The 72089-nt window shown below is 46.2% G+C and overlaps 1 protein-coding gene, 2 long non-coding RNA genes and 1 pseudogene across 3 annotated transcripts; all 4 read right to left on the bottom strand.

Moving 5' to 3' along the window:
* Nucleotides 1–18220: 18220 nt before the first annotated feature.
* Nucleotides 18221–19587, bottom strand: LOC124698255 (probable xyloglucan endotransglucosylase/hydrolase protein 23). Its single transcript, XM_047230763.1, has 3 exons — nt 19238–19587; nt 18973–19166; nt 18221–18872 (listed from the first exon to the last, which is right to left on the bottom strand). Exons 1-3 carry the CDS (start codon nt 19496–19498, stop codon nt 18452–18454), a joined length of 876 nt encoding a protein of 291 aa, XP_047086719.1. The 5' UTR covers nt 19499–19587; the 3' UTR covers nt 18221–18451.
* Nucleotides 19588–27015: 7428 nt separating this feature from the next.
* On the bottom strand, nt 27016–28057 carry LOC124684246. Its single transcript, XR_006996962.1, has 3 exons — nt 27894–28057; nt 27446–27777; nt 27016–27311 (listed from the first exon to the last, which is right to left on the bottom strand). It is a non-coding gene; the product is annotated as an uncharacterized LOC124684246 (long non-coding RNA).
* An 8669-nt stretch (nt 28058–36726) lies between these two features.
* On the bottom strand, nt 36727–43710 carry LOC124684245. Its single transcript, XR_006996961.1, has 5 exons — nt 43642–43710; nt 41882–42032; nt 38586–38797; nt 37630–37710; nt 36727–37369 (listed from the first exon to the last, which is right to left on the bottom strand). It is a non-coding gene; the product is annotated as an uncharacterized LOC124684245 (long non-coding RNA).
* Nucleotides 43711–53354: 9644 nt separating this feature from the next.
* On the bottom strand, nt 53355–54723 carry LOC124698245 (annotated as a pseudogene).
* Nucleotides 54724–72089: the final 17366 nt, after the last annotated feature.

Genomic DNA, 72089 nt, shown 5'->3' with positions numbered 1-72089 from the left:
GATGCGACTAGATTTTGCTATGTTTATTTGTTGCGAACTAAAGATGAAGCTTTAGACTACTTTAAAACTTATAAGGCCGAAGTTGAAAATCAACTAGAGAGAAAGATCAAGCGTCTTAGGTCGGATCGTGGTGGCGAGTATTTTCCTAAAATCTTTGATGAATTCTGTGAGGAACATGGTATTATTCATGAGAGGACGCCTCCCTATTCGCGCCAATCAAACGGGGTTGCCGAGAGGAAAACCGCACGCCGACCGACTTGGTGAATTCCATGTTAGCCACTCGCTGGTTTATCAAAGGCATGGTGGGGGGAGGCTTTGTTGACTTCATGTCATGTCCTCGAATAGAGTTCCTAACAAGAATAAAGATAAAACCCCTTACGAGGAGTGGTCCGGGAGAAAACCATCACTTTCGTATTTGCGCACATGGGGATGTTTGGCGAAAGTCAATATGCCAATTACTAAGAAGCGCAAACTCGGACCAAAGACAAGTGGATTGTATCTTTCTAGGTTATGCTCCGCGGAGTGTAGGCTATAGATTTTTAGTAGTTCAATCTGAAGTACCTGATATGCATGTTGATACTATTATGGAATCTCGTGATGCAACATTCTTTGAGAATATGTTTCCTATGAAAGATATGCATAGCATTGCTAGAATTTCTACTGAGATAGTTCTTGAATCTAGTACATCTAATGAGTATTTTGAACAATCACATGAGATTGTTATTGAGAAGGATGACAATGAAGCTCCTAAACGGAGCAAGAGACGGAGGATTGAAAAATTCTTCGGTGATGATTTCATTGTGTACCTTGTGGATGATACTCCCACGTCCATTGCAGAGGCATATGCATCTCCAGATGTAGATGACTGGAAAGAAGCTGTCCATAATGAGATGGACTCGATTCTTTCTAATGGAACTTGGGAGTTGTCAGAACGACCCCACGGATGCAAGCCCGTAGGCTGCAAATGGGTGTTCAAGAAGAAGCTAAGACCTGATGGTACTATTGAAAAGTACAAGGCGCGGCTTGTAGCGAAAGGCTACACACAGAGAGAAGGCGAAGATTACTTCGACACCTATTCACACTGTCGCTAGACTTACCACCATTCGAGTACTACTATCCATGGCTGCCTCCTATGGTCTTATCGTTCATCAAATGGACGTAAAGACAGCTTTCCTTAATGGAGAGTTGGAAGAGGAAATCTATATGGATCAGCCTGATGGGTTTGTAGTAAAAGGTGCGAGAGAGAAAGGTGTGCAAGTTGCTGAAATCTTTATATGGCCCGAAACAAGCACCTAAGCAATGGCATGAGAAGTTTGACAGAACTTTGACTTACGTAGGCTTTGTTGTCAATGAGGCTGACAAGTGCGTTTACTATCGCCATGGTGGGGGCGAAGGTGTTATACTATGTTTGTATGTGGATGATATTCTGATCTTTGGTACAAACATGAAAGTAATACACGAGGTCAAGTCTTTCTTGTCAAAGAGCTTTGATATGAAAGATGCGGGAGAAGCCGATGTGATTCGAACATCAAGCTGATTAAGAACGAGAGTGGGATTACTCTAACGCAATCCCATTATGTTGAGAAGATCTTGAGCCGGTTTGGATATATTGATAGCAAGCCTTCTTCAACACCTTATGATCCCAGTGTGACACTACGCAAGAACCGGAGGATTGCCATAGATCAATTGAGATATTCTCAGATCGTTGGCTCACTCATGTACTTAGCGAGCGCGACTAGACCCGACATCTCTTTTGCTGTTAGCAAGTTGAGTAGGTTCATGTCAAACCCGAGTACTGATCATTGGCATGCACTTGATAGGGTCATGCGCTACCTATGTGGTACAATGAGTTATGGGATTCACTATTCGGGGCACCCAGTCGTGCTTGAAGGATATAGTGATTCGAATTGGATCTCGAGATGTAGCTGATCCGTACGCCACAAGTGGGTATGTATTTACCTTTGGAGGTGGCGCGGTGTCATGGAGATCTTGCAAGCAAACCATATTGACGAGGTCAACTATGGAAGCGAGAACTTCTTGCTTTAGACACAACCACCGTTGAATCGGAATGGTTGCGTGAGCTCTTGATGGACTTGCCTGTGGTTGAAAAACCTGTTCCGGCAATCCTTTTGAATTGTGACAATCAAACCGTAATTGTCAAAGTGAACAATTCTAAGGATAACGCGAAGTCATCAAGACACGTCAAGAGACGTTTGAAGTACTGTCGGGAAATTGCGAAACTCCGGAGTAATAAGCGTTACATATATTCAAACGAGACAAAAACTCGGCAGATCCCTTTACAAAGGGACTATCACGTAATGTGATAGAAAGTGCATCGAGGAGATGGGTTTGAGACCCGTTGATGTTACACCATAGTGGTAACCCAACCTTTGTGATCGGAGATCCCGTGAATTAGGACACGGGAAGAACAAACTAGTGGTTTAATTGAGGAGAGTATTCTGTAACCCTCTCTATGTGAAGATGCACAACTCTCAATTGATGTAAGGCAGGTTGGCAACAAGCCTTAATGTGTTTATGTTGGCTATTTTAGCAAAGGTGCTGTCCTACAGAGCATTCTTGAAATAACACACCTATATGAGTCCGATTGTTAAACGTCGCAATCTATGAGATTTGGGTGATCTCTAGTAAACTCATGAAGAGACCACGAAGTATGACGCATATGCTTCACCCGCGGGGTAGGCTACGGCAGCCATGTACTGGTCATGACTTTGAGTGAAACCCTGTTCACGCAAAACTTGCAATTCAAGGCTTAGTCCATTGTTCAAGTGTGAATGGATGTAGCTTAAGGTTCTAGGCGGAAGTTCAACTTAACGGTCTCCGCTGAAACACTTGGTATATAAACAAGCAGCGAGTATTGGTAAATCTCTAAATGGGGATTTGAGATCTGGTGGGGGATAGTTGAAATATTGGGCCCACTTTTAGTGGCCCAAATTAGATTTCAGTTTTTCCTATAAATCTCAAAGCCCACATAGTGGCAGCCATGTGAGTTTGAGCCCAAGTTGGTGGCGGCTCACTAGGGAGTGGCAAGAGGTGGGAAGTTTAGTCCCACATGGAAAGTTGGGAGGAAGTTAGACCACCTTATAAGGTGGGTTGTTCCACCACTAGTAAGTGAGTGAGAATAGGAGTGCTACACGCGCGCTCCTCCTCCTCCTCGCTCGCTCGTCTCGACTCGACACGTCACGTCACGACGCGCGCGCCGCGCTCGTGTTGAGTGGATTGAGCCTCGAGCCGAGAGTTTCCTTACTTTTTGCACCTCAGGAAAACGAACAGAGTCCTAGACGGACGCGTCACAGTTAGTCGGTTCAGGTCGCTCCCGGATTGTGGGCTATCTGTAACCGACTCGAAACGTTCGTGCGACGTGGGCGTGGCCCACGTTGCCTAGGGTTTCCCGAGCCTATATAATCTCTTGCCCGGCTACCGCAGAAATACATCTAATACACGAGTTAGGGTTTCCACCTCTCTGCGCTTGCGCCGCCACCGTAGCCTACTCCATCCCGCGCGCAGACGTGCATCGGCGAACGGGAGAGCAGAGTCTCCGGAACCGCTCGTCCTTGCGATCCTGTACGGGAGAGGGCGAATTAGGTTTTTGGGAAGCACTCGCGCGACTCGCTCAAGCTCTTCATCACGGGTCGCCTTCCGTCCAAGTCGGGCGGTGCTGCCTACCGTCGTCTTCAACGCCGTCTACTTCGACCCGTCGTCCCCGTCGTCAACAACGTTGTCATCAACAACGTTACTGCTGCGACATCATCGGCTACACCTCCACCGCCACCTCCACCAGATCGGTACGTGCGACATATCTCGATTTGTTTAGCGATGGATGCTTTACCGTTTGCGCTGCTGCTACTCATGTTGATTAATGCATCTAGTATGTTCGAGTTTCACATGTTAGTAGTTGCTGTCATCATGTTTTATATTCTGGAATTAATCATGAAAATTGTGCCTAATTATCCAACATGTATAGCTGAGTGGGGGCAGTGGCCCCCACTCAGTTTTTGAAATTTCAGTGTTATTTGTTTGTATTTGAAGCAAAAGTTGCAATTTTTTTTGGAATTTCCACTAGAACTGCCCCCACTCAGCTGAATTGCCCCCACTCAACATTTGGTCTAGGTCCGCCACTGACTGATGTAGTTGACAAACGAATACATAGGGTCGGCAATTTTCATCTGAATTTAAAACTATGTGGATGCAGTTGACATATAAAGTTCATTTTCTCAAGCCAAATGTTAGCAGATGACTCATTTTCGACGAGGTAAGATTTTATAGTGTAATCTTACAGACTATTCCATCCGGTGGCATGTACCTAATTGCAACATTGTAGGTTATTCATGCATATGCACACATTAGCAATTTAGTGATTTATAGTAGACGAGTCTTAAGCTGTTAGAATCATACATGGGTATTAGTAGGGGATGCGGTCCCAGTAAAAGCAATTGCCTTGATTTTGCTCATATAGCAAACAAATGTGGTAGGACGCTGAATGGTATTTGCTTTATTGCCCTTTTTATTTCATAGTCTGAAACTAGATGCAATATTTTATCTAGTCGGTCCACCAAACTTTATTAACTTTGTTTTATTGCATATCTGAATGCTTGCGTATACTAAGAGTGCATTACTTTACTACATGTATATATCCCATTAAATTTGAATAATATGTATTGTCTTCTACCAGTGTTGAATTTCAGTAAGAGATTCACGTCCTCAACTCTCTACCACATCTTTGTGACGAGCTCAAAGAAACTAACAAGGTGGAGTGTATTCCGTCATGCGTCGAAGATGTAGCCGGTAGTGGCTTGGTACAAACATTTACCCAATGGAAGAAAATGCTATACCAACATACCACAACATGAGGATCGGTGTGTATTGCATTCTAAACTAGTCCTCATCCTCAAAATATTGCTAAACTTTAACTTTACATTGCATCCATAATACATGTTGTCATGGGCCGGGGAAAAGATGAAAGATCATTTCACACAGGTGAGCGAAACAATAATTTCATTTCCTACCATTCTACTTACTATGCCTACAACGCTATGCTATGTGTTGCTATCACATTTATGTACAAATACATATTTTCATCTAGAAAATATGTTCAAGTCTGGTGTGTTAAGATTGTAACCAGATTTGACTTCAATCCTATACGAATCCTTTAACAGTTAGTGCTATACAATTGGAATTTCATTTCATCAATACCCTATCTTTCACGTTTGAACAATACAATGTACTCACTGTATGTTATAGCATGAACAACATAATTGTGCAGATGATGACATCACGGAAATCAGCTCTCCAGTTAATCCCAAGAAAAAGGAGACCAGCCCTCTAGATGATGCCAAGAAATCTGAGTCATCCGACAGTCTAAAGCGGAAATGTGAACGCCGAAGGAAGAATGAATCAGCTATATACAGTGTCATAGATAGATATTCCACAAACTCTGTCGTTTGACTTATGTTTGCTTGCTTTCAGCTAAACTCAGTGTCTTGCCGTTAGGGGTTCCGGTTCCTCCTAATCTTTTTTAGGAATTTATAGATGTATGATTCTCTTAGGAAGTTTATGGGATCTGATTCAATAAGTTGTTGTGATTTTCACCATTAATCCGTAGAAATGTATTAAGATGACGTGTTTGCTCTCTGTTGCTATTCTTTCTTTCTGGTGCATTTGAGTTACTTTAAGCTCTAGAACCAGTTAATTGTAGAAGGAGACAGCGTTTGTTTGAAGATTCTTGAATGCCAATTGATGACCCATTTTTAGCATCAAAGCACATATGTGCACGCATCAATATTTCCTTAGATTTCTCTCACTATATAGAAAAAAAAGACTCTGACTACATAAAAACATTAGAACAAAGAGTTGCTGCACAGGAGTGGTGATTTTATATCTTGAATACTGCTCGCCTAATCTTAAATAAGTACAAGAGTTGCTGCACAGGAATGGCGATTATATATCTTGAATGCTGCTCGCCTAATCTGCACAAGAGTCTACAGTTCCTGGATTTTTTTTTGAGCGGTTCAGTTCCTGGATTTCAATGGTTAGTTCTAAGCTTTTGTGCCAAATGAAATAATACTAGGATCAAATATCTCAGAACTGTAGACTCCATAATTCTCTACATATGCATGAACCTTTCCACAATTTTGATTTATAGCAGTGACATGTCGGATGATTTTATTTCTTGTCACTTAATGATGTCTTGCAAAATACTGATTTTCTCTTCACTCCGATTGGTTCATTGCTGAGGCATTTTTTTGAAACGTGCCTCCCTGAAAGTTGTGTGTTTATGCACTAAACATGAGTCTGGGACATCCATTTTCAGTTATGTAACTGTTGAAATTTCCTACCGTAATGATGGAAAAACATGGTTTGTGCATCTGGTAAAGCCGAAGACACCTTGGTGACTGAATATGGTGAGTACATATTACATCCTCTGAAAAATATTCTTCATTTTTTTTTGAGAAGCTAATATATCCGGCTACTGAATATTGTGTGCACATTTTAGATTCCATACATGCTTATGTCCTTTGCTGCAATGTTCTTTTGATGCACTCTGTTCTTGTTCTATAAGTTGCTCGCCTCTATAACTGGTCCGATGGACTGAAAAGAAATCCCCAGCCTAACATCAGTTGGAATCTGTACAAACTGCAAACTAAATTTCCGATGTAGTCTCTTGGTTTCAGAATGTTGGGATGAAGTGTGTATTTTGTTAATCGTGGTGGAACGATGCGTACCCCTCCGGGGGCATCGGTTGCGTGTTTATATAGGTGTAGGGAAAAGCCCCCATACGTGGCATACAAGAGGTATACGTGTACGTGTCGGAGTACTACTCCGTACCCGTACACGTATGATTACATAGTCTAACATCCCCCTTAATCTAAACCACGGGAGAGGTTTAGATTACGCTTAAACTCATCTAAGAATTTTACAGCAAGAGGTTTAGTAAAGCCATCAGCAATTTGGTTCTTGGTGGAGATAAAGCGGATAGCAAGAGTGTTGTTCGCAACACGCTCCCGAACAAAGTGATAATCAATCTCAATATGCTTGGTACGAGCATGAAACACTGGATTGGCAGACAAGAACGTGGCACCCAGATTATCACACCATAAGACGGGGCGATGTCGAAGCTGCACACCAAGTTCACGAAGAACAGCTTCCACCCATATCAACTCTGTAGTAGCATTAGCCAAGGCTTTGTATTCAGCTTCCGTACTGGAACGGGAGACAGTAGCTTGTTTCCGAGCACTCCAAGAAACTAAATTCAGACCAAGAAAGATAGCAAATCCTCCAGTAGAGCGGCGATCTTCAAGACTGTCTGCCCAATCAGCATCGGAAAAAGCACTAAGAAGTGTAGAGGCGGACCGTCTGAACGTAAGGCCAAGCTGAGATGTATCCTTAACATAGCGTAGTATCCGTTTAGCTGCAGTCAAATGAGCAGTTGTAGGAGCATGTAGGTATTGACAAACCTTATTGACGGAGAATGAGAGATCTGGCCGTGTAAGGGTGAGATATTGCAAGGCACCAACAATACTGCGATACTGACTACTGTCATCAGGACCAAGAGGTGTACCTTCATGCAAGGAGAGGGGCTCAGACGGTGACATCGGAGTAGGAGCTGACTTACAATCAATCATACCAACTCGTGTGAGAATGTCATGAGCATATTTTTCTTAAGAAAGGAGCAACCCATCATGTGTTCGTTTCACTTCAAGTCCAAGAAAGTAATGAAGATCACCCAAATCTTTGATAGTAAAGTTGGCCATTAGACTCTTGAGCAAGACTGAGATAGCAGCATCAGATGAACTAGTCACAATAATATCATCAACATAAACAAGAACAAAGATGATAATACCAGACTTAGCATATAGAAACAAAGAGGTGTCAGCCTTGGATGGAAGAAATCCAAGCTCTTGTAACTTGGCACTAAGTCGAGAATACCATGCACGAGGTGCCTGTTTCAAACCATAGAGAGCTTTATCAAGTTTGCAAATATATCCGGGGGTATCAGGATGTTCAAAACCAGGGGGCTGTCTCATATAGACCTCTTCCAGAACACCATGTAGAAACGCGTTCTTGACATCTAGTTGCCGAAGACTCCAACCACGGGAGACAGAAATAGAGAGAACAATGCGTATAGTGGCTATCTTGACAACAGGACTGAAAGTGTCTTCATAATCAAGACCATACCGTTGCTTGAATCCTTTCGCAACCAACCTTGCTTTGTAACGATCAATAGTACCATCAGCACGTCTCTTTATACGGTAGACCCATTTGCAATCAATAACATTTTTGTTGGGACTTGGAGGAACAAGAGTCCAGGTCTTGTTCAACATGAGAGCATCATATTCATCTTGCATAGCAGCACGCCACTGTGTGTCTTTGAGGGCATCAGGTAAATTGCGAGGTTCACCTGTGGAGGAGAGCATACCATATCGTACAGTTCCATCAGTATACTGTTTAGGCTGGCGTATACCTTTTTGCAAACGAGTGCGAGGGCCTGGTGGCGACGATGGTGGTGCAGCAGGGGCATCAGATTCCATCGCTGAAGATCCGGCAGAAGAAACAGCCGGCGAAGCCACATGAGAGGGCACAACATTGTGCGCCACACCCGATCCAGGAGAAACATCGTTGTCGCTGTTGGACAGGGCGTCCGCGTCGGAGGAGACAGGCGGGACCCCAGCGCCATGCGGCCGAGGCGGAGTGGAGGCGGGCGGGGGTTCACGCGCGGCAGGCGGGGCCGCAGCTGTCGGGCGCGCGGGAGAGCGGGGCGCCGACGCGGAGCACGAGGCGGAACCGCGCGGAGACCCAGGCGAATCCACCTCGGGATCGCTGCCAGCAGGGGAATGTTCCCTGGAATCTGCATCATTGTTTGTGCCAGATTGAGCACTTTGCATGCTGATTTCAGCATAGGATTCTGGAGGCTGTGTGGCATCATTTTGCACCAAAATTTCAGCAGCTCGAGGATCAACCTCCGACACAAAGACAGGAGGAACACAAATAGGCACAATAGTAGACATATGATCATCAGTATGTGAAGCAACCTCATTTGGAGTGGATGTGGGAAGTAAGAGGATTTCCTTTTTAAGGAGAGCACCGGCATTGGGATGGAGTTCTTGGAACGGAAATACATTCTCGTCAAAGACAACATCATGAGATATATAGACACGGCCTGTTGAGACATCTAAGCATTTGACACCTTTATGCAGAGGACTATAGCCAAGGAACACACATCGTTTGGAGCGAAAAGCAAGCTTCCTAGCATTGTAGGGACGAAGGTTGGGCCAACAGGCACAACCAAAGGTTCTAAGAGCATCATAATTTGGTGTAATCTTGAGAAGGCGTTCTGTAGGAGACTCAAGGTTAATGACTTTGCCAGGAAGTAGATTAATGCGAAATGTGGCTGTGAGAAAGGCTTCATCCCAATATTTGAGAGGCATAGAGGCATTAGCAAGCAAGGCAAGGCCAACCTCAACAATATCAACAATATGACGATATTTTCTTTCAGCGGATCCATTTTGTTGATGAGCATGTGGGCATGAAACATGGTGTGTAATACCTGATTTTTGAAAGAAGGCATTGAGTTTCTCATACTCACCACCCCAATCAGTTTGCATAGTAACCATTTTCTTATCAAAGTTGTGCTCAACATAACTTTGCCAATTTTGAAAGGCTTGATAAACATCAGAACGCTTTTTGAGCAAATAAATCCAAACAAACTTGCTATAGTCGTCAATAAAACTTACATAATAGGCATGTTTCCCAACAGAAATAGGTGCATGACCCCATACATCAGAAAAGACTTGCTCAAAGGGAGTAGTAGATCTACACCTATATGTGTCGGGTTTTTAGGCGGCGGCGACAGGTTTCTGCGGCAAGGTTTTGTTTTTGATAGCTTTCGGCGACGACTCGCATGATGTAGACCTTGGCGTTGTTTGGTGTTGGCGATGTAGAACTCGATGAAGAGCTTGATGTAGTCGTACAACTTGTCGTAGTTCTTCATGTTGGTGCAGATCGGCGATGATGTAGTTGTCCAATGTCGATGAAGATCTTGATGGTGCTGAAGCTGGGTCGATGTCGTTCCGGCTTGACGCAGTGTAGATGCCGGTGCAGTCGGAGTCTTGATCGGTGTCAGGTGCGGCGTCCGTGTGGGCTCGGATGGGCATGCCAACACACATATGTGATGTGCATATAGTTTGGACTCCCGGCGGCGGTACCCTGCGTATAGAGAAAAAGAAAATATCCGAGAACCAACCCGTGGTTGGATGGTTAGGAGGGCAGTGGCACCCCCAGCCCACCAGAGTTCAAATCCCAGATTTGACACTTTGGTGTCTCATAAAGGCGGAATATTCTTCAGTGGGAGGCGACGTTCCCGTCGACAACGAGGCGCCTCGTGGTGACTTCGTCAATCTCAAGACCCGCCGGATCAGTTATTCAACGCAGTCTCTTGAAGGTGCTCATAGGGGTAGGGTGTGCGTGTGTGCGTTCATAGGGGTGAGTGTGTACGCGTATGTATGAGCGTCTTTGATTGTACTGTGTTTCGCAAAAAAAAAAAAAAAAAATCCTGCACATGCACATGGACGAGAATATCCTGCACATGCACATGGACGTGAACTCCTTTGGATCTTGGCCTGCTCCTGGTTTGGCCGTGTTTCCTTGACTCATGGTTATGGTGGACGTGCAGCTGGGCACCGCTCGACGATGCCGCCCGGCTTGTGCGCAGCGCGTGGCCGTGGCGGGCGCGACGTGAGCGTCTCCTGGTAGCCGGCTGGATCGGCCGGCGGATTCGCACGTACGTGAGATTCCAGGATTCAGTCAGCACCATATACCGCACGGATCCTGCCGCGCGGCGGGATTTGCACCAATCTTCACCAGAGTATGAGAGGATCTGGTAGATTTGTAGGGATTTTATTTGGCTAATTGGATCTAATATATAAGCTGGAATTTCGAAAAACAATCTACGATCTAATCTAGAAAACCGATCTAATCTTTGATCAAGACCGGGTGCCGCGTCCCCGAGGAGAGATCTCCCCGGGGGCGGCGATCATTGCGGAAGTGGTGGAAGTTCCTAGGATCGCCGTCGTGGGACCGCTCTGATACCATGTGAAGAATACCATGTGTACGGGTACGGAGTAGTACTCCGACATAAGGGCGGGCCCACTTCAAGTCAAGGGTATTCAGTTGAATACCTAAATAATTTGAAAAATATTGTGATATATATATATATATAAATAAATGTTCAATGAATATATGAAAAACAAAACGGTCCAAATATGACAAAATTGTTGACGTAGTGTAATGGTTTAGTTTGAACTATCTATTAATTTGGTCATGAGTTCAACCCCCCCCCCCCCCCGACATGTATGCATTTGTTGTCTTTTTTTCTTTGCAAAATAACTTTGGTGAATGTATTTCTGTTATAAGAAAGATCATATAGTGTTTGTTCTACTATTACTTTTTCATGTTAGCTTCAACCGTTCGAAATTTTAAGAATTTAAACATTCGTACACTTTTTTTGGTTAATCCATATGTTTCTCAGGCACAAATATCCTTCAATGTGAAGGTTTCTCAAGAAAATATGAAATATGTGTGATCATTACTCCATAATTAAATTATTTTACAAACTTTTTTCATATAATTATTTTTATAATTTTGAATACCCATAATCAAAAATCTGGACCCGCCCCTGCTCCGACACATATGATTACATAGTCTAACATATTTGACTGCCTGAATACAGTGCATTGTTTCACCAATATTTGAGCCAATACGCAGCACTCACTGTTCATCTGAGATAAGTTGGACAGTCAGTGACCTGCCTGAAAAAGGCGATCGGAGGAAAAATAGCTCCCGGTTACAGCGCTACTGGCTGGCTAGTTGGATACAGCTCGATGGATGGCCGTGCAGATAGCTTCAACTGTAGCTGTGGCTACAGCATTAAGGCGCTCTAATTGCTCCTGCGTGCATGTACGGTACGAAGCTATCAGCCTGCTAATCAGACAATCTGTGCTAGTACTTGATGTTGCTTTGCCGGTATCGTGTCCTCCCCGTGACTTGGCTTGTATGTCTGCCCGACAGATTATACAGTTCAGTAGGTATTTCATGCTACATGTGTGTGCCTGCCATGCTTATCTTGGCAAGGAGATATGCTGATTTATAGCGCACATCCACATCAAGTTCCATCTCCATATCATCAGGCTGCCAAACTATAAAAAATGATCACGAACGAACGGAAACTATTGATCAAAAGCTCAAATGCGTGGCAGAAAACCATCTGGTGATCTGAATTCTTCCACATTGACTAGCTCAAGATGTCCAGGCACCAGGGCTATCTGAAGCTGGCCGCATGAAGACGGCCAGGTCCTGAAAAGTCGCTTTAGTATTGCCATGATGCGTGAAAGCCCCCCTGTCTAGTACGTTGAACCAATTATACATGTGGAGAGTGCGTTTTGTTTGGGTGATGGAACTTTTCTAAACAGGCTTCAACCTCTTTCCATTAGCAATGGAAATAATTAAGTTCGAACAAACCATAGGAGGAGGTTGCTGATTACTCCCTCCGGTCATATTTAATTAACTTGAATTCAGTACAAAGTTGTACTAAATCCGAGTTAATTAAATAAGACCGGAGGGAGTACATAGTAGGAAACCCAATGTGCGAGATCCCCCCTCGAATGCTCACTAAGAGATGAAAACCTACCACCAGAACCCAGGTAACTCCATATAACCTACTCCCTCTGTTTGATATTACTTCGCATATAAAGCTTTGTTAAAGTCAAACTTTGTAAAATTTGGCAAATCATACATAGTGAAGCAAACCAACATTTTTTCTCTCTAAATATTGAGATATTTTAAATTTTGATAATTTGTCTTATATAGTTGGTCAAATAATGCAAAGATTAACTTTGACTGATCCTTATATATGCGGAATAATATAAAATGCTGGGAGTACCCAATAACGTAGATTTCATTTGCAGGCGCATGCGAACGGTGGACTCCATATTCGAAACACGTGCACCCAAAACAAACGACAAGGTCTTGAATCTTAGGTGGTGTAGGTGCCATCTAGTTGAGTGGACTATAGACACACTGTCCCCGAGTCCATCCTCTTGTTTTAGGACCATTTGCAATCATCAAATAGTGAAGCAAATATATGGTTTACAGCTATAGAAGATTTTGGTTCAATTAGTAACACCAATCATTATGTTTTCCCTTTGTGATTTGAGAGAAGTAACATGTGTTGCACAAAATGCAGGACCAGCGATTTTGGATCTTCTGGAGTCTTGTAGGCCAACATTTATGTCAGGCCATGCAAGTGTGCAAGTGTTCTTGCAAACAATTATAGACCTCCTTAAAACTTATTACTCTTTAAAATGTAAATACATTACTCTTTAGAACCATGTGTGATATAGTTTTATTATTGAGTTTGAAAAGTATATATACAAAGAAAATTTTGGCTTCCTATTCCCCCCTCCCGACCCCCTCGCGCCGCTCCTCACGCGGCGCCAGGGGGAAAGCCTAGCCCCCAAACCCGCGCCCCCCCCTCCGTGTCCATCCGCTGCCGCTGCCGCGGGCCTCTGCCGCGGCGGCGGCGGGTCCCTCCACCGAAGGTGGTGGGGGGTTTCTCTCCTGCACGGCGCTGGTGGCTGGATCTGCCGAGTGAGGCGGCGGCGGGCTGATCGGCGCGTGGAGGCCGGGGCGGCGGCCCCGAGCGAGCCGACGACGCTTCAACGACGGAAGCTCGGGTGGTGGCCGTGGTGGCGTGATGCGGCGCGTCCCCGTGGATGGGGGCCAGCAACATCGGCCACGGGGGGTGGCGTCGCTGTCAGCTGGCCCAGGGAGCCTCCTTCGTGGCGGATCGGGAGCTCCAAGCTTCAATCCATGCATCTGGCCAGGCCGGCGGTGCGGCGGCTGTCGCGGCGTCGATTGGAGAGGTGGTGGCTTGGGTGGTTGTGCTACTAGCCCAGATCGATCCATCTTGGATCCGTTGGGGCTTGGCAGCGGCATGGAGGCGGTGTTGTGGCGCTCTTGGTTGCGGTTGTGCGGTTGCAGTTTGTCGCCTGGCAACTCGGGTGGTTCGAGGTAAAGGATCCTAGGTGAAATCCTTGTCCGGGCTTTGGTCCGGACTGGCGATGGCGACACATGTGGGTGCCGTTGACTTTCTTGGAAGCGTCGTTCAGGGCTCCTCTCGTCACCTCGGAGTTTTTCCTTCGGAGGGAAACCTCAGATCCTTGGATCGGACGATGGATGTGCTTCTGCGTCTCACTCCCTGTTGAGGGCATCGTCTCGGAGTGGGCTTCGTCCTGGGGACTCGAGGATGGATGGTTGCTGAGTTGCCTCGCTTGGGGCGCTATGGGCAGTTTGGCAACGATGAGGCGTCAAGCAGAGTTTGGGTCGCGGCTTGGGCTTCGATAGTCGGTTACCGGCGTGCCCGACGGGTCTTGTCGTGCTTCGATGTGGAGTTGTGGAGTTGTGGAGTCGGAGCTGCGGTGGAGTCTGCCCTTGCGGCAACGATGACCAGCAACCGGTGGTGTGGAGGACAATTCGGTCGGCGCAAGCCCAGCATAGTTCTCTTGTGATGCTCGACGGCCAAGTCGAGCTGTCTCTCGTTGGCGTGTGTGGCCGACTGTTGGCATTTGGCCAGGTCGGTCGGGGGTTTGTGCCCAATATTATCGTGTCTCATGACGATATTGGTGTTTTTGTATCGGTTTTTGGCCGGTTTTCCCGTTAATAAATCGGCCTTCTTGTTCTTTATCAATGAAAATGGCAAGTCTTGCCTTGTTTCAAAAAAAAAAGTATATGTACAAACAGATGCACTAATTTGTTGTTTTCTCATGGATTTTTTGGCAGGCTGGTTAATTGGTTCATGCAATTTGGTTTTGGTACAGGTTGGGTAGTTTAGTACATCACACACATTTGGTCCATGTTTAGACCTTAGGGAATTGTAATCGCATTCTTCATAATGTGCATGCTTGTTTCCTAACAAAAAAAGGTGTTGAATCATGTGCATTATCATTTTTTTTAGCTCCTGATGCATTAGGTTTTCACCCATTTTAACATCATCAGTTGATTGGTTTCTATTAATTTAGGGCTCTTTCAGAACAAATAAATTTTGAGAAAACAGAAGATTCTAATCATAGGGAAAATTGTTTTTTTTTTTGAGAATTTCTCTGCATTCATATCACGGAAAGATACAAAGTTCTTGACCCTTACAAGCACAGAGAAACACAAACACAAATGACCAAGAACACCTAAAACACCCTAAGATCACCCATGAAGATCTCCGGAGCATGTGTCATCATCACATAACCTTGAGAGATCTCCGGAGCATGTGTCATCATCACATAACCTTGAGAGAAGACCCCTGCAGCAGAAAGAACTACAACCAAGCGCAAGCAGATCATCATCTTCGACCATGGTACAATTGCCACCACGCAGCTTCCTCCTTCCTTGACACCAGCGCCGAGAAGGCATGAACACCAATCCAACACGCCTGCAGCATCCATCGCCATCTTTGGCTTTGAGTACCGCGAAAAGTGTCCCTTCCGGAAGGAAGGGAACTCGAGTCAACCGACCGATCCAGCACCGCGGCCGGGCCATCCGCCCGGGCAAACCCGGAACTCCCTCCGGCATTAGCGCCGAGGAAGAAGAAGAACATCAACAACAAATTATACTGACAAGGAGGAAGACGGGCCTTTCTCCCACCAGCAGAACGCTTGACCATCTGGCCAATTTTGGCGTCGACACATCGAACCGCCTCCTCCCCTCGCCACGAAGGCCGGCCGGAAGAAACTGCACAACGTGAAAACCGCAAACCACCAGAAAAACACAAACCCTAAAAAGGAAGACAAAAGGAAGACAGTGGCCCTTTTGGATCATGAGATTGCAACAACATCAATTAACCCTTTTGATAGTTCTAGATTCGACTGAGAATTAGGTTTGCCTCTTGATTTGCATCTATATCCTATTTTGGACTTGTTTCCTAGGTAAGCAAAGCAAACCACGTGCAAGAAAAAAGACAGAAAAAATGGGGACGTGTGAGAATTTAGATAGATGTTTTTTGATTCGCATCTTGATTCATGCACATTAAAATTCCATATGAATATACAATTACATTTTATTTTTCTCAGCATGAATTACACATAAATAAGTGACATCACACGTGACCGCAATGGTGGAGCCATGGCCCGGCAGGGCCTGGCTAAGTTGATAAACTCCATAAAAATACTACTAAGGAGATTGAGTTTGGATGGGCAAAATACTCAACAAACAAGCTGCAGCTAGACAGCTGCTTCCGCCGCTGCCCGCCTAGAATTAAGTTAGTTTTAGATTGATCGCAAATTAGTCGCGGGCAATTAATTATCCATACCTAATTACTCATCAATGATCGCAAATGTGGACTAGTTGTACAAATCTTACAAGAAACCAGACATTTGCTCCAACGCTCACTGATTAAGTAACATCACTGGGTAAAATTTCTCAATCTTTTTAATGTTTTTCAGATCCCTGCAGGGAAATGAAGCCGCATACCACTGCCTACCCCACCGAAATAAACGCCAAGGGCACCCTATTATTTGTCTCCGTCAGAATTCATAAATCTGACAATCCTGCAGGTCTCTCCTGTTCCGGTGTCTATCATTGCCGCCGTGTACAGCAAGGTACTAAACTACTAATCATGATTCATGGACCGATCGGCGCCAACCGCCATGAAAACGCCAAGGAAGAGTAATTTTTTTCCTTTTCACAAAAGATCCGTAACTGTACCTAACATACATGGACGACACTCCAAATAGAATCGTGCGACAAAAGAAGGGAAATGAATTCCAGAAATTCCATGATATCACTCTAGGTCTCTAGACTCTATGTCAATTTGTGCCTGCATCTGTACTCGAAGATCGAGAAGATAAGGCCTTGTAGCTAGCTCCTCCGAGGCAACATCACAGGCGAGCATGAGCTAGCTAGCTTGCCCATCAACGTATCGGCGGTCTGCAGCTTGGGCGGTATCGTGCGTGCGTGCACGCCATTAACCTTTGGCCATTGCAGCAGTGAAGACGACGAAGGCGTGCAGGTGCAGCTGGGACCTGACGGATCATTACGAGACCCATGTCCTTTGTCGCTTATCGTGGCACTGTGGCAGTGATCTTCCCGTCGTCTTGCCACCCGGCCAGTGGTGGCCATGCCTTGTACTACCGACGGAGTTTCTTGTCACCTGACACGAACCGAGCAGCGTGTACGTAGATCTTTCTATCCAACAAGGATGCCGATCGTTATGGTGAAAAGAATTAAAGAAAGAGCCACACCACACGTACCAGTTAATGGGGTATTTGGCTATGGAACTACGGGGGAGTTGCGACGTCGATGCTAAACACCTGGCGACTGCTACACGCCTACTTGCAACTATGTCAAGCCGGTGATCTGAATCAGGAATTTTGTGACTGAGAGATTCCGCGATTACCGGTCCGTAACCGAACTCCCGTTTCATCTTGTAAATGACTTTATCGTGTACAAAAATAGACTACATTTTTTAATTTAACCTAAACTATATGCATTTCCCTCATCTATAACCAATGCCCTAATCATTTGTATAAGATTTCTATTTCTTCTCCCATGCAAATTATATTCAAACGGTTCATGCAGCCATTGAATCGCGCCAAGATCCGTGCTCGTCTTCTACCTTGCACAACGAGGGGGGGGAGCGTCCACCGAGCCGAGCCGGTGACGGCGTAGGCTGGCCGTGCCACAGACGGCGGGGATCTTAGGATTCAGGGTGCAGGTGCAGGGTGCCGACATCGGAGAAGGGATCGGGGCTTAGAGGGATGGCCGGGTGGTGATGGACCGGCGGAGGAGGAGCTTTGACGGGGCAGGGTGGCGAGGCCTCGCGGAAGTGCGTTGGCCGCGAGTGGGTAGGTCGACTGTTCGGCCGGCGGTGGCGGCGGGGCACACATCGGATACGAGGAAGACGGTGACGTCATGCTGCGAGCCTTAGACACACCCGTATTCAAAATGCTAGATATTATCTAATTTAAAAATATCGTCCGATATTTAACCAGTTATCTTCAGCTATAAGATGTATTTTTGCAGATACCCAAATCCTTGATCTGAATACTGCCTATCAGTTTTGGCACCCATTTGCATTGACCCGAGTGATTGACAAGGTTTCAAATCGGTAACATTGAAAGGAACGACAAAGATTACGCTGTTTCCAAAAGCAACATGACACTTCAAGAAGAACAAGATAGGAAGCATATATTACACAGGAACTGACCGTGCCGAACAACAAACTGAAGAATCTACCAACCACCGTCCTACAGTACACATTTTCCCATCACCTATCCTTATTTATTTTAGAGATCTATACAGACGCCACCTTTCTTCCCTTTCTCCGGCCAGGGCCAGCCATCTTGCTCCGGCGATCGACTCGGTCCGCTGCTGCTGTCATGAATGCGCAGCACTACATGGAGCACTCGGCGGGGAGGCCCTGGGCGACGCGCTTGGGGTCGGTGCAGTAGTTATAGATCATGTAGTTGCTCTGCACCCACCGCATACGCTGCTGCCGCGTCAGGTCCAGCTCCTGGTTGTACCACTCGCCGGCGCCGGCACCGGCGGTACCTGGGGCGGCTTCCGTGCCAATGGAGGCGCCGCAGCGCGTGCGTCCACCGGCGACGACGATGCAGGCGTCGGCCTTGAAGCCGCGGTAGGAGGCGGAGAAGGGCGCGTGGGACCAGTCCGTCTTGACGCGGCCGCCCTGCGTGGCCCAGTCGTCGGCGTTCCAGAGGCTGGAGTAGAGCCGCATGGGCTGGTTCTTGGGGAAGGAGATCCCCTTCCCCTCCAGGTTCCGGAAGTCCCTGATCGGCATGTCGTCCACCATTAAGCTGCATTTACAACAACAACAAATCAATCAAGCTCTGAACTTTGGGTTCTTGGAAAAAAAAAGTTAAGCTCCGGCGGCCGGCGATGGGCAAATAAGCTTACATGATGTGCTTTGGGTTCCAGAGGATGGAGTAGGTGTGGAAGTCCTTGGTGGGATCGAACCAGAGGCGGAACTGCTGCTCCCTTTGGCCCTGCCCCTGCGAGAACACGTTGGTGTGCAGCGTGTACGGCTTGCCGGTCTCGTTCCCCAGGAACTCGAAGTCGATCTCGTCGTGCGTCGCCCCCATCGACGACAGCTGCACATACACCACACCAGATTAGCCACGCACATCACACCAGGCAGCGAAATCAATGTCAGCAAGCTTACGTAGTAGGCTGTGACGGTGCCGGCGGAGTTGCCGGCAACAAGCTTGAGCTGCATGTCGATCTTGCCGAAGAGGTACTCGTGCTTGGACTGAAACCCGGAGCCGGAGATCTTGTCCAGCCCCAGCGTCAGGAGCTGCCCATTATTCAGGATCTTGCCGCGGCCGTCACCCCAGGTGATGTCGAACTCCTTGTCGAAGCTCGCCGCCGCAATGGCACAAGAGGCCAGCAGGATAGCTAGCACCGACACTGCCATGCGAGCCATGATGCTGCTCGATCCGAATCTTACTCTACCCAACTAGCTTGTGTCGTGTACCCAAGAAGATGAGAAGAGTGTAGAGAGCTCGATCGAAGCTCGTGCTGTGTGTGATTCGAATGAGCAGAGCGTGAGGGGTTTATATAGGGGTTTGGAGATAAGCTTTGCGTGCCGGATGTATGGATGGTTCGTCGAATCGAAGTAGGAGCTTGCCAGCACGGCCTAGTGCGTGTGAGTTGGCGCCAGAAGAGAGGAGACAGGGCAGGACGGTGCTGTACGTAGAGAGCACCAGCGGCGCCTGAGAGGGTTGGCACGGCGATGGCGTACGTACTGTAACACATTAAAACCGATGGAGACGTGCAGCAGATTTCTGGATGGATGCAACGGCTCCCTAATCACCATGTCTGGCATTTGAGATGACTCGTGTCTAGCAGACAAATGGCACTGGACAAAGAAAAGAAACGCTTGTACATCCATGATCAGGCCATTAGCAGGGGATAGATGATCAGCTTCTTCCTTCTTCGGTTCATGCCACTACGGGAAAAACGGCCGCCGTGCAACCATTCATTGCCGTGTTCTCACGCACGGTAAAGAATTTTTTGCCGTCCAACGAAAAGAAAACCGCACAGCAATGACTACTGCACGGCAAAGACGACATACGACGCACGGCAAACAAAAAACGCACGGCAAAGCCGAAGAAAAGCGCACGGCAATGAAACCGCGCACGGCAAAGAAATAAAGACATTGCGCGAACCCTTTGCCGTGCGCAAAGTAAGGTCGCACGGCAAAACTGCCTTTGCCGTGCAATTTTTCCTTTGCCGTGCGTCTTATGGCATTTCCTCTTTTTTCTTTTTATTATACTTATTTTAATACTTACATTACTTATATTTATTCCTTAAATATGACAAGTACTACATCTTAATTAATAAAATGTGTATACCCATACTTTTGCAATACGACAGTACTCTAAGTCCTCACTCCCCTCCAACATATCAGGGTTTCGGAGCAAACCGCGTTCGGGGAACCTTCCAAGTGTTATCGCCGAAAGAGAGGAAGGTCACACAGGGGAGCTATGCCTTGCAACATTTGGTGAATCACACCTTCCAAGACACTTCCACACATATCCTAGGCCACATGCAAGTTTTGGTGGCATTCCGGTGCTCCGACATTCATTTCCCCCCGAAAACGGCAGTATGCGTGCCCCGGGGGGTCTACCCTCCTAGATTTCACCGCGTGAGGTTCCACCAACATAATTTTTGATAGGTTTAGTTTTTTTATGCCATATACACATGGAAAGCCAAGTTTGGCACCCTTTGGCACATTATAGCCTCCGGTATACCCGCAGCGGGACACTTCAGCCTGCAAGTCCAGGAACCTTCCAAGTGTTATCGCCCGAAAGAGAGGAAGGTCACACAGGGGAGCTATGCCTTGCACCATTCGGTGAATCACACATTCCAAGACACTTCCACACATATCCTAGGTCCACATGCAAGTTTTGGTGGCATTCCGGTGCTCCGGCGGTCATTCCCCTTGAAAACGGCGGTATGCGTGCCCCGGGGGGTCTACCCTCCTAGATTTCACCGCGCGAGGTTCCACCAACATACTTTTTCATAGGTTTAGTTTTGTTTAGGTCATATACACATAGAAAGGCAGGTTTGGCACCCTTTGGCACATTATAGCCTCTGGTATACCCGCAGCGGGACACTACAGCCTACAAGTCCAGGAACCTTTCAAGTGTTATCGCCCGAAAGAGAGGAAGGTCACACATGGGAGCTATGTCTTGCACCATTTGGTGAATCACACCTTAAAAGACACTTCCACACATATCCTAGGTCCACGTGCAAGTTTTGGTGGCATTCCGGTGCTCCGGCGGTCTCCCCCCGAAAACGGTGGTATGCGTGCCCCGACAGGTCACTACCCCCTAGATTTGTTCGATCGAGTCTCCATCCCTGTTGATCTAAAATATCATGATAATTACATTATTAAATAATACACATGTTAAAAAACAAGTTTAGTATAATTTTGAAATAGATTTGAATCTTAAAGACAATTAAAATGGTGAAAAATATTGTATCGTGCCAAAGCGCACGGCAAAGGCTATGTCGCACGGAAAATTATTCTTTGTCGTGCAGCGGTGCACGGCAAAGGTGTGTTGGACGACAAAGATTTCTTTGCCGTGCAGAGGCGCACGTCAACGGCTATGTCGCACGGCAAAGAGGCCAGGGCGCACGGCAAAGTTTTGCCACACGTCAAACATGCCAAACCCTTTCTGCTAGCTCGACCGGCCACTCATCCACACACGCCACACACGCACGCATCCTCCTCGCCCCTGCTGCCCCCCCGCGCTGCCGCCGCCTCGACGCCTCGCCATGCCCCTCGTCGCGCTGCCGCCGCCTCGCCTCCAGGCCCCCGCCCCCGCTGCGCCTCCTGGGCCCCTCCTCCCGCCTGCAGCCTCGCCTCTAGGTCCCATCCTCCCGCACGCCAGGCCCCCTCCTCCCGGCTCGCCGACATGCCGCCAGGCCTCCTCTTCCCCCGTTGCGTCGCCGCCTCGCCTCCAAGTCCCCTCCTCGCGCGCCATGGCCGCCCGAGCTCTATAGGGGCCGCCGGCACCATGTGTGCGCCCCTGCCTCCGACCCCCCTGCTTGTATTATAGAGATTTATTATAGATTGGATATTAGTATATATAAGATAAGCTCGAGTTATTCACTATTTATACTCGTGAAAATGGAGACTTCGGAGATTTTTAGATATTTAAAAGAAATGTCATACTTTCTTCAACCGCATTATCACCCCATTAAGATGGCATTGATTTTACCCGTGGCAGCATCAACAATTGAAAGAAATTTCCTGCAACGATGATAATCAAGATCGAGTTGTGCATCGAACGAGAGATAATCAAATCTCTTAATCGTATGAATTAGATTAGATTTTGAAAAAAGAGGTAAAACTTTGCCATTGAGTTGGCATTATTGATATGTTTTTTTAGATTCTATTTGTAATGAAATATCTTTTTTTATGGTATTTAATGATTGTGTTTGAACCATATACATCATTATTGTTGTAGAACTATTTTGGTACTTGCATCATTAAAGCTTCGCCCTACCTCAGATTTTTTTTTCATCCATCGTCACTAGCCACATGTACCAGCTAATGACGTATGTGGCTATGGAATTACGGGGAGTTGCGACGTTGATGCTAACACCTGGCGACTGCTACTCCTACTTGCATCTATGTCCAGCGGGTGATCTGAATCAGGAATTTTATTACTCAGAGATACCGCGATTAACGGTCCGTAACCGAACTCCTGTTTCATCTCGTAAACGAGTTTATCGTGCAAAAAATTATAGTTCATTTTATTTTGTAGTTTGAATTTGAACTAGTGGGTTAGTTCAACCAAAACTATATGTGTTTCCCTCATCTATAACCATTAACCAATGCCCTAATCATTTGTATGATATTTTCGATTTCTTCTCCCTTGCACATTATATTCAAACGGTTCGTGCAACCGTTGAATCTCGACTAGATTTGTGCTCGTCTTCTACCTTGCACACTGAGTGGGAGGAGGGAGAAGGCCGGGAGCGTCCGCTGATCCGGAGCCGATGACAACGTGGTTGGCCGTGGCGGAAACGGCGACGGTGAAGACGGGGATCTTAGGGTTCAGGTTGCGGGTGCGGGGTGCCGAGACGTCGAAGAAGAAGGGGTCGGAACTTAGAGGGATGGTCAGGGCGGCGGTGGACAAAAATCATTGAATGGCAAGTTGACAGTTTTATTATAAATTTTGTATTGCTCGATGTGCGGCGACGCGAGCGGCGGCGTGCCTAGGGAATCGGAGGCGTGGCGGACGACGACCTTGGCGCCGGTCTGGGCGGCGTCCTGGTGATGGTGGTGGTGGCCTCCGACGGCAGGCCATGCTGGCGGTGAAGATGCGAGGTGGGACGAACCAGATGGGTTTAATCCCTAGGTTGGTCTTCTCCTTTCCCTCTCCATGATCTTGGTTGTCGCCGGTGGAGGGTCGGCCGGTTGCAAGGCGTCTCGACGCGTTGCCTCGGCCGGCCTAGGATGGTCGGTGGTGTTGGGCCCAACCTGAATAATAGTGGCAGTCCTCGGGTTCCTCTTATGCAAAGATGAAGACCTGCCTGGGGTTTGTCAGTCTTCATCTGGCTGGATTGATGAGTTCCGGAAAGCTCCACCGGCAAATGGAATAGTGCATCTTTTGCCTGGAGTTTGCTGGATCGGGTGATATTCGGTTGTGCGCACGCATGCTTTTATTCCGACCGTTTGGTTCTGGAGGGAGCGATGTGAAGCCATGTTCTGTGTTGCCATCAGATGACATTCTAGTCCATGGTGAAATCAGAGGCGGGGAGTATCAAGAAGGCCGGATTGGAGGACTAGTATGAAGGTTCGAGTCTCTGTATTGTTGAGGGGCTTGCTTGGTGTTCTGAGTTTTGCAGCAGCAATATGCAAGTGGGGGCGGTAGCAAAGGTGAAATTCAGAGTCTTACCTTTCAGGGTGAAAAACCATGATCCGACCTTAAATGGTTGTGCCTCGCAATTGCCTTGCTGAAGGCATTGTTTTGAGAGGGGTGACTATCTTCAGAGTGAAAACCTAAGATCTTCTGATCGGACGACGACGGTGTGTGTGCACTGTTTTCTTCTTGGAGACGTCACTTTTTGGAGAGTCTGGAGTTCAGGTTGTCATGGTGGTGGATGTATTGTTGCCCGCAGGGCTGGAACACCGTAGCGGGATTTTTCCTTTCTTAGTTTAATTTTTTATTTTTTGACTGGCTGCATGCGTACTACCATTAGGGTAATGCGTAGTTGCAAAGGCTAGGTGTAGTTGGCGCACCTCTTACTGGTGCGTCACTGGTAAGCTGGGGGGGCAGGGGTGGGATCTGGTAGCTCTGTAGTGGTGGCGCATCAAAAAAAAGGGGTGCACCACAGTTTTTTTCTATCAGTGGAGCACCACTTTTCGGTGCGCCACTAGTAACTAGCAGCGCACCCAAAAAAAGTTGTGCGTCACTGGTAGTTTTCTACGGCTAGCCCTTTTTCTAGTAGTGTGGCAACACAGAATAGAGCTTCGCGTCGCTTCCTTCAAAACCAAACGGCCGGAATAAAAGCATGAGTGCACACGACCGAATATGACCGATCCAGCATATTCCAAGACGAACTTTGACCATAAAGGTCTTGAATCTTAGGTGCTGTAGGTGCTATCTACTACCTCCGTCCCAAGGAATAAGACGCACGCGTATTCCAAGACGAACTTTGACCATAAAAATTGAGCAACAAAATCTTGGTCATATTATATGTAATTAGTATCGTTGGATTCGTATTGAAAAGCACTTTCTAATGATGTTAATTTTAAAAAAATAATCTTTATATATTTAAAGTAATACTTAGTCAAACGAAAAGAACGTAAAACGAGGGCGCCTTATTCCTTAAATCGGAGGTAGTAGTTGAGTAGACTATACACACTGTCCCTGAGTCCATCCTCTTGTTTTAGGACCATTTGCAATCATCAAATAGTGAAGAAATATGGTTTACAGCTATAGAAGATTTTGGTTCAATTAGGCACGGGAAACGACCTACGCGGCAACGCCGTTTCCTGCCCCACCGTGGCTATATATGGTTCCTACCTTCGGCTTCTCTCCAGTCTGACCGTCCGCGACGCTACTGTTGTCGTCGCTACCGCTACGACTGCGGGGGAGTGTTAGAGTATATTTGGTAGTTATAGATTACACGGGATTGTATTAGGATTGTTTCCATATTCTCCCTAGGAGGTTTCTTAGCTTCCAAGTCTTGTACTCTATATATACTCGTCCATGAGGTGCAATACAACATCCAACATATTACGCCAATCTCTCTCCCTCTTTATCGTTCTACAGATACTAAGAATGCTGTCTTTCAGTATTTCTTTCTCTCTCCAAAAAGGAAAATTCTTCTAATGTTCTGGCTGGCATACACTCATATAGAATGCGGTCAGCTTGTCATTTCACAACTTTTCATGTTATAATTTATAAATTCAAAGGAAGCAATGAATCTTCTGTCCCAAACATTCAACGAAATCCGGGCAAAGGAATAATCACTTGGCGATATGGAGTAGCTGATATTATGCTATCATACTTAGCCTCTGTGAACTCATAAAATTAATAAAAAACTTAATAAAAAACTTAATAAATCAGATTAACATGTGCAGCAAACAATACGGAACCAGCAAGGTTAGCACAGAGCAGCGACAAACCAAGGAGGAGGATTGCATTGAGAGCACGCATAGAAGTGCCAAACCGATTTGAGGGAGTTAGCACGCACCAGATCAACGGCGGACGAGCTCGACCTCTGCATCCCCGTCTGCAGCTGAGGCATCGCTGATGGCTTCGACGAGGATGATGTCAGATGGAAGACCAGCTAACTGACGCATCGCTGATGGCTTCGACGAGGGAAATCAGTACTCAGGATGATACATACAGGTTAATATGGAAGATGAACTGAATTTTTGTTTGATCGAAGATGAGCTCACCGCCGGTTAGCTGGACATGTTGTCGACCGTGATGTCGTCTTCGCGTGCATGGCCATGGCGCTCGCTCTCCTCTCCTCGACAAAGTCAAAGTCTAAGTCATAGTCACACGCGCATCCCGCACGCGGTCGGTGACAATAAGATTCTACTTATAGAGCCAAAATGTTGGAGGGAAGAGAGGTTTCTGCTTTGACGGAAAAAGGTAGCGCGGGAGAGGAAATGGAGGTACACCTCGTAAAACCAAACGCTGTGGTAAATGAGGTGAGGATATCCATGACTAACTTAATTAGGTGAAGGCATCTAAGAGACCATGCATGCGCCTCTTAGGCAAGTCAATCTAATTTTCATCGGCTATGTTTTCACTTCTTGGCGCCTAAATGACATCTTCCTGTGTCATGGAGAGTGGTATATATAGTTTTATGAACGTGGTTAAGGCACTATCTCGAAAGCTCATGTTGATAGGATGCGGACCTTGTGTTTCGGTTTTAATTTTCGCTCTCCCATGTTTAGCCTCTATCAGTTTCCAATGAAACATTTTGGCAGGAATTAGTAGAAAAGAAACACAATACCCATGTTGGATATAGTTTCATGCACAACACCTTCCTTTTTGTTGGTAATAATGCACAATATCGACTTATATAAGCGACCATGGAGAGTGGTATATATAGTTTTCTGAACGTGGTTAAGGCACTATCTCGAAAGCTCATGTTGATAGGATGAGAACCTTGTGTTTCGGTTTTAATTTTCGCTCTCCCATGTTTAGCCTCTATCAGTTTCCAATGAAACATTTTGGCTTGTTTTTGGTGAAATAATATGCAGGAATTAGTAGAAAAGCAACACAATACCCATGTTGGATATAGTTTCATGCACAACACCTTCCTTTTTGTTTGTAATAATGCACAATACCGACTTATATAAGCGACCAGTTCAACTGAATAAACAAGAACAAATGTGTTCACCATCAAATATAGGGTCTCAAAAGAAATTCACATCTGTTTACATAAAGATATCAGGATTGATAACTTCACAACTCATACCACGAATTTTTTTTTCTTACATATTGCTCTAGCAACCTGTTCTAACTATAGCAGAATGAGAAACCATCTAAAATTTCAAACCACTCTAGCTAAAGAGGAACACATTGTGAGTTTCTAGCTAAAAATGTATGTTGCTTCAACACCTTTCCACATGCCAAACATACCAAAATATTGAACTTCTTAGTTAGAAACACCATACAAATTCAAACATTTTAATCCTAGCATGGTGGCACCTCCATAGGAAGTTCCAAATTTACTTCGCTTGGTCTTCAGAGCTGTAATAAGCACATACATTGATGAGAGCGATTAAGAAGTCTTCATCCGAATGGCAGTTTGAATGGGAAAAAAATGTTATTTTAGATCTATGCAAATATGAGATTACATATGGCCCGAACTAACTATTTCAGACCTGGCAGCTCAGACTTCATGAATCATGAGCTTGTAATCTTGAAAGAAAAAACAACTCCCAATGGCAAGGCCAAGGGTAAATCTGTTATACTGGCAATAACATAGTAACCACTGTGACTTTCCATGCCCACCATGGCTAAATGATCACCGTTCATCAATTCCAGAATGCATATGGAGTTATGGTACTGGCATTGATAACACCATAGAGGATACTTTGCATTGGATGATTATCAATTCCAGAATGCTTATGAATGATCATCATTGCATTGATAGCACTAGCATCAGCCTCATCATCAACGTTGTTTCCTGCACCACCAACCGAAGATTGGCTGCCTGCAGATTACATGCCTGCAGCAAGCCAACATACACGCATGCTCCAAAAATCAGCAAGCAAGGAGAAGGAACAGACATAAGCAGGGTGGAAGAAAATCAAGCAATTAGCCAATTACCTTGCTGTTGGCGACTCCACGCATCGGGGAGGGTCAAACCCAAGTGCACGAGGCACAATTCCATCCAGCGGCGGATAGATTCCGGCCACCGGCGCCCTCGATTCCATCTTAGAATAGGCATACTTCATAGACTAAGTGTAGATGACAGAGTTTGTATGTGTATGAGTGTATCTTCCATCTACAGGTTGCCTAACTACAGTGGGCTCAAAATGTCAATTAGTTAGTAAAGTGTACTACTTGCAGAGTAAAAACAGAGTTACGCGCTTATCCAAAAACAAAGTTAGATTCAGTGATAATTGGACGTATTCCAGATTGACTAGACAAACCTCTAGATGCTAATAAATAGTAGAAATCCAATTTTGGAACACGCATTAAGAAGGGATCAAGAATCCATGGTAGAAAGGAAGAAATAGCTCAATCAGAGTTTTTTTATGTTGCAAACAAGAAAAATATGTACCTTAACTTCTAGTCTCCTACTATCAAAAGTTTACCAAGTTGTTAACATCATTAGATAGGGTCATATATACTCCCTCCGTGCAGAATTATAAGATGTTTAGGGATTGTTCCCGACCAGGTGAAAAAGGGTAAAAATACAACTTTACCCTCCCCTGATTTTGAATCGGTACGCCCAGATTGATGCCGTCCTCGATCGTCTTCCTCCTCTGCCCTCCTCCTCCGGCCTGGGCAGATCCTCCTCCGCCCTCCTCCTCTGGCCTGGGGCAGATCCTCCTCCAGCTCGCCCTCCTCCTCCGCCCTCGCCCTCGCCCTCCACCCTCCACCTCCACCTCCGGATCCAACAACTCCTCTCGCCCCTGCACCTCCGGCCTGGGCAGATCCTCGCCAAAGTGCTTTGGAGGAAGGTCTCCTCCCCAAGGTGCTACCGGAGGACGATCTCCTCCGGCCCAGGCAGGTCCTCGCCCAAGACCATCTTGGAGGACGATCACCTCCGGCCCAGGCAGCTCCTCACCCAGGTGTGCTTCGCCTCCTCCTTGCAACAATCTCCTCGCCAGGTGATCCTCGCCTCTTTGTCGAAGAATGGCTCCCAGGTTCTTACTCACCAAGCGCCTCACGCACAGAGAGCAACAACAGACATCAGAACATATGTTGAACAAATATACCAGCAGGAGCACATCACAACAGCAGCATCCTCGTACCTGAACAAATAGCAGAAGCACTAGCACTCAGGATCAATATGGTGCTCCCAGACTTGAATTTCACTCCACCCGAAGAAGACGATGTCCATATATCTGAAGGAGAGCATGCAGGTACATTATCTACCGCAAAATAAAGTTACAGATTCAAATACATCAAGTTATGTACTGCAGGTTCATTGCCAACTTATGTGAAGCTTTCAGTCATGGAGATTAGCAGCTATAATTAAACTATATATATGCATGCTTCGAGACAATGAAAATGAGTGTATGGGCAGAACAAATACCAATGATGCTAACCTTAGCATCCACATCAGGTCCCTTTATAGTGCAACTTTGCAGCAATAATTTCTAGATGAAAAGCAGTGTGTGGAGTACATGCATGAGGGAATACATTTTTACAAGATTGTTTGCAAGATCTATAAAATAGGTGAACACAAGCACTACTGAGTCATTTCTTCAAACCTTAGCAAATTATGCTCCATGAGCAAGCACAAGACCACCAAATTATGTACTGGACACACAATAGCATTACAGTCGAGAGATGCATTCCCAGAAACTGAAGGAAGTTGACATGAATCAAATATTAGGGCTCATATATTATTGGTGGCCAATATATACCAAAGAACATGCAATTTTCAGATAAGCAAGATTGGGCAATACACAGCACAGAGAAAGACTCATCTCTCTCATCGTCAACGCTGGTTGGAGAAGTCGAAGGTCACGGTGGCCCTGGTGCTCCTAATCCCAGGCAGCACCCTCCTGTTGCTCCGGTGCTCCAGGCGCAGGCCCCATCCTCCAGCTGCTCTAGTTCTCCAGGCGCATGCCCCATGCTCCAGCCGTCGTCCACTGAATATTGACATAGCGAGTGTCAGAGGTTGAATTGCAAGCAATAGAAGCAACAGTATGTGTTACAAGCAGCAATATGTGTCAAAGAAACCGGAGGTGGTGCCACGGTGCAGCAATATGCTTATTAAGAATGCATCTTATCAAACAAAGATACCAAATAATTTTTTCAGTTTGTCCAGAGGTACCCTAAACATTAATGCCGCCAATTACTCATAATTCCCTTCCAGTAAGTTAAAATTTGGAGAGTTAAGTTCAGAGCTTGCTTGTACATTCTTCAGTGTATTTTTTTTCATTTAAAATTTGGAGTACCCTAAACATGAATGGATGAGCAAGCATTCCCTATCAATTGCAAGGAAGCACTTAAGAATAATGCATCGTAAATATTGACACAAGTACTCCAAAAATACACTAAAATATGGAGTATTGAGCTGTACAACAAAAACTCAGAGAACTGCTGATTATTTCTTGCTATAAAAAACTGCACACACATAAAATTATGCTTTGATTCAGTTTTAATGACATGAAGGTATACTCATGTGATTCAGCTTTTATTGCTATATACTCATGCACTAACTGGACTACTCATGCGTAGAAGAAGAAATGGATATTTATGTGGCAACCTGAAAATTGACAGTAAATTGACAGCAATATTTACTCCATTGATTAGCAGTACATTATTGACAGTAAATTGCAACACTTGTTAATTGCGTTCAGTAGATCTCTGAAAATAACTTTGCTAATGCACAGATGATGATGATGACCAAGCAATTGAAGAAATGGATGAAGCTGAACAAGAACCAGTTGGTCAACATGTAGTACGACATAGAAATTCACTCTCTGACCAGCAGCGATATGCTGCTTATGTGGCAGTGCATTCACTTTGCATGAGAAATGGTGGAAAGTTTCAAAGAAACGACAAGAAAGATGTTGCTGCATTTTTTGATTATACAACGAATTTGGAAGCTTGCTATGAGGCAAATTAATATTGAGCTTGCTATGAGGGTTTGGAAGTGGATGTTTCCAACAAGAGGAAAGGACGGTCTGGAAGGAAACCAATTAATATTGATCTGTCCAGTGTTCCCAGTATCCCACTAAATCGAAGGTGCCAACTAAGTATTACTCTCATAACTTGCTCAGACTGGACAGTAAATAGTACAACAAACCCTCCTGCTACAGGCACTAAGCCTACTTCAAGTGCGCCACCGAACTTCAAGTTTTCAGACAAGGCAGGTATAACTGAATCCATTCTTTCAGGCCCTTTTCTTATTTCATTTGGATTTTGCAACAGCGTACCGTTATTTTTTAGGAAAGTGGCCTATAAATACCAATGGAAGTCAGTCTGTTGCTCAGAACATGCAAGCGGACAAGTAAATAACATGTTGATTTCGCAATCGCTACTATGAGTCCACTCTGTGTTACTACTTCAGTGACTGATGTATGGACAACAAATTCCCATTCACATATACAACCAGTTAGCAACAAACATCAATGTAGATATAAGTGAAGAAAAAGCACCAATTTTGTCATTATAAGTAAAAACAGCTAGAACTTGTAATGGCTTGAAGCATCGAAGTCATATGTCAGTGGAAGGAAGAAAATCGAACAATGGCCACGTCCAGCTCGCAGGTGTAATGCTAATTTTGGTTCAGGTAATGCTAGTGTGAATCCCGACAGAGCTAACGCCACAAACATCACGGATACAAAAACAGATTAGCACGGGAACATATGTGAACATGGCCAGATTCGCGGAACCAATCGGCGTACCTCGTGCTGCATGAGCTCCCGATCCGCCCGCTCCCTCTCGTCGTCCTGGTTCAGCCCCGAGCTCGTGGCGTGCGATCCCTCATCTTCACGGACGACGCAAAGGCGAACGACACAGGAGCACACGACAGCGTCAGAATCAGCCCACGAGAATGAATCGGCTTGGGAATGAAAATTTCGCATACCTTCGCGCAGAAACACGGCTGAGAGAGCGTTCCTGGATGGCGGCGCCGCCCTCCTACCGGCAACCTGGTGGAAACAAACGAAGGGACAAAATTAACAAATCGCGGATGAAGTTTGCAGCCCGGCTACCTGATCTGTATCCGTAAATTGCCAAAAGGGTTCCACGCGGGGGAGAAAGGTACCTTGGGACACGCGGCGGGGATGAAGGAGGAGACGAGCTGGGCACAGGCGCCGCCGCGGAAGCAACAGGTGCGCCACCGAAGATCGTGGATGGCGAGGAGCTGCGGCAGCTCCTCCACCGGTTTGTGTCCCTCAAGGTGGCACACCACCACCACCTCCTTCGTCGAGATCTGGAAGGTCTTCTCCGGCTATGAGTGGAGCTCCGCACCACCACCAAGATTGGAGCTTCTCCCTGAACTTGGTTCGTCAGATCGAGCAACGCCCATCCAGATCCAGCCATCGAAGGAGGAAAAATCGCATTTTTAAGCGGTTGGAGATGGCGGCGAGGCGCGCGATTGAGGGGCAGCGGTGACGCGCGCTAGGGAGATTGGGCGGTGGCGTCCACGCGCACTAGGGAGAGTGGGCGGTGGCGACGCGTGAGAGGGCGAAATGCGGCGGCGTGGGAGGAGCAGGTGGAGCGAGGCGAGCGGCGGTGTGCTCTGAGCGAGTGGGTGGTCGGGGCGTCGACCGAGTGGGTGGTGGAGGGGCAAAATGGGAAAGTCAGTATATTTCGTAGTGCAAAAAAATTTGAACGTGACATTCGCCAACGTCTTATATTAAAAAACGGAGGGAGTACATAGGACTGCAGTGGAAACTGGATAAATGATAAGATTGCAAATCTATACATAAGAACAGTAGCGGAGCTTGACAGAAAACTTAAGGCGCACCATGAAATTTTTTTAGGGAGAAAACATGATAGAGCAATCAACTTGGTCAGAAATAATTTTATTTGACTACTGAATAAACGCTGTTAGAAGGGGAAATTTTGATAGGCAGGGCGGGCCATGGTACGGTTTTGTTTCAAGGAAGCTCCACCACTGCATTTTCTACCACTACGTGGCACACTAAATTGCTCTAGTACACGTGTTCATGTATACAACCATTAGTGTCTCAGATTTACTTGGCCATTGCTCACCTCAAAATCAGGAGCCAAATCAAAAGCCAGAATGGGACAAATTAAATGATCAAACACAATAATGAGAAAAAATCCATAGAGAAAAAGGTTAGGAAAGGGGATTTACCGGTGTCATGTGGACTTGTGTGTGTACGAGGGAGAATAGGTGGACGTCAGTGACTAGTACGGCTGGCGGAAGACGACACAGTGGCCAAGATCATACTGGCAACCAAGACGCCAGCACCCACCGACCATTAGGGAGGAACATAGCGGCGTCTTTAGAACCAAACCTTGCACAGGCGATACCGCTAGGTGTCAAATGTGCCATACATTTACTATAAGTATAAGATTTTAACTTGTACATTTACAGGTGCATATATTAAGAGGTTTGATACAGTGTGTGTGTGGGAGAAACAGTGATGTAGCTAGATGCTAGAGTGAATTGGATGAATAGAAAAACTGTTTTAATCAACGAAAGGTTTCGAAACTTCATCTCTCACTTGTTATGTAGACAGGAAATTAAACAAGAGATCTATTTCAGAAAATAGCTTTGCTACCTGTGATAGTGTCATTGTTAACAAAATCAGACTTTATGAAATATCAATGGAGCAAATTAATCTATCCAATAAAGTAGCATCCAAAAAACTAGTTAAAGAACAGAGCATAGACAACGATGCAGGTACAAGAAACACATGTATATGATGAGTCAGGAATAGGAAACAAAAATTGGGCATATTTTATGTTTGAAGTATTGATTATGCAACAACTTGATGCCAATATTAATTGCTCAGACAGTTAATATAGACCAAAACTGCTATGGGTGGATACAGTGATGAACCTTAAGTTGCTTCATGCATGACACAAAAGATTTTTGTAACGCCATGCTTAAAGGTCCAAACTTACAAGAAGTCTTGTTGGACTGGAAAAATGGAATTTTACTTTCACGCCAAAGTATGACAGTTCCAACATAAAGATGGAATTTACAAATGAACAAAGAACATAACATATAATTGTTTCGTAAGAGTATAGCCTCACACATTAACAACTATGATAGAATGTTCAGTTAGTTTACGAAGGTTGCTGATATTTGCCACACCTCTTGCCAAACATATCTAGGATTTGATGATGTAACTGAGTGTCATAGTTTTCCAAGCCTATGGGAATCCTACTGCAATTTTTAGTCAGCAACGCATGGGAAGCAAGTCGCAGGAAAGGAATTTCACACAAGTGCGGGTGCAAACAAAGCATATAAATAAACTTGAATAACCTTAGGCATGGCATGCTCAGTCACCAACAAAAAATTAATGCAGGTGGTCCTTTATAAAGGGGAAAAAGCTTACTGTTATATCTAACAAACAGTAGAGGAACGATCCATTCCACTATACTAGAAATCATACCTCTGAGCAAACAGAATTAGCATCAAATGGTCTGATGCTTTTGACTACTATGTGTTCACTAATTAAACAAACTAGATGATACCCCGCGCGTTGCGGCGGGAATTTTTTTGCTAGGTTTTCATCTATCTAAACATGTATTGTTTTCCAACTTTGTTGGAAATCACAAATTCAAGTATCTAAATGGCCATACAATAAGAATTAAATAGTTCATAGGTTAACCTATCTCTGAAATGACTCACTTCCGATAAGACATATCTTGGACAGTTCATGTTGTGTGACACCAGTCGTTGCTTTATCCTCCAAGAAAGCCCAGTCATTGCTTTTCTTTTTTTTTAGGGAACAGTCGTTGCTTTACTTTTCAGCTGATAGACAAAAAGATTTCCTTCGTGTAGTTATTCTACCAGTGCAAAATAAAAGTGTAATTTTAGAAGAGATTATGATTTCTTACTTGTGTATGATAAATCAAGATCTGAATTTTCTTGCACTCCAAAAGAAAAACATATGTGGGAAACCTCTCAACATCTTCTCTGTTCTATTTTTATTTGTTTTTCATCTTTTGTGTAGCTTAGTTCCTCTTGCTGGCATGTACTTTGTGTAGCTTAGGTTTTTGTTTGTAGCAGCACTTCGCGACTTTTTTGGCGTTCTTTTTCAAATGAGAAAGGACACGTGCTTTGCGACATGTATAATAGTTTCGACCTACCAAAGTAAACCTGTTGTTTGAACCTACGAAGCAACTAATTGTGAAGGAAAAACTTTGACAATGTCAGAACACTTACTCAAGTCACTGATATAAATGTGCATACATAATCCCCTTGCAGAGTTTTCTATTGAGTATACATGAACAATGCAGTAATCTCCTTGGACTGTCTAAAGTATCCATTTCTAGTGCACTTAACCCAAGGATAATCTCTTTGCACTATCCATGTCTCCATTCCAGTGCACTAACCCAAATGAAAAACATGAGTGCAACCAAATTGATGAAAGCTTTGGAGGACAATATTCATATCAACACCTAGAAAAAATTATAACAGTAAACAATTTGCAAAAACACAAATTGCAGAATAGTGATGTCCAAACAAAGTTACATATGAATCTTCAAAATGCATAGTTTTATTACACGTGCCGTTCATTTTCTTATCTGCATCGGTTTCTCCAACTGATAAGTATGAACCTTTTCGCTTGCACGCCGTGGGAATAGAAATCAGAAGTTCAGAACATGAACTTACACAGGCTGCGGAAAAATAAGAGATAACTATGTCATCAAGAGAAAACTAACCAAATATTAAACAGCCAGGAGATGTTGAGTATCGGAGTTTGACAGTTCGATCTTAGATATATACGTGATAATCCAGGTGAGATGACAGCCTATCTGGTACTCTGGTAGAGAAGGCCGGCGGTGAAGATCCTAATGGACAGCGTTGGTTAATCTAAGCAAAACTGAACGAATAATGCCCAGGAAAAAAAACTGAACAAATAAAGAGACAATAATCCAGACCTTTAGCAGATTAATCATTTAATTCCAGCAATGTGCTATAACAGTAATCCATAGAGCAGTATTGATGATAATTCTTCCGCTTTTGGCGATATGAAAGCCATCTCTGTGATCCGCACAAATCCTGAAATCAGTCCAGTTGTTTCTCATGATCACGGAAATCCTGGCAAAAACATGAAGGCATGGATCAGTCAAATTGCAGAAGGGGTCCTAAAAATCCTTGCCTAAATTCGAATATGAGAAAACTAATTCCCTATATTGCGATTTGTGAGAACTACCCTTCTTGCTGCTCGGGGGCCTTCCTGACGCTACAGAGCTTCATTACCATTGTAGTCCGGCCATTAACCTACTGCACCCAGAACTCAAGCTTCCGTCTGAAACAACATATGAAGGCAGACCTGGTCCCCGCCTGATAAGGTAAAGGAGAGATATACGATGAGATGCATTGGTGATGATGTCCAACTCTGTGCGGGACGCTGAGTTTAGAGCATATCGCAGTGAAGCAAGGAATTTAAAAGCACTCACGTCCGCTCGCCTTCACACAATTTATGTGTACTACTTTATTGCCAGAGATTGTGGAGGAGATGAAGAGATTCTGGAGTAGGAACCTGAACCGGAAGAGGAATGGGAGGAGGTAGAATAAATGCTGAGTTAGAAACCGGAAGGCGGAGATGTGTTGTGGCTGGCAGATTTATTTTCTCTACTCATAAGTTTTTTGTTTCGGTAGTGGCAGATATGCTTACATGGCAGGCTATGTTTTTTTATTAGTTGGAATATTTTCTTAGGTGGCAGCTTATAGATGGTTGATGAGGTGGATAGCTTGCATGTTGAGAGAATTCACTTTAGTGGGGTGCTCCTATTTAGAGATTATAGATATATTGGCATGTTTGAGAGTGACTAGAAAATGGCTTTAGAAGCTAATAACAGAAAAAGTGACCATGAATACTCCTTGACTATTACAGCATGGCATGTAACAAGCATCAGGAAGGGATAAAAAGTCCATGGTCAAGAGAAGCAAAGGAGAATGTCAAAACTTCCATGTCACGACATATCATGTTTCATAGTTCAATAACTGGAGATGATTTAGGGATGTTCTAGAACATGTAAAAGAAAATGCACATAAGATTACAGTATAATCATTGCTAGTTCATTACAGCCAGCATTGAATTAGTTAAGTCACAATCAGTTGGTAGGCGAGGGTTACCGGTGATCAAACAACTAGATCCCGTTTTCTACTAGGAGAGTCAAGTCTTCAACCGATACATTCCCAGTACCAGCATTTTCTTCACATCAGAACCATGGCTATATGTAACAGATAAAAAGTGTCTCCTCCAAGCATGAAATTACCTTGCACCTGAAAATTCTATATGGCTTGCTTTACTGATATCATTACCGGGACAGGGACTGTGATTCAACAATCTGTCACAGACCCAGACAGCTCACGTGAAACATCTAGTAACTCAAGAATCTGGTCTGCATATTTCCAGCATGGAGATCATCAAATAGACTGATCCAAAATAACATAGCTCCTGCAATACAAGGAAAAAAGACAATGTACATAGTGATGTCAAAGTTCAATACAACATTTCACCAAGCTAACATGTGTTTTGCTGTTCAACCATTCATGGATTAACTCATATACATGTGACCAAGTTAATCTGGTCTCAGTTCATATCAGCGCAAGTAAAACAGAATTGTATAAGCACTGGACAAACAAATGAAGAACAGGATTATGCACGATAATTGAACACAAATGCAGCAACCAACTCAAGCACAACCGTGGATGTACCTTTGCATGCCCATGCCCATAAGCTACTGAAAACCACTGTGGAGGTCACCGTGACAGGCCCTCGGGGTGAGCAGCTCAACACTACCTCCATAAAGAAATACAATCTGATTATAAAAGCATACTAAACAATTTAGAACCTACATTTTTCAGATACAAGCAAAAGCTAATTCTAGGCATGAAAAAGAGTTCAATATTTTGACAATTTGAGAAGCCCAACTTTTCACATACAAGCATGCAGTTACAAGCTAGATCTAGAGAACACAATAATACTCAATTCTAAAATTTCATGATCATGCCAAAAACAAGTCACTTTATTTGATAACGAGTAACCCCTTTGAACTAAATAAAACAAAGCCGAGAGGGAGGATAAATAAATGATAAACTTGTGTAGTGCCTTTCAGGTCCTAAAGGGTTTTTTTTCAATCATGCAGAATTCCAAATTAACTATTTGGGAGGGTGATTAAACTATTGTTTACTACTGTCCAAGCAATCCTAAAGTAGCTTGCTTAAGTTAAATAAATCCTACAAACGATCCAATCTTAAGACAGATAAACCAGGGCAAACTCGAATTTTTTTACTTCGAACCTGCCGGCGTCCAGACTAAATACACTAAACTCATTTGACTTCCCCTTACTTCCATCCAACACCATATGTATGCAATGAAAACAAAGCAATTAAAAAAAATCTCAGGTAGAAGGATAACTTGCTTTCGATTTGGTACTTTAACATAGAGCCTACCTGAGCATGCCCACAACACTAGACTAGAGATACCATTGCAGCCAACAAATATAAAACTATGCACAATAACATATCTCAAGATTCATTTTTTTTACAACAACAACATTAGAACAAGTAAAAACTGGACAGTTGCGAGCCACACCGCAGGGATGCGGAGCATGGAGTCGCCACATCCATGGTACCACAGACCACCTAGAAGAGGGCAAAGGGATGCTCACCACAGGGAGTGTGGCCAAGTCCAAATGTCATGGTGTAGTCGAAGGCAGGGGAATCCACGTGCGAGGTGCAAAACCCCACGGCTAGCCCATCTGCAGCAGCAGCAGCAACACCGGAGCTAGAATGGCTATGCTACACCGGATTGAATCGCCATGTCATTTGCTTCACTGCGGCTGTCCTCGGTCACCTCCACCAAAGGGATCTCCATCTGCCACTGCAAAGTCGCCACAATTTTTAGCAATCAGTTCGCATTTTAACAAAAGTATAATCCATTACGGCAAAACAGAAATGCATTCAACAAACAGAAAACATGAATGTTTAATTGCTTCTTGTAATTAAGATATGAACTAACTAGCAAATCACAATAGGGAAAGTCCATAATAAAAACAAACCAAGAAATAAAGCAAGACCTATAAACATATTTTATTAATCATGATACGATGGACCACCCCACTATGAATACATGAGGAGTCGAGGACATGGTCAACTAGTTGTAGACAAAACATGGTGAACCAATGTTTGTGGATGATGCACTAGTATTCTAAAATAATATGGTGATTCGATGAAACAACACACATATTTAATCATGGTGTGAAAAACTTACACCAGAAAAAGGAACTTTCGCAGGGCGCCGTCATGGAGGAGCTCCTCCCGTTATTAGGCGACCTCATGGTCGAGCATGTCCACGTCGTCCCCGCTCCTCCTATTGTTCAAGGATGCATAGCTCAAACCTCTCTGTCCCAACAGAAATGGCCCTCACTGCTACAGGCCATTCGAGATGGGAAACATGGAGGAGGGCCAGGCGGAGATGCAGCCACCTGCAGCGCCCGGATGCACTAGCCGGCGGTGATGCATGCCCCAAGCACGCCGACATAAATGAGGGTCGTGTCCTGCTGACCGGCCACGTCTTCTTCGAGTGGTGCATGCGGCCGTCAAGTCTGAGTCACACCCGCCCGTTGCCGTGGTGCCACCTTCACCATGGACCTGTTTTGACCTCCTCCTGCTCAGCTTGACCTCTGGCTGGGTTTTGAGGTGGTGCGGACCGGTCATTCATCACCATAGATATAGGGGGTGTTGGGCCAACGGGGATCCTTTTCTGTGGTGTGCTGGGTCAGGAGATTGGACAGGAATACGGCGGCTACGAGATGAGGAGGCAGCATCATGCCGGGGTAGGCGGAGTGAATGCCATGGGTGGGATCAAGAGGACAAATGAGAACAGGGTGGGTAGCGCTGCCGCACGGAAGAAACAGTTTCCCAGGCCAAAGGTATCATGTAATGGTACATACATGACGAAGCACATAATAGGGCAATGCGGGTTTTTTTCTCAAACACATGCCAAAGCATGCGTCATTATATATTAGAAGCCGTCAAGAAGATGGGAGCATACACGGTGTACGGGGCTACAAAAGGAGAAAAAAGAAAGAAGAAACTAAAAACCAATACTGTACAAGGCTAACTTAGTTAACCTTGTACAAAGAGCGTTATTTGCGAGATCCTATAGCATATTCATATAACAAGAAGAGCCGCAAGCATACCGCATGACCAAAAAGAAAGAAATAACATAAGAGTGAATCAAAGAGCTATCCCCCAAAAAACCATACATATTTCAGAAAAATATTCCTCTTGCAAATTGTAAGAAAATTGCAGGTCACCCTGATCCACAACTAAATAATTCAAAACGGTATTCAAATTGGAAACTAATTGCAGGCCACACCTGTCCACAACTAAGGTATTTTGTTTAATCGCTTTTAGTACAAGAAATCAAGCATAGCAATCGATGAGTTATATCCAACGTTCAAAAAAGCGTACGCTTTGTCGCGCTTAAACGCAAAAGCGAGCGTAGCGGAAGGGTATCGCTCTGTTTCAGGCCTAAGCGTAACATTAAGCGAGAAGCGGAAAAGGCGGCCCGATTAAGCGCTGAGCATGCGCTTCAGCACGCAGAAGCGATAGAAGGCGAAAGAAAAGCAGAGCTCGAGCGTCTATGGTCGCCGGCAGGAATCGGGAAATTTTAGGGCTAGGTGGGAGGGAAACGGCGCAATTAGGGTTGCCCCGTCCATATAGGGAGAGAGAGAGGCGGCGCAGCTTCTCGTGCTACGCCTGACCCACTGCAGCTCCTCGTCCGCCGCCGGTGAAGGACCTCCTCCGCCGCCCTCCGCCTCTTCCTCCAGGTCACCATGACGTCGGCTCCTCTCCTCCAAGCAGCCCCCTTCATCCCCTCTCCGACCAGGCACCCAAAAGCCCCAGGCCCCCAGATCGAGCTCGTCCTCGACGCCGGCCATCGGCTACCGCGCACATCAGGTCTGTATTTCCCTATCCCCTTTCTTTTCTAGTTTTCTAGACTAGTGTGTCTGTATGCTAGTGCTAGTAATAGACTATTTGGGTGGACTGCTGGACAGATGCCTCGATGGCTTGATCTGCTACTACGTGCTCTCTGCTGGTCATGCGTGTACTGCTTAGGTTGCTCTGTTGCTGTGCTGCTGCCTTATGCGTGCTGTTGCTTCTCAGCTGCTGGGCTAATCAAGTTAGATTAGTTGTACTGAATTTACTGATTAGTTGACTGTTGGTACTGCTTAAGTTAGTTGTTAGCTGCTGCTAGTGCTAAGATAATCTTGCAATCTTGTTTGTAGGTACTGTATAATGGATGCCGATCCGGATGCTGATGGATCGGTGCCGCTGGTACTGATCAGCAACTCAAGCGATGCTGATGGGTCCATACGCTTCTACCCTGAACGCTTAAGCAGCGCTTAAGCTCGCTTAAGCAGTAGTTCCTCTAGGCTGAGCCTCACCGCTCGCTTAGCGCTCAGCGCTTTTTTGAACCTTGGTTATATCAAAGCAACAAAACACAGTAGCTATATTACTTGACATGCAACCATCTCAACTTGACGGTGCACTGATATAACATTGTATCATGGATACCACGTGACTCAGCTACACCGAAAGCATAACCCAGTACCTATAGAAATCACCAGAAGTTCAATGGCTCGATTGCCAGAGATAGGGTGCAATTTCTATAAAATTTATCTGCTTGACACATGTTTAAGACGATCTGGAAAGCAATGAGTTAGCACAAAGTTTGGCCCTATAAACCAAAACTAGCTAACACATCGAAGCGCTTCCCAAAAAAATCATTGCAAGCTTGCAATACATTCACTCGGTAGCACTTGTCTCCTAGTCTCACTTCAGTCCAATTCATATAAGCACAAACCAACACAAATGAAGAACAAAATCTCACATCTAGAAGTTTCTGCACTATATATGAAAACAAATGTAGCAACCGAATCAAGCTCCAAGTAGGTACCTTTTGATGGCAATGATAGCGAACTCCTGGACTGCGGCTCCCAGGTCGCCTGCGGTGGGCCTTGGGGGCGAGCAGATTGACCTTGTGCACACGTGCCAGCCAGCCTTAGGGTGAGCAACTCATGCTGCTTCTTTGCTGGCCAGATTCCTCCCTGATGAAAGGTGGCACATAAATTCAGTCAATGCACAACTCGATACATCAAAAATTATGATAAACAATACAAAGCATGTTTAAGATAATCATTTCAGGACGATACATAAAAACACCACAGGGTGTGTTGAAAGAAGCAAAGCTCCAGCCAAATTATGCCACTATAATGCTGAGCGTTGAACATCATATACATGCACAGTTAAAAGCTTTTCATACCTATGCAACACAAGAGTGGCACAATTTAATTATACAACGATTCCAACAACCTAACCTGATGCATGACACACCACTAAACAATCCAAATATACAGTCCAATCAAAGCTCCATCGTTGTAGATAAACTACCCATTCTAGAACACAAAATTGAATCTCAGATTATGTAATTTAGTCTAAGGCTTGCTAGGTAGGAGACCACATTTCGGATTCAGTCAAATTATGGAGCAAAAACAAACTCAATTATCATGGAATGAGAAAGATTAGCAAACAAAGAATCATTTTAAAAGAAGATAATCTCCATGTAGAATTCCCTTGAGAATAAATGTTGGCATATTCAGTTAATTCGTACAAGGTTGTGTCACTATAATAGAGAAAAAATGAACTCAAGCATGTTGGCATGAGTAAATATGGACATTAGTTGAACATTGTTCCAAATTAGTATAAACATATCAACATATTAAACACTATTAGAATCCAACAGTATCAGAACATATCAAGTTTTTGACACAGACAAAAATTTATAGTGTCCGCTGAACATGAGAACAATGTTTATTAAATATTATTCAATAACACAAGTTGAGATAACTATCATGCTCGTCTGATTAACTAATTTATAGCATTTCAGACGAAAAGAGCACTGGAATTTTAGAAGTGATTAATCATGGTTATCAAGTCCTGAAAAAGGAATGCACTAGTTTTGTATCAATCATAATGATAAAGTGTTGCATAAATATTTACACATCAATCAAATATTCAGTATAAAAAATACTGAAGCAAAGCCAATTTTTTGTTTTTTTTGTTTTTATGGATCAAGACATGTATCTGGAATTGCAAGCATCGACATCTGGAATGGAAAAAAGGGGCGATCAAGATCATTTAGAGAAGGAGCTGAATGCCCTCTCCTCAAATAATTTAGCGTATAAACATATTGGCATGGTATAACTCAAAATTAGACCTTTTGCATTATTAATAGAGCAAATCATGCAATATACAAGTTTGAGTCAAAAAGCACATCACTGCAGCCTAAATTGTTTAATCAAGATTCATTACTAAAAATTCATTTTTAGGTACATAATGAGTTCTGATCTTTGGTTCTATTAAAAATTATTACTAATGAGGATCTCGACTTTGAAATTATCCATTTTGCCTAACATTACTATTTTCCATCAGCATCGCCAGCTCCAAATGTAACAAAGTAAACATTGATAGTTGTATGAGCATAAGAATTATAACAAGGCATCTAAGGCAGGGAATGCTCTTTAACTTACCAAAACTAACATGGCTAGTATTCTCCTGTAGTCGACAGTGGGAATTATCCACAAACCCACCATTACAGTGTGAGTCACTAAACAAACAATCTCCACATCAACATCGGTTTTTCTAAATCCATCATACGGTGATAAACAGACCTCCCCATCCAATCACCTAGACCAGGTCTGCCCCTCAAGTACCGAAGTTGTCACGTCCGCATTGAAAGGCCTGCTTGTCTTGCTCATAAGAGCGACCGAAAACAATTGGATTACCTTCACCAGCATCCAAATCGACCTGTGACAGCAAACCTACTTGTTTAGCAGCCTGGAAGTGGGAGAATTTGAGATAATTCATTTTTTCATTATCTTGTGCATAACTCACCGCGTGAGAACAACCATCCAGGGAACGGCTAGTGTAGAGGGAATTGTCTCATTACTCCTAGAAGGCACACCATCAGTGAGATCCTTCCGAGCCCAATATAGCCTACCTACCACAACAAAATTATAAACCAGATGCATCCATCCACATGAGGAAGTGAGCTTTATTTCTCCCCTCGCTCACTACTAAATAGATAAGTAGTTAACTTTATTATGTGGCTATCATTTTTTCGTTTTTTAACAAAGAATTACATGACTAGCAGGTAGAAATAAAAAGAAGAGATCTTTATGGGAAGGAAGTAATACGCAACCTGATGGAGGAAGGTGTGTTCTCTGTGGAGCATTGTGTGCTCAAGGTGGGCTGCTCCGGCGAGAAGTTGAGATCCAAATCGATGACCACGACCATGCTCTCAACCTATACATGGCCAACAATAAGCAACAGAAAAAAGGCCACTAATTCAGATCAAACAAATCAGTCAACAAAAGGAAAAAAGAAAGGACGGTGCTAACATTCTCACTTGCTTAATTTTCCCTAGCCTATTCTTCTTGGCAAGAACACCATTTGCAGCAACCATATATACCAGACAGAGTTGGAGACAGTGAAATCACCTCGAGGCCGTACCTGATGGTGATGCCGGAATGCGTGTCAATCTTGGACACCTCGTGCTCAAGGTTGTTCATGGCCAAGCAGCAGAAAAGTGGCATCCTCTCCGAGGACATTAGCAGCACCATGGCTGCCGGGAATGGGAACATCTCAACTCACACAGAAGGGACCAGTCGCTCCTGGATTAAGGCCACATGCTTTGAAATAATTCGCTAATTATCAATTCTGTAACATTGTTGGATTCAGGATATGAAAAGGACTATCTCATCAACCATAATGAGCAAACACTTGAGATTTGAGACTCTTAAATGCATTATTAACTGTGGCTAAAGTACGTCACTTTAAGAGAGGAACATATCATTAAGGCCTTTCCGCAATCACAAATCAACAATACAGACAAAATAAATTGAGGGGAAGTATTCTCCCACAGATGGCACAGAGGTTGTGTGTGTAATTCAGCGGCTCCTGTGCTCTCCAATACAGCCTGAAGATACCACAAACCCGTCGTTACAAAATTTTGCATAGTCATCCAGTAAAAGTATTTTTGGTTGATACAGGCTTGTAACTGGTTAGAGATTAGTGCATCTTGCCAAACAATTTTGTAAATGTAGTACAAAGAATGTCTCGATGTGAAGATCATACAGAAGGAACTGAATGCTATGTCTCGAATAACTTAGCCTAGGTATTGGCGTTGTATAAATCAAAATAAGGACTTTTTTTGCCTTATTGACAGTGCAAAGCTTGTTGAATATTATCTCCATTTTAAAATGAAAGCTTTTTTAGAAAGCTAAATTAGCTTTCTAGAAAGGCTTATATTTCGGAACGGCGCTGATACAATTTTGAACACAAGATCACATCACTGCACCTACATTGTTTAATGAAGATTCATTAGTACAGATTCATTTTTTAAGAACAAAATGAGTTCTGGTTCCAGGGATCATTCTATTAAGGATCATTATTAAGCCACTTCTCGACTCCGAATTTATCTGTTTTGCTTGACATAATTGTTTTCCTTCAGCGTCACCAGCTCCAAATGAAACAAAGTAATAATTGACAGTTGTATGAACATAAGAAGGTATAACTAGGCAGCTAAGGGAGAGAATGCTATTACATGGCTAGCAACAACGAATAGGAAAAGGCTACTAATTCAGATCAAACAAATCAGCTAACAGAAGAAAAAAGAAGGGACCATGCAAACTTTCTCACTTGCTTAATTTTCCCTCTCATTTAGTAAGAAGATATTGCACATAGAAGAGCATCTGCAGAAACCATACCACACGATCATGGTTGGAGAGAGTGAGGTTAACTCGATGTGGTGCTTGATGGTGATGCCAGCGATGTGTCCATACTCTACACCTTGTGCTCGAGGTCATCCACGGCCGAGCAGCAGGACGACGGTGTCCTCTCGAGAGACATATGTGGCTGCTGTGGACAGAGTCGCCATTGGTGAACCCGGGCGGCGAGGACGCCACACCAGAACCAACCATGTCGAGCCCCACTTCTTCGTCGAATTACAGGTCCTACTAGTAGCATCCTGACCACGGTGGCAGTAGAGGGATCGGCGGCCTCGATGACAAGAGTGATGTTGCCAGACCGCCAAGCCGCTCCATTCACCTACATCAGTTATATAGAAAATATGAGCCTTGGTAGAAATTTGGTAGGCTTAAGTCTAAAGATGTGTGATAGACACCTCTGTGATGTTGCTCTCCGGCAATTGGCACACACATAATAATTCCCAAATTAGACGAAGTAGCCAATAGATGTGCATGTATATTTTACAAGGAACCGGTAAAACTGAAAGTACAATCGTACCTTGTGTTTCATGAGGACAATATCAGCACTGATTAGAGGCTGAGCCATCCACATGGCATCCAGCACCGTTGCGGCCAACAGTTTCCGTGGCTCTGTGATGAACTGCAGCTTCTGTATGTTGGACATACTGTAGGCGCACGCAGTGTATCCGGGTAGGGCACTGAAGGTAGCTCTAGCCCATGGCTGTGGGCTTCTTGAATTTGCCCGTGCAGAGCTCTCAGCTCATTGAAGTCGCGCACAGAATTGACTCTCCAATGCGTTCTAATTCCGAGTAGTTATCGTGCGGCGCTCCTCCTCGTCTGCCTGGTCGGCGAAATAATTGATTTCGGAGTCAGAGAGATGGAATTGGGGGAGAAGGAAGAGGGTTCAGATTGGGCACATGTCATACCTTGAGCACGCATCCCTCTGGCGTCGGTGGTCGACATCATCGTCGGCGGGTGCTAGGGCTCGCGGATGGATGGTGAAGTTGTCCTCCTGGCGAAAGGCCTTCTCCGTGGACGTCGTGTCGTCCGCCGCCGGCTCCCATACCACCCACCGGTGGGGACAGAAGGGCGAGGTGATGACAGGGAAGCTGTAGAGCAGGAGACGACGGGGAAAGGGGGTGGCGGAGATGCGGTGTAGTTGAGCGGGAGAAGGGAGCGCCGCGCCGGCGAGCAGCTAGGCTGGGGCGGCGTCGTGGTCTCTATCGTTTTGGGAACGGAGAGACGGGCTGCTGCATCGATTCGTTTTTGCGGGCCACTAAATGCAATCAACATCGAGCTTTGGGTTTTCTTCTTTTTCTGTGCCAAAAGATTTCTACCAATTCAGTAATAGGTGCACAATGTTTCTTTCCTCAACAAAATATCTTCAAGATGATGATCAACATATAATAGGGTAGTACTGGGTGGCAGACTTGTGAGTTTTTTTATTATAGTTTATGGTTGGTACTTGGAAGAATGCAAGCAACTTAGCTATTTGGCTAATATGATTTTGAAATCTGCTACCAAATATTGTAGCTCTCACTGAACTCCCGCGAAAAACACTGGGCTTGGTGTGAGTAATGCACTAGATGTTTCATCACAGCCACAAAGGCCATATATACATGCCACTAGTGTCGTAGGAAAAATCTGGATAAGTGCTTGTGCATAACACTACTACATACTACTATATCCAAACTTGAACAAGATACGATGGAATTTGGCAAGAACATAGTTAATGATCACATGAAATTAACATGTGTAGCAAACAATACGGAACCAACAAGGTTATAGCAGCAACAAACCAAGGAGGGTGACTGCATCTAGAGAGCACATAGCAGCGACAAACCGGGGAGCTTTACGGCGACGTGCTGGTAGCAGGTGAGCTCGGGCTTCTAATTTGGATTCCGCCCCTTGGCGCTACCATAGCAAACGCAGATCATATCCGCGCTTCCGCCTCCACACTGCAGTAGGCACCATCCGTGGCTGTGCCTCCTTCGTCCGTGACCCGATTCAATCGGTGCGTGCAAGCAGCTCCTCGACTGCAGCCTCTCGTCCTTCTCGTCACGCTGTTGGTTGAAAGCGGCCGTTAAGGGGTGATGCAAGCGGTCAGTCGGAGGGGCGGAGTACAAAAGAGAAGGCGGCGATCGATCCGTCAAGTGGCGGTGAAAGGGAGCTTGCGGAAAAGAGGGTTGAAGAGCTGGAAAAGGAGGGAGGGGACTACACGCATGGGTGGTGAGCCGATGAGTGGATACGCTACAAAGATCGAGGAGATGAGGAGTGATGCCTTGGGACTCCAGTTGTGTTGTCCATGTTTGTGCATTTGGGAGAATAACGAGGTGACTCACAAGGATGGATGCATTCCATAGGCCAGTCATTAAATTATTTTAAATAAATCTTGCAAAAATGTGGTTTGATTTGTACTCCTTCATCCTCAAATAAACGTATATTTGAACATAATTTAAGTAAAAAAAATAACTTGGAAAACCTTCCTAGAAAAAGGTAGCAGCATGAATGACACTAAATTAGTATCGCCAAAATCATCTTGACATGTAATTTAATAATATAGCAATTTGATGTCACATATGTTGCTATTTTTGTGTAAAAGTTTGATCAATGTTTGAAAAATGTTTGACTTCCAGAAAGAAAACATACACGTATTTATCAAATGGAGGGAATACCTCCATCCAAAAATAAGTGACTCACCTCTTTTCTAAATACAGAAAATGAATTTAGAAAGAAAAGAAAAGAAAGAAATGCATGCATCGACTAGCTACGTACCTGCATGTGATTCCCGTCCTCCTCTCTTTTCATTGTAGGAAAGAATCCAGAAGTTCAGAGCAAGTACAATGCACCACCAAACATAATAAAAATTCGGTTGAGGTCCTTTGACCACCTAACGGCCACTACTTCCGTCGAAGCTAGTTGTTGGTGTGCCGTTGTGGCCGCTCCCCATCCAATGCCGATCTAGCGTAGTTGATGGCAGCCGGGAAGCATGCATGTACGTGGCTCTAATTATGAACCAACACCCTAGAAGGGAAGTCGTAGCCATTGCATTGGTCCGAATCTTTTGGCACCAAATGGTGTATGCTAAACGAGATCCACCATTCCATGGTAGAAAGGATCAGACGATTCGATGATGTCCTCAATGCCACCGACGAGATTGTGGCCAACAAGGTGGACGGGACGACATATATACCTTTTAGAGTAGGTATACGAGATAGACTAGAACTCTAACCTTACACATATACGTATTCTAACATTCCCTCTCAGTCATAGTGAGAATGAAGCAGACGATTGCTACTGGATTTCAGGTGGGCCCCCGCGCGCGCGTTCCGCTTCCATCGATTCCAGGTGGAATACAGCTAGCTAGCACGTGAGTACCCAGGAAAGAAAAAGCACCCCCGGTCGCTTCCATCGAATAGAAAGGGGATCCGGCGATTTTAATTCAGATCAAGACCAGCCTGCCGGGCGCTCTGTCGAAACGGCGGAGGTCATCGGGTCACTGCTCAGTTCGCCCGGCCAAGCGGCCGTCTCAGCCTCAGCAGCAGCAGCATCTGTATGTGCTGCTAGACGACTGGGAAAGGGGCTGCAGCATCTACAGGCTGGCTAGCTGTATACAGCTCGATGAATAGCCGTGCAGACAGCTTCAAGTGTAACTGTGGCTACAGCATAAGACGCTCTAACTGATGTGCGTGCATGTACATACGAAGCTATCAGCCTGCTAATCAGACAATCTGTGATAGTCCTTGATGTTGCTTTGCCGGTATCGTGTCCCCCCGTGCTTCATCCGTGACTTGGCTTGTATGTCTGCCCGACAGATTATACAGTTCACGCTACATTTGTGCGTGCCATGCTTATCTTGGCAAGAAGATAGGCTGATTTATAGCGCGCATCAACATCAACTTCTATCTCTGTATATCATCAGGCTGCCAAACGATCCAAAGTTCTGACGAACAAACGGAAACTATTGATCAAGAGAGCTCAATTGCGTGGCAGCAAACCATCTGGTGATCCGAATTCTTCCACATTGACTAGCTTAAGATGTCCAGGCACCAGGGCTAGCTATCTGAAGCTGCCTGCATGAAGACGGCCTGGTCCTGAAAAGTCGCTTTAGTATTGCCATGATTCGTGAAAGCTAGTACGCCCCCTGTCTAGTATGTTGAACCAATTATACATGTGGAGACAGTGTTTTGTTTGGGCGATGGAACTTATTCTTTTCCAAACAGGTTTCAACCTCTCTCCATTAGCAATGGAAATAATTAAGTTCATACAAACGATAGGAGGAGGTTGCTGATTAGATAGTAGGAAAACCCAATGCGCGAGATCTGCCCTCGAATGCTCACTAAGACATGAAAACCTACCACCACAACCCCATGTAACTCCATATAACCTACTCCCTTCGTTTGATATTACTTCATATATATAAAAAGCTTAGTCAAAGTCAAACTTTGCAAAATTTGACAAATCATATATAGTGATGACCAACATTGTATTTTATATTGAGATATTGTACATTTTCATAATTTATCATACATAGTTGGTCAAATAATGCAAAGATTAACTTTGACTAATCCTTATATACGTAGTAATATGAAACGGAGGGAGCATGCAATGATGTAGGTTTCATTTGCATAGGCATGTGAACGGTAGACTCCATATTCGAAATATGTGCACCCAAAACAAACGACAAGGTCTTGAAGCTTAGGTGCTGTAGGTGCTATCTAGTTGAGTAGACTGTAGACACACTGTCCTGAGTCCATCCTCTTGTTTTAGGACCATTTGCAATCATCAAACAGTGAAGCAAATATGGTTTACAGCTATAGAAGTAACATGTGTTGCACAAAATGCAGGACCAGCGATTTTGGATCTTCTGGAGTCTTCTAGCAAACAATTATAGACCTCCTTAAAATTTATTACTCATTAAAATGTAAAATACATTACTCTTTAGAACCATGTGTGATATAGTTTCATTGTTGAGTTTGAAAAGTATATGCACAACAGATGCACTAATTTGTTGATTTCTCATGAATTTTTTGGCAAGCTGGTTAATTGGTTCATGCATTTCGGTTTTGGTACAGGTTGGGGTAGTTTAGTACATCACACACATTTGGTCCACCTTCAGACCTTACGGACCACACACACACACACGGTAAGAGACCCCATTGTAATCGCATTCTTGATAATGTGCATGCTTGTTTCCTAATAAAAAAATTGTGTTGAATCATGTGCATTCTCATATATTTTTTTACCTCCTTATGCATTAGGTTTCCACTCATTTTAACATCATCAGTTGATTGGTTTCTATTAATTTAGCGCTCTTTCAGAACAAAGAAATTTTGAGAAAAATAGAAGATTCCAATCATAGGGGAAATTGTTATCCATATTATTTGGATCATGAGATTGCAACAAAACCAATTAACCCTTCTGCTAGTTCTAGATTCATGCGCATTAAAATTTCACATGGATGTACAATTACACTTCATTTTTCTCAGTAGCACATGAATTACACATAAATTAAGTGACATCACACATGACTTTGGATGGACAAAATACTCAACAAATAAGTTGACAAACTTCATGAAAAAACTACTAAGAAATAGTGATTAGAGATTGGCTTTGGATGGGCAAAATACTCAACAAATAAGCTGCAGATATATTTGGCCAGGCTCGAATGACAGGCTGCCTCCACCGTCTGGTCGAAAATTAAGTTAGTTCTATATTGATCGAGAACTAGCCGTGTCTAATTAATTATCTATCACATATTTATTCTTTTTTTATGGAAAGGGTATATAATGTCAACTAGCTGCACAAATCTTACAAGAAACCAGACATTTGCTCCAACGCTCTCTGATTAAGTGACATCACTGGCTAACATTTCTCAATCTTTTTCAATGTTTTCAGATCCGGGCGACCGAAATAAACGCCCAGGGCACCCTATTATTGTCTCCGTCAGAATTCATAAATCTGAGAATCTTGCAGGTCTCTCCTGTTCCTGAGTCTATCATTGCCGCCGTGTACAGCAAGGTACTGAACTACTAATCATGGACCGATCGGCGCCAACCGTCATGGAAGAGTAACTTGTTCCTTGCCAACCGTGTCTATCATTGAAGAGTAATTTTTTCCTTTTCACAGAAGATCCGTAACTGTACCTAACATACATGGACGACACTCCAAATAGAATCGTGCGACAAAAGAAGGGAAATGAATTCCAGAAATTCCATGATATCACTCTAGGTCTCTAGACTCTATGTCAATTTGTGCCTGCATCTGTACTCGAAGATCGAGAAGATAAGGCCTTGTAGCTAGCTCCTCCGAGGCAACATCACAGGCGAGCATGAGCTAGCTAGCTTGCCCATCAACGTATCGGCGGTCTGCAGCTTGGGCGGTATCGTGCGTGCGTGCACGCCATTAACCTTTGGCCATTGCAGCAGTGAAGACGACGAAGGCGTGCAGGTGCAGCTGGGACCTGACGGATCATTACGAGACCCATGTCCTTTGTCGCTTATCGTGGCACTGTGGCAGTGATCTTCCCGTCGTCTTGCCACCCGGCCAGTGGTGGCCATGCCTTGTACTACCGACGGAGTTTCTTGTCACCTGACACGAACCGAGCAGCGTGTACGTAGATCTTTCTATCCAACAAGGATGCCGATCGTTATGGTGAAAAGAATTAAAGAAAGAGCCACACCACACGTACCAGTTAATGGGGTATTTGGCTATGGAACTACGGGGGAGTTGCGACGTCGATGCTAAACACCTGGCGACTGCTACACGCCTACTTGCAACTATGTCAAGCCGGTGATCTGAATCAGGAATTTTGTGACTGAGAGATTCCGCGATTACCGGTCCGTAACCGAACTCCCGTTTCATCTTGTAAATGACTTTATCGTGTACAAAAATAGACTACATTTTTTAATTTAACCTAAACTATATGCATTTCCCTCATCTATAACCAATGCCCTAATCATTTGTATAAGATTTCTATTTCTTCTCCCATGCAAATTATATTCAAACGGTTCATGCAGCCATTGAATCGCGCCAAGATCCGTGCTCGTCTTCTACCTTGCACAACGAGGGGGGGGAGCGTCCACTGAGCCAGAGCCGGTGACGGCGTAGCTGGCCGTGCCACAGACGGCGGGGATCTTAGGATTCAGGGTGCAGGTGCAGGGTGCCGACATCGGAGAAGGGATCGGGGCTTAGAGGGATGGCCGGGTGGTGATGGACCGGCGGAGGAGGAGCTTTGACGGGGCAGGGTGGCGAGGCCTCGCGGAAGTGCGTTGGCCGCGAGTGGGTAGGTCGACTGTTCGGCCGGCGGTGGCGGCGGGGCACACATCGGATACGAGGAAGACGGTGACGTCATGCTCTGAGCCTTAGACACACCCGTATTCAAAATGCTAGATATTATCTAATTTAAAAATATCGTCCGATATTTAACCAGTTATCTTCAGCTATAAGATGTATTTTTGCAGATACCCAAATCCTTGATCTGAATACTGCCTATCAGTTTTGGCACCCATTTGCATTGACCCGAGTGATTGACAAGGTTTCAAATCGGTAACATTGAAAGGAACGACAAAGATTACGCTGTTTCCAAAAGCAACATGACACTTCAAGAAGAACAAGATAGGAAGCATATATTACACAGGAACTGACCGTGCCGAACAACAAACTGAAGAATCTACCAACCACCGTCCTACAGTACACATTTTCCCATCACCTATCCTTATTTATTTTAGAGATCTATACAGACGCCACCTTTCTTCCCTTTCTCCGGCCAGGGCCAGCCATCTTGCTCCGGCGATCGACTCGGTCCGCTGCTGCTGTCATGAATGCGCAGCACTACATGGAGCACTCGGCGGGGAGGCCCTGGGCGACGCGCTTGGGGTCGGTGCAGTAGTTATAGATCATGTAGTTGCTCTGCACCCACCGCATACGCTGCTGCCGCGTCAGGTCCAGCTCCTGGTTGTACCACTTCGCCGGCGCCGGCACCGGCGGTACCTGGGGCGGCTTCCGTGCCAATGGAGGCGCCGCAGCGCGTGCGTCCACCGGCGACGACGATGCAGGCGTCGGCCTTGAAGCCGCGGTAGGAGGCGGAGAAGGGCGCGTGGGACCAGTCCGTCTTGACGCGGCCGCCCTGCGTGGCCCAGTCGTCGGCGTTCCAGAGGCTGGAGTAGAGCCGCATGGGCTGGTTCTTGGGGAAGGAGATCCCCTTCCCCTCCAGGTTCCGGAAGTCCCTGATCGGCATGTCGTCCACCATGAATCTGCATTGACAGCAAGAACAAATCGTTCAAGCTCTGAACTTTGGGTCCTTGGAAAAAAAAATGTCAAGCTCCGGCGGCCGGCGATTTGCAAATAAGCTTACATGATGTGCTTTGGGTTCCAGAGGATGGAGTAGGTGTGGAAGTCCTTGGTGGGATCGAACCAGAGGCGGAACTGCTGCTCCCTTTGGCCCTGCCCCTGCGAGAACACGTTGGTGTGCAGCGTGTACGGCTTGCCGGTCTCGTTCCCCAGGAACTCGAAGTCGATCTCGTCGTGCGTCGCCCCCATCGACGACAGCTGCACATACACCACACCAGATTAGCCACGCACATCACACCAGGCAGCGAAATCAATGTCAGCAAGCTTACGTAGTAGGCTGTGACGGTGCCGGCGGAGTTGCCGGCAACAAGCTTGAGCTGCATGTCGATCTTGCCGAAGAGGTACTCGTGCTTGGACTGAAACCCGGAGCCGGAGATCTTGTCCAGCCCCAGCGTCAGGAGCTGCCCATTATTCAGGATCTTGCCGCGGCCGTCACCCCAGGTGATGTCGAACTCCTTGTCGAAGCTCGCCGCCGCAATGGCACAAGAGGCCAGCAGGATAGCTAGCACCGACACTGCCATGCGAGCCATGATGCTGCTCGATCCGAATCTTACTCTACCCAACTAGCTTGTGTCGTGTACCCAAGAAGATGAGAAGAGTGTAGAGAGCTCGATCGAAGCTCGTGCTGTGTGTGATTCGAATGAGCAGAGCGTGAGGGGTTTATATAGGGGTTTGGAGATAAGCTTTGCGTGCCGGATGTATGGATGGTTCGTCGAATCGAAGTAGGAGCTTGCCAGCACGGCCTAGTGCGTGTGAGTTGGCGCCAGAAGAGAGGAGACAGGGCAGGACGGTGCTGTACGTAGAGAGCACCAGCGGCGCCTGAGAGGGTTGGCACGGCGATGGCGTACGTACTGTAACACATTAAAACCGATGGAGACGTGCAGCAGATTTCTGGATGGATGCAACGGCTCCCTAATCACCATGTCTGGCATTTGAGATGACTCGTGTCTAGCAGACAAATGGCACTGGACAAAGAAAAGAAACGCTTGTACATCCATGATCAGGCCATTAGCAGGGGATAGATGATCAGCTTCTTCCTTCTTCGGTTCATGCCACTACGGGAAAACGGCCGCCGTGCAACCATTCATTGCCGTGTTCTCACGCACGGTAAAGAATTTTTGCCGTCCAACGAAAAGAAAACCGCACAGCAATGACTACTGCACGGCAAAGACGACATACGACGCACGGCAAACAAAAAACGCACGGCAAAGCCGAAGAAAAGCGCACGGCAATGAAACCGCGCACGGCAAAGAAATAAAGACATTGCGCGAACCCTTTGCCGTGCGCAAAGTAAGGTCGCACGGCAAAACTGCCTTTGCCGTGCAATTTTTCCTTTGCCGTGCGTCTTATGGCATTTCCTCTTTTTTCTTTTTATTATACTTATTTTAATACTTACATTACTTATATTTATTCCTTAAATATGACAAGTACTACATCTTAATTAATAAAATGTGTATACCCATACTTTTGCAATACGACAAGTACTCTAAGTCCTCACTCCCTCCAACATATCGGGGTTTCGGAGCAAACCGCGTTCGGGAACCTTCCAAGTGTTATCGCCGAAAGAGAGGAAGGTCACACAGGGGAGCTATGCCTTGCAACATTTGGTGAATCACACCTTCCAAGACACTTCCACACATATCCTAGGCCACATGCAAGTTTTGGTGGCATTCCGGTGCTCCGACATTCATTTCCCCCCGAAAACGGCAAGATGCGTGCCCCGGGGGTCTACCCTCCTAGATTTCACCGCGTGAGGTTCCACCAACATAATTTTTGATAGGTTTAGTTTTTTTATGCCATATACACATGGAAAGCCAAGTTTGGCACCCTTTGGCACATTATAGCCTCCGGTATACCCGCAGCGGGACACTTCAGCCTGCAAGTCCAGGAACCTTCCAAGTGTTATCGCCCGAAAGAGAGGAAGGTCACACAGGGGAGCTATGCCTTGCACCATTCGGTGAATCACACATTCCAAGACACTTCCACACATATCCTAGGTCCACATGCAAGTTTTGGTGGCATTCCGGTGCTCCGGCGGTCATTCCCTTGAAAACGGCGGTATGCGTGTCCCCGGGGTCTACCCTCCTAGATTTCACCGCGCGAGGTTCCACCAACATACTTTTTCATAGGTTTAGTTTTGTTTAGGTCATATACACATAGAAAGGCAGGTTTGGCACCCTTTGGCACATTATAGCCTCTCGGTATACCCGCAGACGGGACACTACAGTACCTACAAGTCCAGGAACCTTTCAAGTGTTATCGCCCGAAAGAGAGGAAGGTCACACATGGGAGCTATGTCTTGCACCATTTGGTGAATCACACCTTAAAAGACACTTCCACACATATCCTAGGTCCACGTGCAAGTTTTGGTGGCATTCCAGTGCTCGTGCGGTCTCCCCCCCCCGAAAACGGTGGTATGCGTGCCTCGACGAGTCACTACCCCTAGATTTGTTCGATCGAGTCTCCATCCCCGTTGATCTAAAATATCATGATAATTACATTATTAAATAATACACATGTTAAAAAACAAGTTTAGTATAATTTTGAAATAGATTTGAATCTTAAAGACAATTAAAATGGTGAAAAATATTGTATCGTGCCAAAGCGCACGGCAAAGGCTATGTCGCACGGAAAATTATTCTTTGTCGTGCAGCGGTGCACGGCAAAGGTGTGTTGGACGACAAAGATTTCTTTGCCGTGCAGAGGCGCACGTCAACGGCTATGTCGCACGGCAAAGAGGCCAGGGCGCACGGCAAAGTTTTGCCACACGTCAAACATGCCAAACCCTTTCTGCTAGCTCGACCGGCCACTCATCCACACACGCCACACACGCACGCATCCTCCTCGCCCCTGCTGCCCCCCCGCGCTGCCGCCGCCTCGACGCCTCGCCATGCCCCTCGTCGCGCTGCCGCCGCCCGCCTCCGAGGCCCCCGCCCCCGCTGCGCCTCCCCGGGCCCCTCCTCCCGCCTGCAGCCTCGCCTCTAGGTCCCATCCTCCCGCACGCCAGGCCCCCTCCTCCCGGCTCGCCGACATGCCGCCAGGCCTCCTCTTCCCCCGTTGCGTCGCCGCCTCGCCTCCAAGTCCCCTCCTCGCGCGCCATGGCCGCCCGAGCTCTATAGGGGCCGCCGGCACCATGTGTGCGCCCCTGCCTCCGACCCCCCTGCAGGTTAGTGTAGGATTAGGTAGTGTTAGTGTATGATTTAGTGTAGTTTAGTGTAGGATTTGGTGTAGGATTTTTAAAAATGAATTTGGTGTAGGATTTTTCAAAATAGGATTTAGGGTAGGATTTTTTTTAAATAGGATAAAAACTAGGACAATGCCCGCGCTTTGCTGCGGAAGAGAATTTTTTTGTTGATTTGGAAAAATTAAAATACTCATTAGCAACATATATCCAAAACATTTTACAATTACATATTGTCATCAATCTATTTTCCAATTATAATTGCCGTCCATCTTTATAATTCACACAATGTCACCAGTCTTTACAAAAAAAAGTTTAACTTTACAAAGTATTTGTTTACAATTCAATGTAAATACATATTTCGATTCTTTCCTATTGCGTACGCTAGGTATAGGGACCTCTCTGACCAATCATGTTGTGCTCCGTGTATCCATCTAGGTGCATTCTTTTTGTTAGATATATTGATACTTTCATATAATAGTTGATACTCCCTGCTTCTCAATAGGATGATTATAATATTTTGCCATAGTTAAATTTCATAAAATTTGATCAACTTTATAGAAAGATTTGTCAACATTTGTAATCCCAAATTAATCAATGTTTTTGCAACCATCATGAAATATATTTTATAGCACATGCAATTTATTTGGTAGATGTTGATATTTTTGTGTATATATTTGGTCAAACTTCAAATCATTTGATTTTGACAAGAAATTATAGGGCGATTTGTTATTATCAATTATCTATTAATTTTCAAAACTCAAACATGTTGTTAGAATTAGAATATTTAAAAATATGATTCAGTTGGCAGGCATGGCCGACAAGGGCCATGTCGGTAGACCCCAAATTGGTTTGAGAGACGTTGCCGACAGATCGCATGTCGGCTTGTTTATCGATCTCGGCTGCCCTGCTACGCGTCGGTCGTCCTGTTGCCCTACTGACGTGCCCACCTTGACTTGCACCGGCGGTTGCGCCCCGCCCTGTCGCTGGGGGCCAAATTCTCACTCGCCGGGTTATTCTCTCGGCAGCCTGTCCGCCGTCGTCGGAGCTCCCCAAATTCTCTCGACGGCTAATTCTTTAGATCCGCTCTAGAGACTCCCGCGGTCTGCCTTTATTATTGGCAAACTTCTCAAAGTTCCAACCCCGTCCGCATTATGCAATCTTGGTGCTTGTCCTCATTGCCATTGGTCCATCTGCTCATGCAATTGCTTCGTGATGATTCTAATTTTCGAGCGTATATAAACCAGATGAACTCGCTATAGGGTGTCGATGTGGGACTATTCTAAAGAGAATATCAGTACACCTCTGTCAATGCGTTCTTAGGCTGGGAACCACCCTAATGAAGCCCAGATCTGACAGCCAAAATTGAAGCCCAAGAGCGCTCTGTCGTCTGCGGCGGCTAACCAAACCCACGGCCTCGGCCAGCAGCCCCGCGCGGCTGAGCACATCCACCATGCTTCCGTAGTGCTCCACTTCAGGCTCGACGCCGTGGACGGTGGGCATGGTTCAAAATATCTCCATGGTGACGCCCACAAGCCCGCTCCCCGCGCGGGCGCACGCGCCGAGGACGCAGATGAAGGTGATCTCGTTGGGGGCGCACCCCTCGGTCCTGCATCCGGCCAAACAGTTCGACGGCCTCCCTGCAGCGGCCGTGGTCCGATAGCCCGGATATCATGAATTGAATCATGATTCATTCATGGCCATGTAGGCGAACGCGTCCCGCTCGCGCTCCAGCATGGCCGCGAACACCTGCGTTGCCGCCTCCAGGCTCCCCCACTTGGCGTGCATGTCCACCAGCGTGGTGGCCACCACTCCGTCCATCCCGCTCCCGGTGACGAGGGCGTGCACCCACCGGCCCTGCTCCAGCGCCCTGAGCGCGCCGACGATGGCCGCCGTGTTAGGCCGCACGCGGGCTCTGAGCATCCCGTCGAACACCTCGAGCGCATCCGCGAAGCCACCCGCGCCGACGTAGGCGCTGAGCATTGCACTCCAGGCGACGGGCGTCTTGTGCGGCATTCCGTCAAACAGGGAGAGCGCTTCGTTCAGCTGCCCGGCCCTGGCGTAGGCCGTGAGGAGCGAGGTCCAGGAGCAGGCTTCGTCGAAGACGCAGCGCGCGGAGGCGAGGTGGGTCAAGGAGGTGAGCAGGTGGGTGTGGATTTGCCGAGTTGCGCGGCGGTCAGCAACTGGTGTGAGAGCAGCTGCAGCGCGCAGCCACGCGATATGGCGAGCCGACCTCTACCTCAACAGAAAAATGGAGGCCTAGCATCTAATTCCACGAGCAGTGTCCGTGCGAGCTCAAACACACCGGAAACATACAGGAGAGGCAGCGCCACCGTCGCCATGCTCCAGACTCCACAGCCTCGCAGGAGCGCGAGCTCCTCCTGGTCTTCTTTCCCCGACGAAGTGCTACCACATCGTCCGCACGCGAGGTGGATGGGGAGGTCGGCGTCGGGCGTGCTGGTCCACTTCGCCGGGACGCGGCTCACGCTCCCCTGCCGCCTTCCAGAGCAGGTCGTGCTCACCTCGCGCGACGGGCGACGCGCGCCTTGACCTGCTGTGCCGACGCGCTTCCCTGCAACCAGGCCGAAAGTTATAAACTGAACCGGTACTGTGGCATTTGTATGTATTATGGGATTTGGTGGGAGGGCAAAATCGTCCAAATAAATGTTGGACGAAAATTTTGGCAGAAACCTTGCACTCCTTTATTATTAGGTATAGATTGATGTGATATATGTAGGGTATGCATGGCACGATATGTTATCGTGTTGGCCCAATGTGTGTACTAATTAATTGGAACATGTCTGGCATATTGTTACGTAAATATTAGAAATCCTAGCCATCAGTTTTAGATCTAACTATCAAAAATAATTATGATGATGTGGATTAACGTGGTGTCTCTATTTAAAACATCCGTATTTTGCTTTTAGTATATAATAGATAGATAGATAGATTCATCAATAGTGAGATGGCGCTCCCTTTATTTGGTTTCCACCAGCACCATAGAAACAAGTCAAACAGCGGAGAGGGTTTGCACATGCCATAAACTCCATCCTGACTTATTTATGCCCCATGGCTCTCCATCTCTTCGTATATACTTCAGAGCACCACAGGTGTATGGCTAACAAAAAATTGAAGTACCGTGCACATTGGTGATACTACTGGTGATTGTACGCATCGCCCCTTGCAATTCTAAATAGAAAATAAAAGAAGACAGCTAGAATTTCCTGCTTGCGATAAAGGATGAAGCCGGCCAGGTCGCAGACAGCCGGTTAGAGGCACAAGAGAAAGTCAGCAGAGCTACGTATGTGAGATGTACGGCGAGCTTGGCGGAGCGGCACGCCGGCTCAGGATCCAGTCAACAGATAGTTCATAGTTGGGGATTTACGGTGAGCAGCAGGGCGCGTCTACTCCTCTCATGCCCCTCCCGTCTGGATCCGTCCCGTTGAGACCATCATCAGCAAGCAATGGCGTGTGTGTGCAGGCCGACCGACGATATTTATATGCAGACAAAACAAATCCCTAGCATCATCTGCAACTTGTCCTCCTCCACCCTTGCGATCACAGAGCCGATGTTGATCTCGTGGATTTCATCCTTGGTCACGCGCTCTTGACCGCTCGACCCCCAGAGCGCAGCCTCACCTCCAGTCCTCGACCGCCCCTCGTCCTTGCCGTAACCCGAGTTCGACCACGACGTCCAATGGCGGCGCTTGCCTGGACGACCCCCACCGCAGACCCGACCTCAGCCGTCTAGAGGTAATTGGCGCTAGTCAACGGGCACAGACGGATGATGTACGATGAAAAACAAAACAAACTCGCAGACGGATGTACCGGACCCGCGGCCGCATCCGCCTCGCCTAGTTGACGATCGGTGGCCTCCAGGCGACGTAAGACATCATGGGGAGTAGGAAGGCGGGGTGCGGCGCCCGTTCGGTGAGGCGGCGCACCCGACGGCGATGTGCTCGCGCTTTTCACGGTAGCCATGGTGTGGCTTAGGATGACGTGCGTGCATCGGAGATGTCTAGTTTGTTCGAGGGTACTGGGTAGTTGTCCTATGGATCGATCGATCTCGTATCCTTTGTTTCACGTCGTGGTCGCCATATATAACCGGGGTTGCTTGGTAGGAAGGAAAAGCGCCACCTATTGGTTCGTCGTGGAGTTGTTCTCCTCCACGGACTACGGTAGCCTAAACCGACAAAAACAATGCATCGTACCAGTAGAACCGATCGGTTTCCTTAACTTTCTGGCGAGTGCGACGGACGAAGGCGGTAATAAGGTTGGACGAAAGCGCCTACAGACGGACCAGACCAAGGAAACGTTAGCTCCTTTATTATTAGGTATAGGTATAGATATACCAATATAGAAAGAAAAGATAATGTGCTGCAAGGAAATTCTAAGTAAAAGTTGTCAAATAAATTATGTTCACTTGCATGAGTAATTCATTTTCTCGCTATGCAGGCGATGCTTCGAGGTGGACACGAGGGGCGGCGTCGCGAGGGTCTTTGAGGGGGCGTCCCGGATCTTCTTCGCTGATTCGCTCACGCGTCTAGGGTAAAAATCTCACGCCTATGTACCTAGGTTTTTTTTGTGTCTAGATCGCCAAGTATGTCGCGTTACCTAGGCGTCTTTTGCCGACCTTAAGGGTTACGCGGATAAATATGCATTAGTGGTCTCGCATATTATGAATCGTATTTCTTATGGTATTTATCGGGACAGTCGACGGATGCGTAGTTGGGTACGTTCTCCCTGCTCTACCCCGATCTGAGTCAGGATTTCGGCAGCGCCTCCCCGTTGTTCTCCGGATGCACATCCCTCTTGGCTCTTTGGCGAGACGTGTATCGGGAGATCAGGGGGAGGTGCTGCCGAAATTCTATCTCGGATCAGGGTAGAGCAGGGAGAATGTACTCAATCTACGGATCAGGCGGCTGCTAGGAGCCCATCTACGGATCAGGCGGTTGATGCATGCGTAAAAAAATAAAAAATAAAATGCGGATCATGTTTGATATAAATTCTAAGTTCGTCTGTTTTTGTGATGATTAGAGGATGGATAATCGTGACTGGATGTACGATGGCAGAATCAGTCAGTGGAAATATACTGAGAAATTGGGAGAAAATACCAAGCAGTTCGTGGACAGGACGTGGACGGGATTGTCCGCCACTTCTGGTACGTGACTTTTGGTTTCTTAGCATTCAAACACTTCTTGGCTACCAATAGTTGCTCTAATTCCTCTTATTTTACCTATGTGTATGGTTGCAGAAATACTTCAAGAGGGCTGAGGGTCAGGGTGAGGGTGAGGGTGACTGTGTGCGACATTATCGTACACGAGTTGTGCTGGGTGAGGGTGACTGGCATGCACTACGAGGCACGTATCCAGTGCATCCGCAATTGGCACACCGAGCGCAAAATTTGGATGAGTAACGCTGATTGTCGAGACACGCTCATGGCACCGTGGCAGTACCTGCAGGTATTAGCATTTATGTGTTATTGATTTCCGTACTGTCATGTAGTTTATGTTGTAATAACGGGTTTGTCTTGTGTATGTAGAACCCTCCTCAATACGTCGGGGAAGACAAGGCGTGCTTTGTTGCGATGGTCATATGGTGGAATCCCCCGAGTACCTCCGGAAGCACGAGGAGGGCAAGCGGAAGCGTTCAGAGATGGGAGGTGGATCACATATCTACGGCAGCAAGAACTTGGCTCTTACCTTGCAGGAAGAGGTGAGAAAATGGTTTCTTCATTCTTTGATTGCATGTTATTGTTAACCCCGCAAGGGTTTCCCTCTTCACTTAATTACATGTACTCTTTTGCAGGAAGTGAAGACAGGCGCGCCACTAAACTTATTTGGCCTTTTCCAAAAGACGAAGACCAGGAGGGAGCAGAATCCTGAAACGGGTCTGGTGGGTCAACGAGCTAGCGAAGGACCAGTGTGGCGCGTACCGCTCGAAGTTCAAGGAGAAGCACGGCGATGACGCCGACCCAACCACCGGAGACTTTGACGTTGAGGTTGCGGTGCTTGCGGGACAAGGCAAGAAGGGTGGCCGCCTATGGATTGCTGATGGGTTAGTCGACCCAAGGACAATTACATATATACGCCAGGTCCGTCGTGGGCGTACGAGCGAGCAGCCTCGGGTAGAGACCCGCCCACGGGCTTCGGATCTAGCTGTCGAGAAGTTACGGGTAAGTTCTTCGTCCATCCTCTACGCTTCATTACATGTTTTCCATTGCAATCTTAATGACATCACGTCGACACAACGTAGGCGGAGATGGAAGAAAGGGAACGGAGGAACCAAGAGGAGAAGATGCAGATGCAGCAGCAGCTTAGGGACATCATGCAGATGTAGCAGCAGATGTTCCAGCAGATGCAACAACAACAACATATGTTCCAGTAGATGTTCATGAACCAGACCGTGCTGACTTCCCCACCGGGGAGTAGTGCTCCTAGCACGTCGTGTCCTCCTATCTTCAACTGGGTAAGTGGTTAACTTAATATCTCCATCTCAATCTTGTTTTGTTGTCTAACCGAACTTTGGATATTGCAGCCCGCGCCTGATCAGCACATGTTGGCGCTCCTCCAGCGACCGCAAAATCAGAGCCCGCTGACACCTCAGATGACCGTCAACAATACGGACATCATCCGGAGCTTGGGCAGTTTCTAGGTGAGTTCTCCTACACTTGTAGGTTCTCCTACACTTCTAGTTCTCCCATGCCTTATAATTTATCCATACCATGTCACTTGTTATGCACTTGAATTTTAGCCATTCCACCATGTCAATTTAGCCATTATGTTCAATTTTAGCTATTTCATGTCAATTTTATCCATTCCATATCAATTTTAGCCATTATGTTGAATTTTACCCATTTTATGTCAATTTTAGCGATTATGTTCAATTTTAGCCATTCCATGTTAATTCTAGTTCTCCCATGTCTTACATGTCAATTTTAGCCATTCCATGCCACTTACGCATCTATGAACTTGTAGGAGGACAAGGAGATGGAGGACAAGGAGATGGAGAAGGAAGTGGCCACGAAAATGGCGAAGGTTGATGTTCGTTGTATGAACTTTGTTGTGCGACTTGGACCATTCTATGTATGAACTTTGTTGTTGGAAACTTTGTTGTTGGACTTTGTTGGACTATTATTGTATGGATTTTGTTGTTGATGATGTGCAAATGCTCTATATATATTGTGCTATATATGTATCTGGAAATATATGTGTATTTGTGAATTATATATGCAGGGATTAAATGGAAACAACAAAAGTCTGGAAATTTGGCAGCACCTTTGCCGTGTGTATGCACACGGCTAAGACATATGGTCATCTTTGTCGTGTGCGCACACATGACAAAGGTGCCACGCGTCGGCCAACTGTGCACTGCTGGGGCTGGGTGGTGTGCCATAGGGTTCTTTGCCGTGTTGGTGGAGGAGAAGCGCACGGCAAAGCCAGGCCTTTGCCGTGCGACTTTTACTACCGGCGCACGGTAGTGAGTGCCGCACGGCAAACATGCACGGCGCACGGAAAAGTTTACTGCACAGCAAAGCCGCTGCAGCGCACGACAAAGATGGCTCGCTCGGCAAAGCCTTTGCCATGCGATTTTCGCGCGACGCACGACAAAGGTGGCTTTGCTGAGCCGAACGTTGTCGAGCGTTCTTTGTCGTGCACGGCCGCACGACAAAGGCTTTGCCGAGCAGAACTCGACCTTTGTCGTGCGATTTTACTGCACGGCAAAGAACAATCCTCCCGTAGTGTGCCATCCTCAGAGATTTCGTACCGTGTCCTTTTGCATTTAAGTACTCCCTCCGTCTAATAGATGTTCCACTTTTATCTAGATATGAATGTATTTAGATACATTTTAGTTAGAGACTGGCTGCTCGATGTGCGGTGACGCGAGCGGCGGCGCGCCTAGGGCATCGGCGGCGTGGCGGATGACGACCTTGGCACCGGTCTTGGCGGCGTCCTGGTGATGGTGGTGGTGGCCTTCGGCGGCGGGCCATATCGGCGGTGAAGATGCGAGGTGGGACAGGCCAGATGGGTGTAAGCCCTAGGTCGGTTTTCTCCATTCCCTCTCCGTGATCTTGGTTGTCGCCGGTGGTGGGTAGTTCAGTTGCAAGGCGTCTCACCGTGTTGCCTCGGCCGGCATGGGATGGTCGGCGACGTTGGGCCCAACCTGAATAATGGTGGCGGTCTTTGGGTTCCTCTTATGCGAAGATGAAGACCTACCCGAGGCATGTCCGTATTCATCTGGTTGGAGTGATGAGTTACAGAAAGCTCCGCCGGCGAATGTAACAGTGCATCTTTTGCCTGGAGTTTGCTGGATCGGGTGATATTCGGTCATGCACACCCATGCTTTTATTCCGACCGTTTGATTCTGGAAGGACCGCCGCGGAGCCCTGTTCTTTGTTGCCATCAGATGACATTCTGGTCCATGATGAAATCATAGGCGAGGAATATCATGAAGGCCGGATTGGAGGACTAGCTATAAAGGTTCGAGTCTCTGTATTGTTGAGGGGCTTGCTTGGGGTTCTGTGTTTCGCAGCAGCAATATGCAAGTGGGGGCGGCAGCAAAGGTGAAATTCAGAGTCTTACCTTTCAGGGTGAAATTCTATGGTCTGGCCTTAACTGGTTCTGCCTGGAAATTGCCTTGTTGAAGGCATTATTTTGAGGGCGGGGACTATCTTCAGGTGAAAACCTAAGATCTTTTGATCGGGCGACGATGGTGCTTGTGCTCTTTTTTCTTCTTAGAGGCGTCGCTTTTTGGAGAGTTTGGAGTTCATGTGTTGTCATGGTGGTGGATGCATTGTTGCTGCTAGGGCTGAAACACCGTAGCGGGATTTTTTATTTCTTAGTTTTTTTTTGGCTGGGTGCATCCGTATTACCATTAGGGTATTACGTAGTTGTAGATGCTGAGTGTAGTTGACGCACCCCTTACTGGTGTGCCACTGCTATCTCACATAGCAGTGGCACACTTGGGGGGTGGGGGTGCATATCTGTAGTGGTGGCGCACCAAAAAAAATGGGTGCGCCGGCCACCGGTAATTTTATATCAATGGAGCACCATTTTTCGGTGCGCCACTGGTAACTAGCAGTGTCGCACCAAAAAAGGTGTGCGCCACTGGTAATTTTTTACGGATTTATATTAAAGATGATACTCTTCATACCAGGGAAGTTTTTCGAAAAGGCATTGTCCTAGTCCTATATAATATTTACTGCATATGTGATAATGAAATGATTCAAAATATTACCACATATGCGATATTTTGCCTAACATAATATTTGCAAAGCTATGTGTTCAGTGTACACTGACCAGACTATCAATTTGTCTGATGAGTACATTCGACAAGATAAAGATAATGCCCTCACCTTTACGAGAACCACCTTGCTAGTTTCGAGAGATAAAAAAACGTCCGTGTATGTAGCGGACACAATATTGTCCTCCAGATCAGCACCGCATCAGTACAGAGTAAGAACGATTACAAACTGCGACCCCACCGCTGTCGGATATTCAAGAATAATTCAAAAACTCATCTTCCATTCCTCCACTCTACTAGTACTACGGTTCAGGTACAACCTAGCTACAGCATAGTACAGATTACATCGCTGACGTACGTATATGAGGGCCACGCAAGATACTATTTCGCAAGTTGTGGCTGGGTCTACGTACGTAGTAGTACCCATGACTCCATGGAAAAAAAAAAGCCGGTGTCGCATTCGGAGGCCATTTGATCGATCGTATGTGTGCCAGCTAAGATAGCTCGATCGGCACAGCCAGGGTCCAGGCCTCCAGGGAGATCTAGAGAGAGTGGGGCTAGCTAGCTAGAGACCATGACGAATTGGAGCATGGATCGGATCGATCCAGCAGGCGCGGTGTACAGTATTTAAGGGGAGCTGAAAGCTGATACGTACGTTGGGGACTTGATCTCGATCACCCTGTGGAGCGATTTAACTGCTGCTGGGCGCATGGGATGCGCTCCGCCGCGCGCCTTTAATCTAACGCGTCCGGGGCCATACATGACTAAGGTAATATGCATAACATGGATAACAAACTTCTAAAAATAATATTTAGAGTATAACTGAATAGAGAACATGCTTTAGCTCAACAAAAAAAAAGAACTCGCTTCTAAAAAACAAGGCAATCATTCACAATAGAATTTCGAGACATGATAAGAAAAACTAGCTACTAAATAGATCTTTGGTCCGAAACCTCAGCAAAATATATGACATCAGATCATTATAGTGCATAGATGGCTTCGAAATACAAAAAGAAAAATATATAAGTTTGACATAAAAATCACAGAATCAAAAAAAAATTACATCAGATAATTGTGCATACATGCATAGATACATCGAAAAAATAATTTCTAGACTCGCATGCATAACTCATGCATTCAACTCATTTTTCTCATCATGGTGGCATGTCTCTAAGTCCTTTTCAGCTCTATAATAGTCTGTGTATTTGAGAAAGATGTGTCCATTCTACAAACAAGATAAAAGTAGTTATCCAAATGAAAATAGTATAAATATCTAACCTACTAAAACATTATTGTAATAGTGAATACTGCTGGATATAATATTAGAAGAGTAAAGAATATAAACTGCACAATAGTAAATACCGTTAGTAGAGTAAAAGACATAAATGAGTATCTAACATACGAAATGAGTTGTTGAGTTGCATAATTTTGAACAGAGGAGTTGGTACTCCATGAGGGCAACGGGTTACGAGGATGCAGTTGGTAACATCAACACTTTTGCTACCTGCTTGTCCACCTTCTCCCTGAAGATATTACAACACTTCTTCTGCAATTAACAAGATTCAGGTTGAAATAAACACGATTTTTTTTTTAAACGGAGGCAAAAGCTTTGCCTCATCCATTAATTAAGGAGAAAGTGCCCAATTTTTAGGAGAAAATCGGGCGAAAACCAACAACACACACTGCGCACCCCGGCCAGCCTGGCTACCCACACGAAGCACACACGCCATCGAGAAGAAAGACCATCGTTGAGGGTGTCATCGAGCGTCATCGTCGTCACTCCTCCATGAGCAAGCGATTCCGACTTCACTTTAGACGACCGCCACTGAGACCCTCGCCGCAAACGACATCGGAGCCCATGTGAGCCCATGCCAAACAGTTGACCCCCCAAGCACGTCGAGGAGGAGGGAGCTCCGACTTCAACTGCGACCTTCAGAGGAGGAAGTTGCACGCCTTGCACCGACGCAAACACCAATCAAGTGGCATCGTTGCCACAAGTCGCCTCGCAGCTCCGACTTCACCATCACGGCAGGGGTGACAAAGGACATGCCGCAACTCCGATCCGCTCACCATTGTCATCGTTGCCACGCTGCCCACGACGCCAACACCAACCATCTTCCACGGGTCCCTCTGACCTAAGCAGCTCCAAATCGATGCCCTCAAGAGGGAAGACGACACAAGAGCGCCGCCATCGACCGATCACGGCGGATCTAGGGATTTCCCCGGAGCTTTACCAGACAGGATGACAAAACATCACCTTGGCGATGCCTTCAAAAAGGAAGCAGCGCCCGAAGCCGTCGCCATCGCCGGCCTCGGCCAGCTGCCGGCCGGCCAGCCACCGAGGACAAGGCATTAGCCCGGAGCCTGTCCCGCCACCCTGCTTCGTGCTCCTGGCCAGACCACCGTCTTCCCTCAATCCCAATCACCACCACGGCCGCCACACCTGCCCGGCCCTGGGCAGCACCACCGGCCGCCCTCCGCGCGCTGCCAGATAGGCCCAGCAGCACCTCGCAACGCGAGGCCGACCATCGCGCCCCGGACACAGCGCTGCCGATGAGCCCACCCTCTGCCGCACAGCCCGCCGCGCCACCCATCGCGGCCCAGATCGGGCCCGGATGGCCCGCTCCGCCCGCCGGCACCATCAGCAGCGCCACGACCCAGCACGGCCACCACACACCGTCCGCAGCCAACCGCGCCCCACCGTACGTCGCCGTGCCCGCCACCGACGCCGCACCCGAGTGAGCTCCCTCTCACCAGGGACGCGGGAGGGAAGAAACCTCCCCGCCACCACCTTCCCCGGGGAGCGCGCGGCTTTGCTGGCCCCCCTCCGGCGGCGGCAAGGTAGGGGAGAGAGGGGGTGGGAACCTACAGGCGGCGGCTAGGGTTCCCCCTTGTCGCCAGAGGAGGGCGACGCGCGGGGAGGGGGGGGGGGGCTCATGCCGGAACAAATAGTGGACTTGTGATTCTCTAATAAACACGAATATGAATGCATAGCATATATACATGTTCAAGTAGTTCAAAATTAACAAAGCAACAAGCTAACTGTGGGGATATTGCATGAAGATAATAAACCTCTTTTAGCAAAAGAATCTGCCACAATCTTCTCCACTCTCTCTCTCTCTCTCTCTCTCTCTCTCTCTCTCTCTCTCTCTCTCTCTCTCTCTCTCTCTCTCCGAGTAAGCTAACTGCCATCGCCATTGCAAGAAATCCACCGAACCCTGTGCCACAATAAAATGCCCAAATGGCCCAAGAAGACCGCCTACAACCACAAGGCGGGGTCGTCGTCAGGCTACCGCAGATGGCATCGTGAGTCTCCACCTTGCCGCAACCATGCACGCGCACGAAATCTGCCAACACCTCCACATGCCATGCGACAGATTTCGTCGGGCCTCAAACCGTGGTGGCGGCGGTGCTCCAGCAACCTCCCCAGCTGCAGTGTAAGAGGCACTACATGCCATTGCAGGAGTGCTAGCGCCGGTGGGCGTAGGCTAGCCCATGCCCGCCACCGTCATGTCTCCCTGCCCGCAGGATAGGACCTCAACAAGGAAAGGATGCTCGTGCCGCCGGCTTTGACGAAATGGACGGTGCTTCAGTAGGAGATGTGCTCCCTCATCCATCACTACCGGCGGTGTTGCGGCACAACCCCACCTACATGCACACCAATTTTTCACGCGCATTGTTGGCATGGGAGCACAAGGAGCGGCATGCGATCCACGACGTGCGGGATTTTCAGCCCAACGAGGACTACGGACTCCTGGCCACCATGACCAGCGAGGACGTAGAGAAGGAGGAACACGACGACCATGAAGATAGCATGGAGGACGACGTTCCTTCAACTTCGGTGAAGCTGCATGTGGTTGTCCCTGACGAGTACGACGAGGAAGCCGCCATCGCCCAAGCCATGGAGTTGTCCAAGGCCGAGGAGGAGGCCAAAAGTGGTCCTAGCCAAGCCTGGAACAGGTCGTCGAGCTCACGACCATGGTGTTAGACCACGCAGCCTCACTGCCACCAACACCGCCGCTTCTCCCAAGAAGAGAGGGATAGTCAGATGGTGCCGCCTCCACCGCATCACTACATGCCGCCACCGACTACGCCACAGTGCGAGCTACAAACAATGCACTACATGCCGCTGCAACTGCAGCAACTGCCGCACTACGGGCCACCAGTGATCCCAATGTGGGCGCAACAGGGGCCTAGAAGCCTCGGCCGTTCATCGACCTGACCACCGACGAGGAAGAAAATGGCGGCGCCTGAAACTAGGGCTTGGGGTTTCTTTTAAAATTTTCTATGTAAATTATGTTTGAAGGAATGGAATATTATTCATAATTTCACGCACTTTAAGTTTATATTTGAATTCTATTTGAATTTTCGACTGTGGCCAACGGGCTAAAATGGGTCTATATTGAATGCATGCCTAAAGGACAACGGGGAAATTGAGAGTTTCAGGCGTCTATAGCGGGCACGCCACTTTTTAGATACCCATTTAGATACCACTTATGTCTGTTTTTGTAGGTGTGCGGATATAAATAAGGCTACATTCTTTCCTCTTTTCTGTCTCGGTCGAGGGACGTACCCAACGACAACGCCATTGTGGGTTGGTTATGTGGAGTCCTTGACGGTGTGGCAGAGCTGTAAAGACTAATATTGATCAGGTAGATTGATTCTACTCGGATAATTCCCGAGCCTTTGTTCTCGTTATTATATAAGAGGGATAAAGGAGGGATACAGGTTTACATCGTATGCAGCTAGGACTTCTGTCGTGACCTATATGAACTCCCATCGGTATACAACCAAACTACACACGATTCTATCTCTAACACCCTCCCTTAATCACAACTTTGACAAGTTGACATTATGCTTGAAATCTTCAAAGGCTCGAACTCGCAGTAGCTTAGTGAAACCATTAGCAACTTGATCTTTGGAGGGAATGAATCGAATCTCCAACTGTTTCCTCATTACTCACTCTCTGACAAAATGAAAGTCAATTTCTATATGCTTCGCCCTAGCATGAAAGACTGGATTAGCTGACAAATACGTTGCACCCATGTGTTATCACACCATAAACACGGTATTTGAGTCAATCGAACTCCTAACTCAGTGAGCAAAGAATGAACCCATATCATCTCAGAAGTTGCATTGGCTACAAATTTATACTCATCTTCAGTGCTTGATCTTGAAACCGTAGCCTGCTTTTTAGCACTCCAAGAAATCAAGTCTGGTCCAAAAAACACAGCAAATCCCCCCGTGGACCGACGGTCATCAACACATCCTGCCCCGAGGCACTCGAGCGTATCGTGACAAAGGCACTAACAAGTGTAGAGGAAGACTTCAGAAAAGTGAGTCCAACTATCTTCTGGTCCCAACAGATCTCCCTCTTGAGCAGTAATTGTTTCCGAGGACGAGAGTGGTGTGGTCACACCAGTGCAATTAAACATGCCAAACCGTGTCAATATGTCTTGAGCATATTTGGCTTGACTATGGACAATTCCATTAGCAACTTTCTGCACCTCAATGCCCAAGAAGAAGCTGAGATCTCCAAGATCTTTCAAAGAAAAATCATG

The sequence above is a fragment of the Lolium rigidum genome, chromosome 1, assembly GCF_022539505.1.
Source record: "Lolium rigidum isolate FL_2022 chromosome 1, APGP_CSIRO_Lrig_0.1, whole genome shotgun sequence".
NCBI classification, from domain to species: Eukaryota; Viridiplantae; Streptophyta; class Magnoliopsida; order Poales; family Poaceae; genus Lolium; species Lolium rigidum.
This window is presented reverse-complemented; position numbering and strand designations above follow the sequence as displayed.

What these genes read in the sequence shown, in the direction of transcription:
- LOC124698255 (XM_047230763.1), bottom strand. Translation starts at nt 19,498, where the DNA reads ATGGCTCGCATGGCAGTGTCGGTGCTAGCTATCCTGCTGGCCTCTTGT. An exon ending in GCACCGTCACAGCCTACTAC is followed by an intron (nt 19,167 to 19,237) that starts GTAAGCTTGCTG and finishes GTGTATGTGCAG; the next exon opens with CTGTCGTCGATGGGGGCGAC. An exon ending in TGGAACCCAAAGCACATCAT is followed by an intron (nt 18,873 to 18,972) that starts GTAAGCTTATTT and finishes TTGTAAATGCAG; the next exon opens with CTTAATGGTGGACGACATGC.